The sequence below is a fragment of the Prionailurus bengalensis genome, chromosome B3 (assembly GCF_016509475.1).
Source record: "Prionailurus bengalensis isolate Pbe53 chromosome B3, Fcat_Pben_1.1_paternal_pri, whole genome shotgun sequence".
Lineage (NCBI taxonomy): Eukaryota > Metazoa > Chordata > Mammalia > Carnivora > Felidae > Prionailurus > Prionailurus bengalensis.
The window spans coordinates 8,179,572-8,251,660 of record NC_057355.1 but is presented as its reverse complement, the minus strand read 5'-3'; positions in this window follow the sequence as shown (position 1 = coordinate 8,251,660).

Genomic DNA, 72,089 nt, shown 5'->3' with positions numbered 1-72,089 from the left:
TCCCAACACCATTTGTGAAGACTGATTTTTCCCTTATTGAATTGTCTTGGCACTCTTCTCAAAAATCAATTGAACCAGTTGTTTTTAGACTCTCAATTCCATTCCATTGATCTAAATGTATATCTTTATGCCAGGACTGTATCATCTTGCTTGCTGTAGCTTTGTAGTGAGTTTTGAAATATGGAAGAGCGAATACTCCAACTTTGTTCTTCTTTTTCAAGATTGCTTTAGTTCTTCTGGGTACCTTGAATTTCCGTGTGAATTATCAGCGTTTCAATATGTGCCAAAAAGACAGCTAGAATTTTTGATAGGAATTGTATTAAATATGTAGATCAATTTAGGTAGTACTGCCTTCTTAAAAGTGCAGCTGCTCTGGAAACCAGTGTGGTGGTTCCTCAAAAAATTAAAAAGAGGTCTACCCTATGACCCAGCAATAGCACTGCTAGGAATTTACCCAAGGGATACAGGAGTGCTGATGCATAGGGGCACTTGTGCCCCAATGTTTACAGCAGCACTTTCAACAATAGCCAAATTATGGAAAGAGCCTAAATGTCCATCAACTGACAAATGGATAAAGAAGTTGTGGTTTCACCATTCACAAAAATAAATTCAAAATGGATAAAGGACCTGAATGTGAGACAGGAAACCATCAAAACCCTAGAGGGAAAAGCAGGAAAAGACCTCTCTGACCTCAGCCGTAGCAATCTCTTACTCGACACATCCCCAAAGGCAAGGGAATTAAAAGCAAAAATGAATTACTGGGACCTTATGAAGATAAAAAGCTTCTGCACAGCAAAGGAAACACCAAACAAAACTAAAAGGCAACCAACAGAATGGGAAAAGATATTTGCAAATGACATATCGGACAAAGGGCTAGTATCCAAAATCTATAAAGAGCTCACCAAACTCCACACCCGAAAAACAAATAACCCAGTGAAGAAATGGGCAGAAAACATGAACAGACACTTCTCTAAAGAAGACATCCGGATGGCCAACAGGCACATGAAAAGATGCTCAACGTCACTCCTTATCAGGGAAATACAAATCCAAACCACACTCAGATATCACCTCACGCTAGTGAGAGTGGCCAAAATGAACAAATCAGGAGACTATAGATACTGGCGAGGATGTGGAGAAACGGGAACCCTCTTGCACTGTTGGTGGGAATGCAAATTGGTGCAGCCACTCTGGAAAACAGTGTGGAGGTTCCTCAGAAAATTAAAAATAGACCTACCCTATGACCCAGCAATAGCACTGCTAGGAATTTACCCAAGGGATACAGGAGTACTGATGCCTAGGGGCACTTGTACCCCAATGTTTACAGCAGCACTCTCAACAATAGCCAAATTATGCAAAGAGCCTAAATGTCCATCAACTGATGAATGGATAAAGAAATTGTGGTTTATATACACAATGAAGTACTATGTGGCAATGAGAAAGAACGAAATATGGCCCTTTGTAGCAACGTGGATGGAACTGGAGAGTGTGATGCTAAGTGAAATAAGCCATACAAAGAAAGACAGATACCATATGTTTTCACTCTTATGTAGATCCTGAGAAACTTAACAGAAACCCATGGGGGAGGGGAAAGAGAAAAAAAAGAGGTTAGAGTGGGAGAGAGCCAAAGCATAAGAGACTCTTAAAAACTGAGAACAAACTGAGGGTTGATGGGGGTGGGAGGGAGGGGGGGGTGGGAGGGAGGGGAGGGTGGGTGGTGGGTATTGAGGATGGCACCTTTTGGGATGAGCACTGGGTGTTGTATGGAAACCAATTTGACAATAAATTTCATATATTGAAAAAAAATAAAAGGGATGACACCAGCACACGTAAAAAAATAAAATAAAATAAAATAAAATAAAATAAAAAAAGAAGTTGTGGTTTATACATACAATAGAATACTACTTGGCAATGAGAAAGAATGAAATTAGGCCTTTTGTGGGTGGAACTGGAGAGTGTTATGCTAAGTGAAATAAGTTGTACAGAGAAAGACAGGTACCAAATGTGTTCATTCCTATGTGGATCCTGAGAAACTTAACAGAAGACCATAGGTGAGGGGAAGGGGAAAAAATAGTTACAGAGAGGGAAGGAGGCAAACCATAAGAGACTCTTAAAAACAGAATACACTGAGGGTTGATGGGGGGTGGGAGGGAGGGGAAAGTGGGTGATGGGCATTGAGGAGGGCACCTGTTGGGATGAGCACTGGATGTTGTATGGAAACCAATTTGACAATAAATTTCATATAAAAAAAATACTGGGTCTACTTTAGGGGTGCCTGAGTGGCTCAGTTTGTTACGTGGCTGACTTTTGATTTTGGTTCAGGTCATGATCTTACAGTTCGTGAGAGCGAGCCCAGCTTGTCAGGCTCTGTGCTGACAGCTTGGGATTCTCTCTCTCTCCCTTTCTCTCTGCCCCTCCCTGGCTCGGTCTCTCTGTCTCTCTCTGTCTCTCTCTCTGTGTCTCTCTCTCTCTCTCTCTCTCTCTCTCTCTCTCTCTGTCTCTCTCTCTCTCTCCTCTCTCTCTCTCTCAAAAAACAACAAAAAAATTTAAAAAAATACTGAGTCTACTAATGAACACAGAATGTGTTGAATTTCTTTCAATAATGTCTATGCTTTTAAGTGTACAAATCTTATACTTCTTTTGTTAAACTTATTCCTAAATATTTTGTTCTTTTGATGGTATTTCAAATGGAATTGTTTTCTTAATTTTTCTACATACAGTTCATTGGTAATGTATAGAAACACAGTTTTTTTTCTACATTGATCTTGTATCCTACAAGATCCTTACTGAACTCATTTATTAGCTCTAATATTATGTGTGTATATGTGTGTGTGCGTTTCTGATAAAGGGTTAGTATCCAAAATATAGAAAGAACTTATAAAACTGGACACCCAAAAAACAAATAATCCAGTTAAAAAATGGGCAGAAGACATGAAAAGACATTTCTCCGAAGAAGACATCCAGATGGCTAACAGACATATGAAAAGATGCTCAACATCACTCATCATCAGGGAGATACAAATCCTTAGGATTTCTATGTATAATATCATGCAATCTGCAAATAGAGATCATTTTATTTCTTTCCTTCAAATCCGAGTATCTTTTCTTTCTTTTTCCTTCCTAACTTCCTTGGCTAAAATGTTCAGTGCGATGTTGAAAAGATGTTCCATGAGCAAACATGGTTTTCAAACTTTCAACCTTTTAGCAGTAAGTATGATGTGCCCTGGGAGTTTTGCATAGATGCACTCTCTCAGGCTGAGGAGATTCCCTTCTATTCCTAATCTGTTGAATGTTTTTATGATGAAAAGATGCTGCATTTTGTCAGATGCTTTCTCTATGGTCTATAGTGTTCTTGTGATGTCTTCGTCTGGTTTCGGTATCAGGGTAATATCGTCCACTTAGAATAGATGGAAAGTGTTCCCTCATCCTCTACATTTTGGGACTGTTTGTGAAGGGTTCATATGTATTCTTTTAAAGTTTGGTAGAATTCACCAGTAAAGGCAGTGCACCTGCAGTTTTCTTTGTGGGAGATGCTTTGATTATTCACTAAATTTCTTTACTTGTTATAGATCCATTCAGATTTTCTACTCCTTCCTAAGTTGGTTTGGGCAGTTTGTATATTTTTAGAAACTTTTCATTGCTTTTAGGTTATCCAATTTGTTGGTATAAAATTGTTTATAATATTCTCTTCTGATCCTCTTTATTCCTTTAAAGTGAGTAGTGGGGCGCCTGGGTGGCGCAGTCGGTTAAGCGTCTGACTTCAGCCAGGTCACGATCTCGCGGTCCGTGAGTTCGAGCCCTGCGTCAGGCTCTGGGCTGATGGCTCAGAGCCTGGAGCCTGTTTCTGATTCTGTGTCTCCCTCTCTCTCTGCCCCTCCCCCGTTCATGCTCTGTCTCTCTCTGTCCCCCCAAAAATAAATAAACGTTAAAAAAATAAATAAATAAATAAAATAAAGTGAGTAGTAACGTCCCTACTTTTATTTTTGATTTATTAATTTGGGTCTTCTCTCTTTTTCTCTTGGTCAGTCTAGTTAAAATTCACCAATTTTATTGATATTTTCAAAACACTAACTTTTGTCTCACTGATTCTACTGTTTTTCTAGTCTTCATTTTATTTATTCCCATTCTAATCTTTATTATGTCTTTCTTTCTTCTTGTTGTGGGATTTGTCTTCATTTCCCAGTTTCTTAAGGTTGACTCACTGATTTGATAGTTTTTTTACAAATGCAGGCACCTGCATTTATACGTTTCTCTCTCAGCACTATTTTCACTGTATCACATGCTGTGTTTTTGTTCTCATTCATCATAAAATGTTTTCTAATTTTCCTGCAACTTCTCTTTGATCCATTAGTTATTCAGGAGTTTGCTTAATTTCCACAAATTTCTGGATCTCCCAAATTTCCTTGTCGTATTGTTTCTAACCCTATTACCTGATGACCAGAGAAAGTGCTCTGTATGATAACAACCAGTTTACATTTCTTGAGACTTGCTTGGTGGCTTAAACAATGGTTTATCCCAAGGAATCTTCCATATGCACTATCCCAAGGAATCTACCCCAAGGAATGTTCTGTATGCACTTGAGAAGATCCCAAAGAATCTATCCCAAGGAATGCTCTGTATGCACTTGAGAAGAATGTGTTTGTGGTTGTTGTTGGGTGGAATATTTAATAGGCATTTTTCAGGTCTAGTTTTCAATATTGGAAGTAGAGTGTTAATTTGAGCCCCGTGTCAGACTCTGTGCTGACAGCTCAGAGCCTGGAGCCTGCTTTGGATTCTGTGTCTCCCCCTCTCTCTGCCGCTTCCCTGCTTATGCTCTGTCTCTCTCTTAAAAATAAACATTAACAAAAAAATTTTTAATTGAAAACCATGAAAGTGGAGTGTCGACATCCCCCACTATATCTTGGGGTCTATTTGTGCACATATGCTTATAATTGTTATATCTTGCTACGGATGACATTTTTATCATTATAAAATGTTTTTCTTGGGGCGCCTGGGTGGCGCAGTCGGCTAAGCGTCCGACTTCAGCCAGGTCACGATCTCGCGGTCTGGGAGTTCGAGCCCCACGTCAGGCTCTGGGCTGATGGCTCGGAGCCTGGAGCCTGTTTCCGATTCTGTGTCTCCCTCTCTCTCTGCCCCTCCCCCGTTCATGCTCTGTCTCTCTCTGTCCCAAAAATAAATAAACATTGAAAAAAAATTTAGAAAAAAAAAATGTTTTTCTTTGTCTCTAGTAACAATTTTTCTCCTAAAATTGATGTTGTCTGATATTACTAGAGCCACTCCAATTCCCTTTTGGTTAATGATTGCATGGTGTTTGTTCCATTTTTTTGAATCTTTTTGTATCTTTGAGTCTGATGGGTACCTATTCTAAGCAACATGTAGTTGTCTAATGTTTGTTTTCTGTTGTTTTGTTTTTTGTTTTTTTACTTTCTTCCAATCTTTGCCTTTTATTTGCAGAATTTCATTTATTTACATTTAATATACTTAACGAGGAGGAGGGGAAAGAAAAAAAAAAAAGAGGTTAGAGTGGGAGAGAGCCAAAGCATAAGAGACTCTTAAAAACTGAGAACAAACTGAGGGTTGATGGGGGGTGGGAGGGTGGGGAGGGTGGGTGATGGGTATTGAGGAGGGCACCTTTTGGGATGAGCACTGGGTGTTGTATGGAAACCAATTTGACAATAAATTTCATATATTAAAAAAAATAAAAATAAAATAAAAAATATATACATACTTAACGAAAAGGTGGAAATTTTGTCTGAAATTTTGCTATTTCTTTTCTGTCCATCTAATGTCTTTGTTATTTCTCTATTCCACCAATATTACCCTCTTTTGTATTAAATATTGTCTAGTATAACATTGTAATTCCCCTGTCATTTATATTGCTATACTTTTTTAGTTTTCTTAGTGACTTCCCTATGGATTGCAATTGACATTTTAAGCTTTAAAAAAAATTTTTAATGTTTACTCTTGAGAGGCAGACAGAGCATGAGCAGGGGAGGGGCGGGGGGGGGGGAGACACAGAATTTGAAGCAGGCTCCAGGCTCTGAGCTGTGAGCATAGAGCCTGATGTGGGGCCTGAACTCATGAACCTGTGAGATTATGACCTGAGCTGAAGTTGGATGCTTAAGAGACTGAGCCACCCAGGCACCTTGACATTTTAAGTTTTAACAATTTAATTCAGATAAATACAACTTAATATCAATAGTCTAGGGATGCCTGCATGGCTCAGTTGGTTGAGTGTCTGACTCTTGATTTTGGCTCAGGTCATGATCTCACAGTTCGTGAGATTGAGCCCCACATCAGGCTCTATGCTGACAGCACAGAGCATGCTTGGGATTCTCTCTCCCTATCTCTCAACCTCTCCCCCACTCTCTCTCCCTCAAACATAAATAAATAAACTTAAAAAAAAATCATCTACAAAAATTTTGCTTCTATGTAGTGTCGTTTCCTCTCTCTCTCTTTTGTGTGCTTATTGTCATACAAAGTTCATTTTATACATTACATGCCCATGAGCCAAGATTTATAATTATAGCTTTATACCATTGTCTTTTAAATCAGATAGAAGGGGAAAAAGTAAAAAAAAAAAAAAAATTAAAACCACTTTAATGTTGTTTTGTATTTACATGTAAGTAGCCTTTACCAGTGCCTCTTATTTCTTCATTTTGGTTCTAGTTTCTGTCTCATGTCCTTTCATTTCATTCTAAAGGGCCCCCTTTAATATTTATTCAGGTAAATCTGCTAGTGACAAATTCTCTCCATTTTTTTTGTTTTTGGGGTTTTTTTTTTGGAAAATGTCTTAATTACTCTTTCTTTTTTGATGGATAGTTTTGTTAGCTATAGAATTCTTGGTTAATCTTTTTTTCACCACTGCCTTTGACTCTACAGTTTCCACTGTGAAATCATTTTTTCATCTAACCAAGGATCTTCTGTATGTATGAGTTGTTTCTCTCTTGCTGCTTTCAGTGTTCTCTTTCTCTTTGGCTTTGACAGCTTGATTATGTGCGTAGGTACAGATCTTTTAAAATGTATCCTAATTGGAGTTTGTTGAGTTTCTTGGATGTGTAGATTTATGTTTTACATAAAATGTGGAAAGTTTCAATTATCACATCTTCAATTATATTGCCTGCCCCCTTCTCTCTTTTCTGTTTTTCTTGAAACCCATTACGAATATGTGAGTATCTCCTAGTCCCTGTAAAGGTCTGAGGCTCTGCTAATTTTCTTCATTGTGTTTTGTTTCTTTTCACAGAATCAATGATCTCACTTGACCTATCTTTAAGTTTATTGATTCTTTCTTCTGCCAGGTCACATATGATGTTAAGCCCCTTCCAGTAATGTTTTCATTAGTTATTACAATTTTCAACCTCAGAGTTCTACTTCATGATTTTTTTAAGTAATTTATGTCTTTTTATTGATATTTTGTATTTGATGATGCATTACTCACATACTTTCTTTTACTTCTTTGGATATACTTTCCTTTAGTTCTCTGAATATATTTAAAATAGTTTTGACTACTAACTCCAATATCTGCTCTTCCTCAGGGATAATTTTTACTGATTGTTTTATTTTTTCCTGTGTATAGGCCTTATTTTCTTTGTTTCTGTTGTTTGTTTGGTCACTTTTCTGAGGTAATTCTGTAAATTCTATATTCTTTGTGTTGTGTGGTCTCTGAAGTTTCTTCTTGGTTAGTTTAATGATCAGTTAGTTTGATGACTGGATAGAGATTTCCTTAAACATCTGAAATCAATGTCTTCCAGTCTTTGCCAAGTAGTTCTCTGTGCGTGTTGGGGGATGACTTCAGCACAATGTCACTCTTGCCTTCACTTCCTGTCTGCTCAAAGCCTCAAAGCTAGTGAAAGGTGAGAGCTTAGGACTCTCTCATGTCTTTCTTGAGCATGCACACAGTCCTTACACATGCATGTGGCTTTCTAGATTTCCAAGAATATGCCAGAGCTTTTCAAAGCCCTGATAGTTAATTCTCCAACATTTCCTTTCCAGATTGTTCGCCCCAATTTTTATCCACAACTATAATGTTAAATATTTGTGTGTGATTGTTTTTGATGAATACCCCAGGGAAAAGTTGTTTGCTATGAACAAATTCTGAGTCAGGTCAATAAAAGCATCCCTGTCATGAAGTCTTCCAGAGAGCCAGCAAATGGGTTAAATAATGACAATTCTCTGAGAATGGGGCTTAGAAGAAGCTCCAACCCTCACATTCTGCCCCCTCCAGTGACTACCAAGATTCTGGTTTTCACTATTATTGCAGGATATGATCCTGGAGGCTACCCTGGAGCTGGAAATAAGGCAATGGAAACAGGGCAAGTGAAACCACAAAACTTGTTCTTATGGACATTCAAAAAAATTTTTTAAGTTTATTTATTTATTTTGAGAGAGAGAGAAAGAGAGAACATATGCAAGTGGAGAAGGAGTAGAGAGAGAGAAAGAGAGAGAGAGAATCCCAAGCAGGCTCTGCACTGTCAGCATGGAGCCTGACGTGGGGCTCAAACCCACACACTGAGATCATGACCCAAGCTGAAATCAAGAGTTGGACACTTAACCAAATGAGCTTAACCACCTGACCTTCAATCCCTGAAACTTTTTTTTTAAATAAAGTCTCCCAGAATGCTTCAAGCCTTAGGTTAATTTTCAGTTCTGAGAAACTTCATTCTGACCATTTTTGCCACTGTTCCCATTGATTTAATGGAGGAGAGGTTCTGAAGGTTCTGACTCTGTTAATGTTACCCTCTCCAGTAGCTTCTTCGACTACCAGTTTTGTCTCTCTACGAACCACTCCACACATGGATGGCAGATTAATCCTTCTAAAGCCCAGCTAGGATCTTACTATCATTTTAGAAATTTTTGATGGAGTACACACCTTCAATCCTTGATCTGGTATACATGACATCTACAACATAAGTTGCAGCCAACCTCTCCTTAACCTTGGCTGCCACAATTTCCCTTACCTGTCTTCTAATCTCTAGCCCAACAGACTACCCATTCTAGAGTTTCTCACCTTCATGGCCTTCTCATAATTTCTCTTTTGTTGGGAGAATTCTGGCCGTTGGATGGGATTTTTTTCACTGGACTAGCAGCTAACATATTTTGTGTGGAAAGACTGGTTGTTAATGGGCTAGAGTCTGACGGGAAGGGGGAGGCCTGCTCACCTGAGCTATTTAGGAGGTCTGCTGCCTTTTCTGATATATCCTTGCTGAGTCTATGGAGTTGGGCTCCGCTGATTCACCATTTGTTAGATCAAGTGTGATTAACATCAACAAGACACCTATGTAGATGGTGTGAGATGTCAGTGTCCCTAAGAAAAGTCTACCAAATGGAAAAATCTATAGTTCTTCTCCATTGTGTGTTTCCTTCCTGTGAGTCTCCTTCAACTATTCAAAAAAAACAAAACAAACAAACAAACAAACAAAAACCCACTCCACTTATGACACTTCTGGTCAGCAACTATGTGGAGACATTCCCCCACATCATGCAATTCTCTGTGACACCAGCTGAGTGTCCTATAGTTTAACTCAATTCTAACATTATCTACCTGTAAATAGTGTCAGATCCCACAGATTAAGGGTACAGTCCCACAAGACTTCCCCCACCCCAACCCCGATTCAGAGGTCAGTCACAAGCCCAGGTTGTTAACTGTGCTTCTGACCAACCAGTTAGACTAGAGGTTCTGACCCCCCTCCTTGGGTTTGATTAATTTGCTAGTATGACGCACAAAGCTCAGAGAAACATTTTACTTATCAGGTCACCAGCTTATTATAAAAGGATATGACTCACAAACAGACACATGGAAGAAAGACCTAGGGCAAAGTATGGGGAAAAGGCATGGCATACCACTCTCCCCATTCCTCCAGGAGTTCAGTCCAGAAGCTCTCTGAACACTTTCATTTGGGGTTTTAATAGAGACTCCATTACATAAACATGTTTGATTAACTCATTGGCCATTGGTGATTGATCTCAACCTCCAATCCCTCTCCCCACCCCAGAGGTCAGGGAGTGGGTCTGGAAGTCCAAACCTTCTATTCACATGGCTGCTTCCCCTGGCAACCAGCCCTCATCCTTAGATGCTTCCCCAAAGTCACCTCATTAATGTAACTAAGGCACCTTTTATCATTCTCCATACTTAGGAAATTCCAAGGGTTTTAGGAGTTCTGCCAGAAATGAGGTCAAAGACCAAATACACATTTCTTGGTATAAATACCATTTTACAGTATAAAAGTATATTATAAAGTATACAGTATAAAGTATATAGAAAATATAGTAAGATAGTATACAGTAAATATATGGTAATATAAAATAATATACAGAAAATATATAGTATATTATACTATATATACTATATAACATAATATAAATGTGTATAGTAAATATTATAAAAGTACACCTAAATATATATTTACCACAATAAACTATAAATATATACCTATATTTAAACTATAAATAAATACAAGTATATAGTATAAGTAAATATAGTAATATAGTATATAGTAAATATATAATAATATAAATATAATATATAAATATATACAAAATATACAGTATAAGTATATTGTATATATAGTATACTATAAATATGTATAGTAAACACTATAAAAGTTATCTAAATATAAATATACTTACTATACTACACTATAAATATATATAGTGTAAATACATGTAATAAGTATATAGTATATAATAAATATATGGTAATATAGATATAATAGAGAAAATTTAGAAATATATAGTATAAATATACTATATATACTATACTAAATATTATACTATACTATAGTGTGTATACTATAGTATACTGAGTATAGTATAAATATGTATAGTAAATACTATAAATGTATACATAAATATAAATATATTTATTATACTACACTATATATATACTATAAATACATACCAAATATACTATATATAATATGCACTATAAGCATATATATATTAAAATACTATAAAGATATATAATAAAATATATTTACTATATTACACTATATCCATATTTATACTATAAACATATAGTAAGTATATAATAAATATAGTAATATAACATATATAAAATAGTATATGGTCAATATCTACTATAAAATTATAACATTGTTTCATAAAATTGCATGAAAATAAAAAGTCGATACAGTCAAGGGCAGCTGGATGACTCAGTTGGTTAAGTGTTCACTCTTGATATCAGCTCAGGTTAGGATCTCCTAATCATGAGATCAAACCCCACATCAGGGTCAGTACTGAGTATGGAGCCCTGCTTGAGATTTTCTCTCTCCCTCTCTCTCTGCCCTTCCCCTGCTCACTCTCTCTCTCTCTGTCTCTCTGTCTCTCTAAACAAATAAATACATAAATAAAACCAGAAAAAGTGAATAAAGTCAGTCTCCAGCCACTTTTTATGATAGGCTCTGCGCTCGCTCTCTGAGTTGTCTGAAGATAGTATGCAGTTTGATGTTTGACTTTGAGGAGTTTCCAACCACACCAGATTAATAGACCCGAGAATGTGAATAAATGCCAGAAAAGAAATTAGCAGTGTGTAATATGTTAGCATTTTACTACAGCCAAAGGAGAGAGATGTCAGGGAACTCTCCTGTGGATGAGGGATTTGAGTACGGTTTTACAGGCTTTGGGGAGACAGAAAAGAGGAAGGATTTTGAGAATAGGACATAGGAGGGTGTAGGAGGTGCTCAAATTTTTTTAAAAAAATGAACTTTTGATTTAATTGCAACACATGTTGAAAGGAAGTGGTTGTGATTCTCGAAAAGGTTCCCACCTCAGCATTATTGATATTTGGGGCCTAATAATTCTGTGTTATGGAAGGATGCGGTTTGTATCACAAGATGTTTAACAGCATTCCCAGACTCTACCCACTAGATAACACTAGCATCCCCCCACCAGGTGTGAAAGCCAAAAATGTCTCCAGACTTTTTTAAATGTCCCCTGTTTGGGGAGGAGAGTAAAATCACCCCTGGTTGAGAAGCACTCCCAGAATGTAACGGTTTTAAACAAAAATTCATTGTCATCTCTCATAAATCAATGAGTTCACCGGGCTCAGGAGGACCACTCACACTAAGACCTTAGCAGAAAGCTGAAGAAATGGGGTGTAAATGCCAAATTTAGAAAACATGGAGCAGAACTGATTTCAGGATTGGAGAGCCAAGCATCTGAAGCCAGGGGTGGGCAGGCGGATGGACAATCAAGCAACTTTGTGTGTAAGCAAATGGCTTGTGGATGTTTTAGCACCTTCTGTGAGCACCTCTGGATGCAAGGTGGCCAGACTAAATAGACTGACAGGTATATCAGTCTGGATAGATTTGATTGGCTAGATATAGATAGATTTGAAGCCAAGGTAGACATTTACTTGCTTCCCCAAACACCAAAGGAGTCAGGAAAGGACCTCAATAATCTTAGCTGTGACTTTTCAAATATAATAGCTTTTCCAACAAAAATCACCTGGAACACCTATGTATACTGCAATCTTTTAATATTTTCACCCACTACTTTTGTTCAGCTGCTTTACCTCTCTAGTGGCTACATTTCTACCTATTTTATAAATGTTTGTGATAAAAATGTTTCCATTTTTCTCTTTGGGTTTTAGGTAAATCTTGGAGTTATGTCCACATAACAGTAACATAGCATATAACTTATGCTTATATGGCAGTCTTATGCTTGGGAGATATTCCACACTTTTTCTCATTCCATCTTCACAAGAATTCCTTCATGTGTGCATAGAAACACCCTCTTGAGAATGTGAGTTTATGGGTATCTTATTCATCTTTTTTTTTTTTTTGTAAATCCAGCATAGAACTTAATCAGTTATCACTGTCTTGCATACCAAGTAAAAAGTAAGGAAATGGGACTCAGAGTCAAGTGGTTGGATGGTAAACTGAAAAGAACAATGCCACTGAAAAGACAAGGAGGAAACCTAAAAATATATTGCTAAGTGAAAGAAGTCCAATCTAAAAAGATTACAAAGCGTATGATTCCAACAGTATGAAATTCTGGAAGAGGCAAAACCATGGAGAGAGGAAACAGAGCAGTAGTTGCCGGGGGCCAGGTAAGGGGAGGGATGAATAGGCAGAACACGGAAGAGGTGTAGGGCAGTGAAAACACTCTATATTATACTAGACTGTATTATAGTATTATCATGTATTATACTATAATGACGGATACATGTTATTAAGTATTTGTACAAACCCATAGAGTGTAAAACACCAAAAGTGAATCATAATGCAAACTACAGGCTGCGCAATTATATAAAAAATGTACCTCTCTGATCAGAGATGTTGACAATGGAAGAGGTTATGTATGTGTGGGGGTAGCGTGTATATGGGAAATCTCTGTACCTTTCTCTTAATTTTGCTGTGAACTTAAACTGATCTAAAAATAAAGAGTTTTTGTTTGGGGTGTTTGTTTATTTGGGGGGAGGCTTTTTTAATGTTTATTATTGGGAGAGAGAGAGCACAAGCGGGGAAGGGGCAGAGAGAGAGAGGGAGACACAGAATCCGAAGCAGGCTCCAAACTGTCAGCAGAGCCCGACACGTAGCTCGAACTCACGAACCACGAGATCGTGACCTGAGCTGAAGTCAGACACTTAACCGACTGGGCCACCCAGGTGCCCTGGGAGTTTTTGTTCTGTTTTGTTTTGTTTTCTTAAAGAACCATGTACTGAGAGTAGAGAGTCGTGGATTTTCATTGTTGTGCTAGCTGGAAAAGAAAAAAAAAAGTATGACTTTAAGCAAGATACTCCACCCTGTCTCATTTTACTTGTCTATAAAAAGGAGGATATCCTTATTTGTTGAGGGCACAGGTTCTATTTCAGTCATGCCTGCTGCATAGAAGAGACCCAAAACCTATTGCTTGAAGGAATGGACCAGCAAATGAAAGATTCTACTAAATGACCTCTACTACCCTTGTCAACTCACTCTAAGATCCCGGAATTCATGGTTTGCACAACCAGCTAGTATCCTGACTGCTTCACTTGTGTTCTAGATCTCAACGATACATTCTTTCTCAAGGAATTTGCTAGAGCAATTAGATGCTCTCTTAAGTGGCATCAAGTTCTTCATTTTTACTGGAGCATCTCATAAGCAAACACACATGCTCTACTATCTCCTACCTGAAAACACAGCAAAATAAAAACGAAAAACCTTTTGACTTCAGTTCCTGTATCACCTACAGCCCGTGTTTCTTCTGTCCGTTCCCAGAGAAGTTTCTCCAGTTGCTCGCCCACTGCCTTATAACCTGTTCCAATCAAACTTTCTCACAACCACCTCGTTGAAACCAAGCACCCCTTTATTATAAAATTCAAAAGTCATTTCTCAGACATACCTTACTTTTCTGGACTATTCTGTAGTATCTGGCAAGTAGACCACTGCCTTATTTTGAAACATCTACTTTTCTAGGTTCTAAAACAACACACGTTATTCTAGATTCCCCCTCCCTCACTGGTTACTCTGTTCACCATGTGTCCTTGGATCAAATGCTAAATATCACAGTGCCTACAGGCTTGATCAAAGCCATCAGTTTCTCCTTACATACACTCTTTTCCAAGATGAGTTTATCCCACCCCAAGGCTCCATTGCTTGTGATTCCCAAGTTTATACCTCCAGGTATAAGTTCTCCAACTGAGCGCCAAGATTTTAAACCCATTTGCATACTTGACAATATGCATAGATGTTGAATAAGTACCCCAAGATTAATATGAACAGGTCAGAACACCAGAAGTTTTCACCCAAATATATTTTCCTCCAGGTCTTCCCCCATCCAGTTGATTAATTCAGAAATCAGGGATTCATTCATGAGTTCTCCTTTTGGCTCACCCTCTACTATTAATCTACCAGGAAGATTCATTCTTTTTATCTACTTCTATAAATATTTTTCAAGTGAATGGAAATGAAAATTATCTTTCTTCACTTTATTTTTCATTCCAAGTTAAGTTAATACAATTTATAGCATTTAAAATCTGCAATTCACTCTGTTGAACTGAGAGTTGATAAGGAACATATCCACAGGAAAAAATATATATATCCTACAGAGTTTCATGATGCCAGCAGTCAACATGAAAGCCAACACTTAAAATAAATGAAATAGAGACTACAAAGACAATAGAAAAAACATCAATGAAGCCAAGAGTTGGTTTTCCTGAAAAGATAAACAAAGTTACTTTCACTAAACTAACCATGATGAAAAAGAGGAAGGACTCAAACACAATAATAAATGAAGAAGGTATATTACAACTGGAACTGCAGAAATACAAAGGACCATAAGAAACTATTATAAGCAATTGTATGTGAAAAAAATTTGATTACCTAAAATAAATGGATAAATTCCTGGAAATATACAATCTACTACGACTAAATCATGAAGAAATAAAAAATATAAACAGGCCCGGGCACTGAGTTGAGTGTCCAACTCTTGATTCTGGCTCAGGTCATGATTCCAGGGTTAATGGGGGATCCCAGGTTCAGGGGACCAAACCCCATGTCGCTCAGCATAGAGTCTGCTTAAGATTCTCTCTCTCTCTCCCGGCCCCTCTCCCCTGCTGGTGCTCTCTCTCTCAAAAGTAAATAAATAAACAAATTAATTAATTAATTAATTAATTAATTTTAAAAAGAAAATATGAACAGATCAATAATGACTAATAAGATCGAAGCAGTGATCAAAAACCTCCCGACAAGGAGTGCCTGAGTGGCTCAGTCAGTTAAGCATCCAACTCTTGATTTCAGCTCAGGTCATGATCTCGGTTCCTGGGTTGAGCCCTGCATCAGGCTCTGTGCTGATATCACAGAGACTGCTTGGGATTCTCACTCTCACCTCTCTCTCTGCCCCTCCCCCACTTGTCCTTTCTCTCTCAAAATTAATGAATAAATTTTTAAAAAAATAAAAGCCTGCCTACAAAGAAAAGTCCAGGACCAGATGGTTTCACAGGTGAATTCTATCAAACATTTACAGAAGAATTAATGTCAACCCTTCTCAAATTTTTCCAAAAAATTAAAGGGTAAGGAACACTTCCCAACTCATTTTATGTGGCCAGCATTACCCTTATGCCAAAGTCAGACATTACAAGAAAACTATAGACCAATATTCCTGATTAATATAGATGTAAACATTCTCAACAAAATTCTAGCAAACCAAATTCAACAGCACATTAAACAAATCATAGACTGTAATCAAGTGTGTTTTAGCCCCGGAATGCAAGGATTATTCAACATATGGAAATCGGTATGCACGTTACACCACATTACTAGAATAGCAGATTAAAAAAATCATATGATCTCAATAGATGCAGAAAAAACATTTGACAAAATTTAATGCCCTTTTATGATAAAAATCTCTCAACAGATTTAATATAGAAGAAACATACCATAACATAATAAAGGCCATATATGAAAGATTCAGTACTAACGTCATACTCAGCGATGAAAAACTGGAAGATTTTCCTCTAAAACTCAGAAATAGGACAAGGGTGCACATTCTCACCACTCTTATTCAACATTGTACTAGAAGACCTAGCCAGAGTAATCATCCAACAAAGAGACATAAAAGGCAACCCAAATTGTCTCTGTTTAAAGATTACATAATCATATATAGAAACCCTTGAAGACTACACTGTTAGAACTAATAAATTTGGTATAGTCTCAGGTTGCAAAATCAACATACAAAAATCAATCATATTTACACTACCAACAAAATATTGGATGGAAAAAGAAAAGGATCTATTTACAATAGAATCAAAAATAGAATATTTAGGAGTAAACTTAATCAAGGAAGTGAAAGATCTATACGTTGCAAACTATAGGACACCTGTCAAAGACACTAAAGGAAAACAAATAAATAGAAAGGTATCCCGTGTTCATGGATAAGAAAATTAATATTGTTAAAATACCCATACTACTCAAATCAATCTTTAGATTTCATTCCGTTCAAATTTGTATTTCAGGTCAGCTGTAACAAATATAACTTATTTATTACAAAATATTAAAGATGCTGCATTTTACCAGTGTTTACCAACACTAACACCAGTAATTGACGCAAACGGTGCTATTCTAGGATTTTATAAATAACACCTTTATTTAATCCATTGTTAAGCAGATAATTGATTCACATATAATGAAGCCACAAACCATAATTTACATAGCACATTCCTTGAGGGCAAGTGCAATCTCAATCTTCTCTGAGTTCCTACGGTAAGAGCAGGAGTCAAGAAAAATGTGTTCCAGAACAGTGCCCTCCCTGTAGGCTCTGTCAGACACTTTGGGCTTCGACTTGTTTTTTCCAGCTTGTGTTCCTGTTTTAATGACAACCACACAATTCTATAGGCATTGGCTCCTTTTTCTAATTACAGCTCTATCTGAGTGGGTAATCCTGATTCTTTGCAACCTCCCTCGCTCCTAATTTAACACTTAGCATGGAAGGAATTTACACAATAAACGCAAGATGATGATAATGATGAGGAGGCGATGGCTCTGAATGCAATCACAGGAGTGAGTCAAAGTGTCTTCCTTCCTGACACAGCTGTCAGATCCTGACGATGTGCTTCTGTCCCTTGGCTGGGAACTGGTGTTCGATACATTTTATACTGAGTCAGAGTCCTGCAGCTAGTAATTGGATCCCATTGATTTTTAATGAGTATAATTGTCTCAAGGGTGACTGAAGCTACTTTTTTTTTCCTTCCCCCAGTATGTAAGTTAGCTTGGTTGCTAACACTGGGAACTGCCAAAGGGTTCACCATAAGCTAATGCTAGTTAGCCACAAATTGAAAGGTAGCAGAGTTGAGGAGGAGTGGAGGCAGAAACCTTTGGCAGAGGCAGTGACTAATCATGGCAGACAATTTATGTGCTCCCAAGATCATTGCAAAGGGCAATAATTGTTTTAAATACAAAAGGTGTTGAATTCTAATTGGGAGTAATTGAAACTCACCAAAATATTGAATAAAACATTAGATATCTTAACCGGTGTTATCTTTACAATTATCCTCGGGAGTAAGAGCAGCGCAGCCCATGAGCTGCGGTAAGCCTCGCCCGAAGCCCAAGTCCCTGCCACTCATTACTGCCAAGGGTTTACCAGCAAGAGCCCCGGCTAAGCAGATACCAGGTTCAACTGGTTGTATCTGCACGGCGCCTCCCGAATGTACGACCGAGCGAGGACGAGCGCAGAGTCCGTTTCCAAAAGAGTGAGCTTTGTAAACGCGACAAGTGCACCGGGCTGGGTGTCTTGCAACAGCATCCGTGCGCTCTGAGCAATATTTCCACAAGCCATTATGATGTTGTTCGGCATGCCATCTCTCTGAGCACAGCCCGGGCAGGGGCTATTAACTGCTATTTTCCAGCTGTCACCCTCGCCGTGTCTGCTGTCACATCGTTTGTCGGACAGATTCCGGCTTTGTGGCACATCCCCTCCTTCCTCTCCTCGCCCTGCACCCATTGACAGGCTCTTCTTGTATTCCATCTGCCTATGACACCAAAATGACAGTCAGAGGGATGAGGGCGGGAGGCTTAGGTGGCCGAGACTAGAAAATTTAACGGAGCCTGGCAGATGGGGAGGACAGTCACAGATGACACAAAGGTGGCAATGGAGGAACACACGGGGGAAGCATACTTTATGTCCCCTCATTAGATCACGAGGATTGATGGGAGGCCCTGTGTCCTATTATTCCATCTCAATGTCCCCAGGACCTAGCCCAGTGCCCATTCAATAAATGAATAACCCCAGCTTGTTGAATGAACCTATACAGTGCAAGTCTATACAGCATAGTGTTGTGGTTGACAGCAGAGGCTCGGGAGTTGGAGAGAGCTGGGTTCAAATCCTGCCTCTACTTGTGCCCAAGATATCATAGTAAAATAGTCTGAATAAACATGAACAAGTACTTAATTGCTGTATATCTTATTTTCACCATCTGTAAAATGGGAGTAATAGTGGTCCCCAACTCATGGATGAGATAATGCAAGCAAATCACAGAGCACAGGGTCTAGCACACAATGAGCCCTCAAGAATCCACGAAGATAGCCGCCATCTTACACGGCCACGGTAGGTTCCCAAAAGACACATACAATGGTCAGAGTGCTTCTTTTTTGTGGCATATTTAGGGCTGAGCTGAAAGCCTTCTTTGTTACCAGCTCAGACGTTTGAAACAGTTCTGTACCTGGAGTGAGCAGGACTGGTCAAGGGAGATCCTGAAACGCTCCCTGTGTTCTGTGCTTGAGGCCAGACTACAAGGATCAGGATCCAGTTTCCAGATACCCATCCCCAAAGTCCTCCAGTGTGATTCACCCTCTGGACGTACCCTCTCTGAAGGTGAGAGGAGAAAATAAGCAAGAACAAAGGAAAAGAGATTCTCTTCCTTAAAGTCTGTGACCACTGGCCTTACTACCATCAGTGTTTCCTTTGCACTCATCAGCCCCAGGAGCAGCCCTGTCCCGCCTGCCTGCTTTGTGGAGGAGGCACTGCCCCTTATTATTTACTCCTTTAACTATAAGTCCTAGACCTCATGATCATGACTCAATTGTGTGATCCTGAGAACTCTATTTTGTCTTGGCCCCATTCGAGTATTTCCCTCCCAGACACGTGGAGAGAGAGAGGCTGGAAGGTTAGTGAGTGCATGAGATGGGGGTGAGGAAGTTGCAAGGGGTTTGGCTGAAATCTGAAGCCTTGGTAGGCCACCCAACTGAGCTGTCTGAGAAAGCCAATTTAGAGAGATGGCTGGATCAGACGTCTGGCTGACCATAACACGATGGAAGTCTAAAACGTGATGGAAAAGGGCAGGATATTGTGAACTGTGCACAAAGTCATGGTCAAAATATTCAGGCTTGATTGGAGATACAGCACATGCATTAGGGCTGGCACTGGGTCGGTTCAGACATGGTCCAGATGTGGTCCAGATGTGGCCAGAAGCCTGTTATTTTTGTGAGCCTGTGACCTGAACTCTTGGGCTATATCGGATGTGCTAAGAAACTGACTCATGTTGGAAGGATGCTATTAACATAATCTTATGTGAGCATTTCCTAAAGAAACTTCCAGGCACCACACCCCTAGAGAGAACATCCCCTGAGAAGAAGTAATGCTCTCAAAAGAGGAAACATAAGGGAAAGTAACAAATACCCTGGAAGGCAAGCAAGACTCTGTTCACTTTCCACCTTTAAGTGGCCCACAATATATGGTGGGAAGTGAAAAATCTTGTCTCAATCTCTCCTTTGCACGCTCACTCTCTCACTCTCTCTTTCGCCAATAAAGACATTTATGGAATCAGTATGATTCTTAGAGTCCTTTCAGAATGGACATCCCTTGAGTGCAAACCTCCTCATTAGCAAGTGAGGAGCATGCGGTGACGAGAAGAATAAGATTCTCCCTTCAGCCCACTTTGCTTTCATTTGTGGTACATCTGGAATAAAACTGAGAAGCACGGTCCATTGCCCAGACTGAGTGTGGGCAGGATCTCGGGACCCCGGGGGGATTCCCACGCTCTGAGAAGACTGAGTAGAACCCTTTCTGGGCACAGGAGATGAAGAGGTATTGGAAACCCCCCTGAATACGGCAGCTCACGCCTCAGTCAAGGAGAAAAGTAGTCGCAGGGAGGGCCACAGGCAGTGTGATAGCTACAAGGTGGGTCGGGACCAGAGAGCATCACTTTGTCTTCTTTGCAGGAGAAGAAACGTGTGTGGCCTTTACTTATTTTTAACTGAATTCTACTGAATGGCTGATACTAGCTCACACTTACGAAGGAATAGCCTCGGATCTGCCTTTGGGATTTGTTTCCTGGAATCCACAGTGACCACCTGAAGGCTCTGAAAGGGGAGGGCACCATGTGGCTCCCTCTAGAGGGCTGAAATCAGACCCTATGGCATGTTCATTTCAAGCTGTTAGGGGCTCAAGGCCAGGAAGAAGACTCAAGGTCAGGAATCTTGACTCTGCTTCCTCTGAGAACTTCTTCCAAGGTGCATCACAGCTGGTGAGACCCTTCTGGTCATTGGCTTGTTCTGCCATTTACCACACTGTTGTGTTGGAAGAGACAGAGTGTCATGCACACAATACATTGCTGCCTTTAAGGTCTTGAAAGAGATTCAACCTGGAGAAGAATTTAGCCAAAAGTCAGGACAGTAGGTGAATTATGGGGAGAAGGATTTGGCCTAAGTTGAAGCGACTTCTTTGCCCCACAAAGTGTTGAGCCAGTGGTTGTATTTTACTATTTTTTAATGCCTATGTATTTATCATGAGAAAGATTGAGAGAGAGAGAGAGAGAGAGAGAGAGAGAGAGAGAAAGAGAGAGAGAGAATACATGTGGGCAGGGCAGAGAGAGAGGGAGAGAGAGAATCCCTAGCAGTCTTTGCAGTCAGTGTAGAGCCTGACTCAGGGCTCAGTCCAGGGAACTGTGAGATCATGATCTGAGTCAAAATCAAGAGTCAGACGCTCAACTGAATGAGCCACCCAGACACCCCACCCAGGGGCCATACTTTAAACAAATGTAGGCCAGCAGAGGATCGGGGTAGGATAAAAACTCCCTTTACTCTATCAAGTCTCCCTCTGATCGAGAACACCGGTCGTGTGGAACTGGTCCCTGGGAGGAAGGTGGACGAATTCTCATAAAGAGGATCCGCTCTCCCAAAACCGGGTCCTGAGGTTTGAAGCAAGAATACATATGGAGTGAACCATGCAGAGAGCGGTAACAGGACTCCAAAATAAAATTACTGGACCGAAGAGAGTCTAGGCTAGTGATCTTGAGTTCAAGGCAAGGTACTCAAAATATGTGGGACTGGCTGTAGTGGGCAGCTAGTGACTGTTGCTGAAACGCATCAGAGCCCAGTCTGTGCTGTGGAGTCGATGTCTCAACATGGGATCATATCTGAAAAGGAAGTGAACTGGGGAGTGCCAGGGACACATAAGCCATCTGCGCCAGACAAGAGCTGGGCTCAACACCAGCACTGGGGACAGCCAGAAACAAGAGCAGTGGCAGAGCAGACCCCAGCAGACCCCCGTTCAGGGCTGGAACTTAGAGAGACCTCTTGCCATGGGAAATGGAAGCCTGAGCTTCTGGGGGAAGGACATACCCAAGACTTCTTATGAATGTGACACCTTGCCCTGCAGCCAAGCTATTTTTTCAAAGGCATGTAATGATTTAGACTTTTCAAAACGTTACCATAGCTGCGCCAACGGTAAGTGTTAACGTATACCGGGCTCTTCCCAGGACCTACTACATGGTTTCCAGGGCCTAGTGGAAAAGGGAAATAGGGTGCTCGTTCAAAAATTATTTCACCCAGCATGAAACCAAACACAGGGCCCTTCTCAGCCAAGTGCCACCAGCCCTGGTTGCTCCTAAGCGTCAGCCACCACCCTTAGTGCTTTACATGTATTAACTAAATAAAATAAAACAAAACAGCCCTGCGAGGCAAGAACCATTATTATCTCCAAATGATAGACTGAAGAAACCATTAGCAGAGAGGTTAAGGTAGGAACCCAAGTGATGTCAGGCTCCTGCAAAATTTTCTCCCAGAAATCACACTGTCACTCCTGCCCCCCGTGTCACATTGCTCTTCTGTCAGAGAAGATCACCCAAGACAGCATATAAGAACAGAATGGCCCACCCTTGAGAGAATGAACTTCCTTTCCCTGGAGGCATCCAAGGCAGACCAGTCTCAGGAATCCAGAGGAGGTGATGCGCTTTTCTGGGAATCGAGCAAGATGAGAAGACATGAAGTCTTTATCGGATGAATGACAACAGCGGTTCAAAACTTTACATAAGAACCATGCAGGGAGTGTGGAAAATATAGACCCTTGGTACATGGAGGCCAGGGAATCTGAATTTGCAATATCTACAGGTTCTATTTTTAAAATGTTTTTATTTATTTTTGAGAGAGAGAGAACTAGCAAGGGATGGGCAGAGAGAGAGGGAGACACAGAACCCAAAGCAGATCCCAGGCTCCGAGCTGCCAGCACAGAGCCCAACGCGGGGGCTCGAACTCACAAACTGCGAGATCGTGACCCAAGCTGAAGTTGGACACTCAACAGACTGAGCCACCCAGGCGCCCCAATATCCACAGGTTCTGATCGAACTTGCCAACAGGTGAGGCTTAGAGAAATAAGTCCCTCTACAGGAAGTCATTTCCAATTTCCCTTCCAGGTGTAACTTCTTCGTTTTGTATTAATTCTGTGAAACGATTGCATGTCCAGGATACCGCTGCTCTTTCCCTGACTCTTGTTCAGCCCTTCCTCCTCCTTCTTTTTCCACATCATATAATCCATTCCCACCACCAAGCGGGGGGGCTGCCCCTGCCGTTCCTTATCATCATGTGCTCTGTCACCTTTCCCAGGTTTGTTCTCACCTCTTTGCCTAAATGTGTGCTTTCCTCTCCTCAGTGTTCTTTCTCACGTGTTTAGGGATTTATCAATTCTCCCTTGAGCTTGAGCAAGTTACTTCCCTTGTCCATTTCTGCATCCCAATCCATAAAATGCTGGACTAGATCATGTCTGTGATTCCTCCCAGCCCTAACAACACCTGTCGTTAACATGAACGCCTGGGAGTAATGCCATTGTAGTGACCTCCACCCGGGCCCCTCAATCCGCAGCACTGGCTCTCAGCATAAAATCCGTCTAGACTGGCACCTCGCTGCAAGACTCAAGGACAGAATTCCATCTGTCATCCAAGAGATGCCCTTGTATATACCCCGTGGCAAGATCACAAGGTGTTTCCATCGGGATGATGAAGCTTATGCAGCAAGCCTTTGGCATATTTCTATGTTTCTGTCACTTACAAGTTGTTAGTCTATTTATGAAGTCAGCCATTAGATTACGACTCTTTAGAGACCAAGCAAGTATGTCTTCTTTCCTCAGAGAAAAACAAGGGTGGTGTGGATTCTGTATCATGTTCCAACTGGTGAAGCCTTGGGATTTTCCTCACCCCTGCTGGGGTTCTAAGCTCTGGACCAGTAGCAGCAGCAGCATCTGAGAACATTGACTAGAAATGTAGTTTTTCAAGGCCCACCGGAGACCTCTGAATCAGTGTCCTGGGGCCCGGCAATCTGGTTCCCTGGGCCTCCCAGGTGATTCTAATGTATGCAAAGTTGGAGAACCACGGATCTGGGAAAACTGACTGAAAATGTGGACCATCAGGCCCCAGTCCGAGATTCCAAGTCTGTTATTTGGCAGATTGGGGTCTGATAGTCTGCATCTCTGCATTTTTACCTTGTCTCTCTGTGGAGACATACCGTTTTACATTTATTTAGTACTGTGTATATTACAAAGGGCTTTCACAGGCTTTAAATTCAAATTTTCCTCTTCGGAGAATTGAGGACAGTTTCAGGTGGCTATTTTGTTATAGTCTCTTGGTTCACGTTTTATTCAATATCTGTCTTGCTGGTGTTAGAGTTATTTATGTGTGCCCTGTCATTCTTACTAGGTTGTGAGCACCTGGAGGACAGAGGTATCATTTTCATGAGCTTTGCATAAGCCTGGCTGTAGCCCGATGCTTTTCCTAGAAAAGAGGATCAGTAACTAGTTGAATTTTATCCAGATACACATCTGGACATTGTTAGTTAACTCTGGGGGACGAGATGCCCAGGTGAGCCCTACATTCTCGGTTTTCCTGTGACTAGTCCCACGGTGTGACCTTCAGAACAGCTACAAAGACAATGACTATCAACACAAAGTGAAAAGAAAGAGAGAAGGGAATAACTTTCGCTGGTAATTAAGCTCAGAAATACACACACATCAATTATTCAGTTTCTACAAGTCCTCATTAATATAGGCTTCTCAAGTACAGACAGCATAATCATTCAAATGAGCGCTGGCCTCAAGTTTATCTTTGCACATTCGGTGAAAGAACAATAAAGTGTGTGGGAGGGATAGTCGTGGTGCAAGATGGGTTAAACAACGGAGTGACAGTGAAACGGAGGGCAATGCCTAACAGAGTACTTAAAATTCCAGCAGGGCCCATAGAAGGCAGGCACCACGTACAGACGAGCTTACCTACATTTATGCTTCACATATACCCAGAATCAAAAGGTTTGGGAGAGTTGAGACCCAGCAACCTATAATTTATGTACATTTGCCATTGGTTCAAACTGCTGCAATTAACAATAGACTCTAAGTTTTATTTTTTGCTTTTTTGCCGATTTGTATGCTTTTTTAAAAAGTTTATTTGTTGGGGCACCTGGGTGGCTCAGTCGTTAAGCGTCTGACTTCAGTGCAGGTCATGATCTGACGGTTCGTGAGTTTGAGCCCCATTTCAGGCTCTATGCTGACAGCTCAGCGTCTGGAGCCTGCTTTGGATTCTGTGTCTCTCTCTCTTTCTGCCCCATCCCCTCTTGCGCTCTGTCTCTGTCTCTCAAAAATGAAAACATGTTTAAAAAAATTTTAAGTTTATTTATTTTGAGAGAGAGAGCAAGAAGGGTAGGGGCAGAGAGAGAGAGAGAGAGAGAGAGATAGAATCCCAAGTAGCCTCCCGTGCTCAGCCTGGGACCTCACACGGGTCTCAATCTCACAACCATGAGATCATGACCAGAGCTGAAATCAAGAGTCAGACACAACCAACTGAGCTACCCACACGCCTCTGATTTGTATGCTTTTTAAGGAGAGCTCTACAAATGGATTTCTGTTGTGTTTTTAGAACATATTCTTGGGGACTTGACCTCCCTAAGTTTGATTAATCTCTTTCCTTTATTTTGTGTGTTACCATGTAAGCCTAGGTCCTTCTGTGAAAATCTGGTAAAAGGAATAGTCTATGATTCCCTCCCAACTCTGGCTGGGTAGGAAGGATGAAATCTGTAGTTGGTACAAGTCTGCATCATTTGACAATACTAAGTTTTGGTGGGGATGGAGGAAGAGCTACCTGTCTGTCCTTATGTATTGGTGTAAGCACTGAGTAGAGAGATTTGGCAGGAGGACCGTGGCTTATGGATGCACATACATAAGAGGTAAACAAACAAACAAAACATGGTTGAGACAGCTCTGTGGCCCATCAGCTTCAAGATAATGGTTGAGGCTGGGCAAAAAGGGAGGACAGTGAAAATGGGAGGAAGCAGATCTCTGCAATATCATATCTGTAAGACTTTATAAAAAAAAAAAAAACAATTGCCAGGGCACCTGGATGGCTCAGTTAAGTGTCCAACTTTGGCTCAGGCCATGGTCTCATGGTTTGTGAGTTTGAGCCCACATCGGACTCTGCAATGGTGGTGCGGGCCTGCTTGGGATTTTCTCTCTCCCTGTCTCTTTGCTCCTTCCCCACTTGTGCTCTCTCTCTCAAAATAAATTGATAAAATAAATAAAACTTTAAAAAAAACCCCGACTGCTAACATAATTGCTTTGGAGCCAATAAATAAATAAAAGTTACTCTTATTACATGGTGCAGAAAGGAACTCTTTCAACTCTGGATATGGCTCTAACCTCCTAATAGGAAATAGACTATGGTAGACTCAGGTCTCTAAATGAAGCCTGCTTGTCCAAGCTTGTAACTGAAGCATGAGGTGATGACACTTTGCAGGACCTCAAAGAGTGGATGACAGAGCAAGTCTGCTTCAGGGAGTCTGGGGACGCAGTTGGGAGCGAAGGCTGGGAGAGAGTGAGGAGGAGGGCAAAGTGGGCTTAAAAAGACATTTATAGAATGCCTTGTCTGAAAATCTAATTTATGAGATTTAGGAAATGATGAATGAAACCAAAATGTAGGTGAATATGTGCATGTACTCACACACCTACACCCCCCCCCCCCACACCACACACACACAATGACAAACCTGTCCACAAGGACCCACAAGGAATCCAGAAGAGGAGAAGAAACTTTTCCTCCTGCCTTTAGATCTGAGCAAACTGAAGCATCCTAAAGAGATCAAGCTAGGGGTGCCTGGGTGGCTCAGTCAGTTAAGCATCCGACTTCAGCTCAGGTCATGATCTCACAGTTCATGGATTTGAGCCCCCTGTCAGGCTCTGTGCTGACAGCTCAGAGCCTGGAGCCTGCTTCAGGTTCTATGTCTCCCTCTCTCTCTGCCCCTCCCCCGCTTGTGCGCGCTCTCTCTCTCTCTCTCTCTCTCTCTCTCTCTGTCTCTCTCTCTCTCTCTCTCTCTCTCTCTCTCTCTCTTTCTCAAAACCAAATAAACATAAAAAAAAGAGAGACAGATCAATCCAGACTGCACAAGTTTCCCAGGGCCCCCACACTGGCATCCAAGTGCATGGTAAAGAGCCAGGGAGAATAAAACAGTGTGACCATCTCCCAGCCTCTGCTCTACTACAAGACCCCCGGTGGTTAAGGTCCCAGATCACATCTGCAGTTTGGGTGTCTATTCTGATCTAAACAGTAGAACTTTGGACGATGATCTGTGATAGAATCCCCCGGAAGCTCAGTTCAATAGGCAGATTCCGAAGCCCCAGCTCAGACCCCCTAAAGCAGAGTCTTTGGGGTGACGCTGGGCACTCCACTTGCCTGTGAGCTCCCCAGTGATGCTGATGTACAACAAAGCTGGGAAACAGCCAGTGTCCCGCAGGCACCACACTCATGAGCTGATGTTATCGGGGGGCGCAGCACCCCAGAAGGGCCCCACGATGTCTCACTGCAAGCTGGACAAGTAGGCCTGAGTCACAATCTTAACATGAATTACTAAAGTGTGACATTTTCTTGAGTCACTTCCATCACAGATGAGGGTGGCCCTGGAAACGTAGGTGCTCCCCAGAGACACTTCTTAGCATCTTTGCAACAATATGAGACTGGGTGCAGCTCCAGGGCCTCAACAGGGACCAGTGTTACGGAAAGGTAGAAAATGACATCCTCCCTGTGTCGGGAGGCTGGTCAGAAACCAGGCTGCACCGCACGGTTTGTGCAGGACCAGAGGACCTCACCTCCTGGCCTCCCGCAGCCTCCTGCCATTCTCCGAAAGGTTCTCCCCGCACGGCGGCCCTTCCACTCTGAGCCCTGGGACTCAAGAAGCTACGGAGTGATAAATCAATTATGAAATGGAAACCTCGATTACTGCCTGTCTGCTTAATTGTTTGACAAGTTAATTAATCTCCCAAGCAACTGGGCTCTGTTCTCCCTGTAAATTGTGGGGAAATAGCTCTCACAGGTCCCCGAGGTCTTGGCAGTACAGTATCAATGAGGCTCCTGGAAAACGAGGAATAATAAGCATTTAGTGGGGTCAGCGCCTCAACATAGGAATGAAGAGGTTTGCTCCAGCTCCCGCCCAGAGGCGGTTTTGTCACTAATTTTTTGGCTACTAATTACAGCCTGCACTTGTCTTTATTTGTTTGTTTGTTTTTATTTCTCTTCCAAGAGACACATTTCTTTCCTTTCAGATGGGTCCCTGTGATTCAAATGGCCAATACTTCCAGATCGTGAAGTATCCCGATGGGGATGTCAGACGACTCCCTCTGGGGGCGGGGGGGGGGGGGAACTGTGTCATGAGAGCTGCCATGATGTGTGAGGACGGACCTTCTGGACGGTGAAGATAGGTATGTGTCGTGGGCCTCTGTCTGGCTGCCTGAAGTAGCTACTGCTTTCTCCGCCTTGTGACCACATCACACTGCCCTGTCATCTGTGGCCATTAGAAACTCCAAAGGACAGAGTGAAGTTGAGAAACTAGATTATGCCCAATAACGTTCAAGAATTTCCCTGCCCCAGACTCACCTGGAGGGCTCGATTGAAATTCAGACAACTGGATACCAACTAGACCTACCTGTGTTGGAATTATTAGGGACCAAACTCAGCAGCATTTAATAAGCTTCCTGGATAGATTGAGACCCACTTGGGTTAGAGTGGGGGAGAATTGGCTGCTGGTGGCTATACCAAACAATTCAGAAACACACTCCCTAATTAGTACCATACCTGTTTGTCATTTTACTCTTTAGTATTATTTTGTTTATATCTTACACCCTGCCCCTGGGCCTTTGCACCAGCTGTTAGCCCTGTCTCCAAGGCTCTTTGCCACCAAGCATAGCCCAATGCTTTGTTCAGGTTAGCTCATATGACCAAGCATAGTCCTCTTGCTTCATTGAGGTCTCGGTTCAAATGGCACATCCTCACATCCTCAAAGTCTTTTCTGATCTCTATCTAAAACACGACTCCTACCTAATGGGATAATGGAACTTTATAAGCTTCTTCATAGTGCATATCACTACCTACAATTGTATCATATCTTTGTTTGCTATCTAACTTCCCACTAAGATTTAAGCTCCAAAGTGGCAGGAATTCTCATCAGTTTTGTTCAGTGCCCTATCTGAAGTGCTTAGAACAGTGCCTAAATTATGGGCACCACCCAGTAATGTTTAACATCTGTCCAGGGAATGAAGCAGTGAGTGAAAGATGAGGCATAAATTTGCCAGTAGTGGTAAATGCCAACCTCACTTATGTTGGCAAAATCACAGTTAGAGAGACCATTACGGATCCTAACAGTTTAAAACATAACAAGTTTGGGAAAAACAGGACATAAAAATGTACAAAGGAGAACAGAACTGAAAACGCAGCCTATCGAAATATGTGGGATTCACCTAAAGCGGTGCTTATAGGGAAATTTATAGCACAAAATGCTTATGTTAAAAAAAAAAAAAGGAAGAATGGTCTCAAATCTATAAACTAGGGTTCCACATTACAAAACTGTACACAAAGAGACAATTAAACCCAAGCTGAAATCTAAACATAAAAACAATAGAGAATATAAATGAAACCAAAAGCTGGTTTCTTCAAAAGATCAATAAAAATGATAAAACCCTAGCGAGATGTATAAAGGAACAGAAAGAAAAGATACAAATTACCAATGAATTTGAAAGAGCAGATAACACTACACAATATGGCAGACATTAAAAAGAATAATTCATAAGGGAATCAGAATCTATAATTAACTCTATGTATGTAAATTTGAGAAATGAGAGAAGATGAACCAATCCCTCAAAAAGCAGGAAGTACCAAAACTCACCCAAGATGAAACAGTTAACCTCCAATTCCTATAGCTATGAAATAATTTGAATGTGTAGTTAAGCCTTCCAAAAATGAAATCTTCAAGCTCAGATAATTATTGCAAAACTCTACCCAAAATTTAAAGATGGTATAATACCTTTTCTCTACAACCAATTCAAGAAAATCAAAGAGGACAGAACATTTCACATCTTCTTTTATAAGTCAACCATGACTCTGTAACAGAAGCCAAAGCCAGTGCCAAAATTGAACAATACGTATCAATATCCCTCATGAACAAAGACCAGAAAAACTCCTAACGACATATAAGCGAATCAATAGATCAGCATAGACAAATAATAAAAATCACTGCCAAGTAGTATTTGTCCTGGGAATGTAAGACCAGGTCAATGTTCTAAAGCCTATGAACGTTAATTCACTGTTTCCTGTAAAAATGGTCTAAAGATCATATGGTCACAGGATCATATCGGTCAACGCAGAAAAAGCAAAGACTGTTTTCTTTTTTTTAGGTTTACTTATTTGCTTATTTTGGAGGGGGGAGGGGGTTGTTGGGGGCAGAGAGACAAGGAGAGAGGGAATCCCAAGTAGCCTCCATGCTGTCAGAGTACAGCCAGATGCAGGGCTTGATCCCACGACCCTGGGATCATGACCTGAGCCAAAATCAAGAGTCAGATGATTAACGGACAAAGCCACACAGACGCCCCACAGCAACAATTGTTAATAAAATACATCCACCCATGATAAAAAAAAACCCTCAACAGATTAGAAATAGAAGGGAACTTCTTCAACCTAACAAAAAACATCCACATAAAACACATCATTATACTTACTGATGACAGACTCAATACTTTCCTCCTAAGATTGAGAAGAAGATTTCCCGGCCCACTGGTCTTACTTAGTGTAGCACTGGGATTCATCGTTAGTGCAGTGAGAAAAAAAGATAAAAGGCTTACATGAGGAATAAAAAATTAAAACTCCTTATTTGAATTCAACATGATTTCTGTTTAGAAAATTTCAAGGACTTTACAGAAAACAAACCAAAAAAAAAAAAAACTCTTCAAATTAATAAGTGAGCCTAGTAAAGTCATAGAATAAAAAAATGTCATAGATATGACACCAAAAACATAATCCATGGAAGAAAAACTGACAAATTGGTCTTCCTAAAAACTAAAAAAATCACGCTAGTGGAAGGCACTCTAAAGAAAGGAGAAGACAAGCTATAGACTGGGAGAAAGTATTTGCAAATCACACATCAAAGAGCTTGTATTTAGAATATATAAGGCACTCTCAACATTCAGTAGTAAGAAAACAAAGCCAATTTTTAAAAGATTCAAAAGCAAAGACTTCCCCAGAGATTATTTAAGCATGACATAAGCACATGAAAATATTTTCAACACCTTTAGCCATTACAAAAATATCCATTAAAACCATGATAAGATCCCACTACCTGCACAATCCTTTAGAATCACTAAGGCTAACACAGAGCTAAGACATCAAGTGTTTGAGAGGGTAGGAGGCAAATAGAACTCCACCTCACTGGTGTGAATGAACAATGGTGTGAATGAACTGGTGTGAATGAACTGGTGTGAATGAACAGCCACTTTGTGGAACTGTCAGTTTCTTGCAAAGGTAAATACACACTTACCATATGACCCTGGAAAATAAACTTATGTTCACACAAAAACTTGCACACAAAGCTTTATAGCAACTCTATTCAAAATTGCCAAAAATTGGAAGCAACCCAAATGTCCTTCAGTTCATGAACAGATAAATAAAATGTGGTACATTCACATAATAACATTCATAGAATGGGATACTATTTAGCATTAAAAAGGGATAAACCACTGATTCACAAAATATTTGAATGGATCACACAGACATTAGACTGAGTACAAGAAGCTAGTCTCAAAAGGTTATATACATTCCCCTTACATTTAAATAATTTCCTCAAAAAAAAAAAAAACATAGTGATGGACAGCATATCAGTGGTCACCAGAGTTAAGGTTGTTGGCGGATGCAACTATAAATGCGTATCACAAGGCAGTTTGGGGGGATGACCATTCTGTATTGCAATTGTGGGTGTCACACGAATTTGTACATCCGTTCAGATTTTTATAATGTACAGCCAAAAAAGTCAGTTTCATCACATGATCATGTTAAAACTAAAATTAATTCTTAAGAATGTACATAGGAAATAGGAAAAAAGAAATGAAAAAAACTAGGTCAAAAAGAGAAAAGAAAGTCACAGGTGCACCCAGCTGGCTCAGTCAGAAGATCTTGGGGTGGAGTTTGAGCCCCACGTTGAGTGTAAAGATTACTTAAAAATAAAACCATTAAAAAATAGAGAGAGAAAAGAAAATCACAATGTCTTAGGGTCCCTCTTGGCAACACTGGACAATTAATGACTATTCCCCAGTTCTCAGCTTCCAACATGGTACCCAGATATGGCAAAAGGGCTTTCACCTGAACAGGGATTCAGAACCACCTGGGCAAAGACTGGATTTGGGGTTCCACTCAATTTTCCGTCCCCATTATCCATTAGCTTCTAAGGTTTTGACTTATTGATCTTTCCCAACAATCTCTAGACCAGTGGAATCAGCCTTGGTAAAAATAGTAGAATATTATGATCACCTGGTTTAGAAAATCCCAACACCTTGGGGTTTTCATCTCTCAGACAGCCCCCAGCATTCTTATTTGTTAAGCATTTCTCAGGTGAGCCTAACATAAAAACCACTCTGGAACTATGAGGAAAACACAACAAAGAAACAAAGAAAACAAAACAGAAACAGACTGATAAGTACAGAGAACATAACTGATGGTTGTCAGAGGGGAGGGGATGGGGAAGTAAAGGGGATTAAGAGGTACAGTCTTCCTAGTCATAAAACACATAAGACACAGGGATGTAACGTACAGCGTAGGGAATATAGTCAGCAATACTGAGACAACTTTATATGGTGGCAGATGGAAACTAGACCTATTTCGGTGACCATTTTGTAATAAATATATTTTGTATAAATATCGAATTGCTATGATGTGTACCCAAAACTAATACAATATTGTATGTCAATTATCCTTCAATTAAAAGAAGAAGAGGAAAAGAGAGGCACAGAGGGATCGTGCATGGGTAGCGCTATTAATCTAGTCGGAGAAGTGGGAAGCAAATAGGCTTTCCAGGATGAAGAGAGCTATGTTGGGATTTGATGAGGATCACTTTCCAAGACCGGATGAGGATTTCGAGTCTTGGGACAGAGCAAATGTTATCTGTGTGTGAAAGGATTGTGAAGGATTGTTGCCAGAAGGAAGATTATGAGAGAGTACAAAAATGAGTCTTCCTCCTCCATCAAGAGATGGGACTCTCCTTCCCTCCCCGAGTCTGTACTGAAACGACTGGCCTCAGCCAACAGGAAATCGGCGATTATAAAGCATTCGTGGACCTGAAAAGCACCTGTTCCAGCTGCTTTTGAAACATGTTGTCATCATGTCATCCGGAGATGTTTGAGAAAGGTCATGTGACCCAGTGGCCCCCGTGGCCCAGCTGTCATCCCGTCAACTTCCCGAAACAGTGTGCTGAGTTGCCCGGAAGCTGACCACAAGTGAGTGAGTGAGTCCAGTTTAGGCCAACAGAGACAGAGCTAGCCCAAGCCAACCCAAATTCACTCTCAGAATCAAGAGCTCAATAAATGGCTGTTAACTTAAAAAAGGAAAAATAAAAGAACATGACTTCGGTTGCTTCTGTGAAGTTTAGTAGTCAAAGTCACTGCCATTATCATGCCATCCAAAGTGTTGATGGCGAGTCCAACCAAGGCCGCAGGTCTAGCTCAGTTCTAGGCCTGACCGGAGCTGGGGGCACACATCTAGGGGCAAGAGGAGGCATGGTTTCACAGAGGTCATGGGGCGGAGGGAGGGCTCCTGTCTGGTTGCAGCTTTAAAGCACCCAACAGGGGCGCCTGGGTGGCGCAGTCGGTTGGGCGTCCGACTTCAGCCAGGTCACGATCTCGCGGTCCGGGAGTTCGAGCCCCGCGTCGGGCTCTGGGCTGATGGCTCGGAGCCTGGAGCCTGTTTCGGATTCTGTGTCTCCCTCTCTCTCTGCCCCTCCCCCGTTCATGCTCTGTCTCTCTCTGTCCCAAAAATAAATAAACGTAGAAAAAAAATTTTTAAAAAATAAAAAATAAAAAATAAAGCACCCAACAATGTGTTGCAAGATCATGGAATGGGAAGAAAGAACAGATCTCCAATAACTGAAAAATTCTGTATGATCCAAGCCTCTCCACATGCTCAGTCTCAATGAATCCTCACAAAAGTCCTCTAGAAAAATGGCTTTCATCAAATCAATCAGTCCACCCAAGGCCCTGCATCTTGCACGTGTGAGCGGTGAGGCTGGGCTTGGAAGGGCTAACACCCTTAACCACTGATCAGTCTCGCATGCAGCAGAAGGAACGCCCCACTTAGCATTACATGGATTTGTAGCCAAATTTTCTCTGTGGCACCTATTAGGTACAGACTGTGGGCAATTATATTTCATCTCTCTGCACCTTAGTTTCCTAATCTGAGAAAGTGGGGAGCGATAAGAGCTATCACTTAGGGAAAACATAAATGAGTTACAAGATAGAAATGTCACTCAGTAAATGTTTCCTGTTTCTCATGTTCTATGATAGGATATTGGCTTTCTGTAGGTCCTGAAGTTTCGGCATGAAGTGCAAAGCTTTACTGCATCACTCTGTAATCCTAGGGCATTTCTTCCACTGACGTTTGCTTTGCTATTTCTCTCTCTCTCTCTCTCTCACACACACACACACACACACACTCATTATTCACAGCTTTCAAAAGACACATCTGCTCTTACCCTCTCTCTTTGTTCCAGACAGCACACACACTTTGCCTGGGGCCAAACTCCACTTGCTCACCTGCTCTCTGCTACATCTTTTCATACACATCTGTACTCACATCTGAAGCAGCACCTTCACTGAAATCATTCCCCTACTCCCCCTCTCCTCCCCATCAGAGCAAGGCCCCGGGTCCCACCTGAACGAGGCTTTGTAAAATAGCCCTCCCGAAGCTGTCGCCTTCAGTTAGTGGGGATAATGGGATTATTCTATCTGTGTAATAATAACATGTTCAATTTAAAGCGAAAAAAAATCTGAAGCCACTTAAAAGCTGCTGTTTGGCGCTGATATATTATTTCAGTAATGAATAATCACTGAAGATATTATTCTGGATGCAGTTACCATGCAGTGATGTGAATAAAATGCATTAGATGGAAAATTGTATTTCAAGTAAATATATGCACTGGTAGAAATGTATCACCACCCATTAATATGTATTAATTCAGAACCAAATGCCAACTGGAGTGCGCCTACATGGGTTTGAATGGCAGGCAGTGATTTGGAAGTGGGAGGAAATAGGTTTGGATTTGGTCAAAGAGACTGAGAAATGATAATGAGGGTTGTGGTTCATGATTCAAAGTGAACAGGCGACAGAGCGGGCCTGCGAAGCACCCCTCCCACATCTCCTTCAGAGACTTTATCTGTGACTAAAGTCTACTGATAACTGACATTTCTGAAGCAGGGGCTCTTTCCCCTCTCCCACAGTCTGCATTTTCAAAGATCCTTTCCTTTGGAGAGGAAACCTGTAAATTTTTTTTTTTTTTTGCTAGGGTAACTACTTTGCATCTTAGCTCCTTCCCCCCCTCCTCTCTCTCTCTCTCTTTTGCTCAGTGCACAACAGGAGCAACTGTCAAGCATATCATCATTAAGATGAGCTTCTCCAATTCTGAAATCTGCAGGGGCTTCCTCATTAGCAGACGGCTCCAGATCCAAACTGCAAAGGTGGCTTCCCCATTCTTAAATGGGACACTCTCAAGCCCTCCGCTTTTCTCGTTTTATGGTTTTCTAGGGTACTCCAAAGACTTAAGGACCCCAAAAGTATTGGCACCTTAAGAGGGGCTATCTCAGGCATGCATTTTCTCCTATTTAGTGCAATTTTATTTAAAAAGGTACAAGTGTGAACCTCTCTGTCATTACAAGATACCCTAGAAAAAGTGAAAACACAAAATAATATTTCTTAAAGCACGTAGTCAACAAAAGATTAATAACCAAAATATATAAAGAATAGCCAAAATATTAACATAAAAACGAAAGACAACAAATAGGAAAATTGACAAAGACTAGACCAGGGGTCTCACCAAAAATATATATAAAAAAAAAAAAAAAAGGAGAGAGAAAGAAAGAGAAAAGAAAATCCAAGTGGCCAAGAAATCAACATCAAAGATTTAAAAATGGAAAATAAATCCACAGTAACATATCTTTGAACACCCATCTGATGGAAAAAAAATAATAATCCATTGATACCAAGTGGATACAATTGCAGAACAAGAAAAGTTCTCATACACTGCTGATGGGAATGTAAATTAGTAAAATCTATTTTTTTTATTTTTTTTTTACATTTATTTATTTTTGAGAAACAGAGTGTGACAAAGCATGAGTGGAGGAGGGGCAGAGAGAGAAGGAGACACAGAATCTGAAGCGGGCTCCAGGCTCTGAGCAAGCGGTCAACACAGAGCCTGATGCAGGGCTCGAACCCACAAACTGTGAGATCATGACCCGAGCCTAAGTCAGACGCTCAACCGACTGAGCCACCCAGGGGCCCAGTAAAATCTTTTTTTTTTTTTAATTTTAATATGTTTATTTTTGAGACAGAGAGAGAGAGACAGTGTGAGCACGGGAGGAGCAGAGAGAGAGGGAAAGAGAATCCCAAGCAGGCTCTATGCTGTCAGCACAGAGCCCAACTCAGGGCTCACTCCCCAGAACCATGAGATCATGACCTGAGCCAAGATCGAGAGCCGGATGCTTAACTGACCCCAGTAAATCTCTTCCAAAACAGTATGGCACTGTCTTCTACAGCTGAAGGCGTTCATGTTCTATGCTACAGTCGTTCAAGTCTCAGGCACCTACCCTCACGAAACACATGCATGTGTACACAAATACCCGTAAGAGCACCGCTCAAATATCGCCTCAAACTAAAATTACCAGTAGAATGGAGAGAATATGGTGTATCCACACAACCAGGTAGCATGCAACAATGAAGACGACCAAGCTACAATTACCTGCAGCAAGATGAACATTCCAAACATAATACTGAGGTAAAAAAAAAATAATAATAATAAGATCCAAAATACATACAATGCAATTACTTTAGGTATTGTTCGAAATGAGGTAAAACTAAACCATATTGTTTAAGGATACACGCATTGTGATAAAGTCTAAGGGGAAACAAGGAAATGACAATCCCTGGGTTAGGAGGGTGGGTACCTCCACGTGGAAGAAAGAGAGAGGCACATCACATGGATTCTGGGTGCTGGTGCTGTTCTAGATCGTGACTTACACGGATGTCGGGTATTGGCTTCATAACCATTTGAACAAATACACCCATCACCACTTCCTATTCTTAGGCCACTATGCGTGTTGTGGTTTGCCGTAAGTTAATGGTAAAAATGCAACACAAACAGGCACATTTCTCCAGCTGACTATTGAAGGCGCCCCGGTTCTAGCCTCCCATCTCTTTCCAAACTTTGGTTTACGATTTCAGCTTGCTGGCCTGTCCTCCACCCAGCCCTTCTCTGCTGCCTGCAGTGCCTTCTTCCACTGTCCCAAAGGTAGGCTTGCTCCAGTAAGATGAGAGAAGGCAGGGCCCACTTCCTTCTCCTTGACACGTGGTCTCCTGAGCTCTCCATGGTACCAATGTCTCCCGGCCCACCGCTGCGCCTTCTCTTCGCCTCAGGGTTCCCCTTCCTCCCCACCACTCAATCTTGGCTCAGCCCGGGTCTCAGCCTTGTGCCTCCCCCACGATCTCCTTCCTTTCCATCTGCTCTCCTCTCCTCTCCTCTCCTCTCCTCTCCTCTCCTCTCCTCTCCTCTCCCTTCTCTCTTCCTTGATGGTCTCATCTAGACTGTCAGCTTTAAATATCCTCTCTGATCACCAGGGCTTATATGGTTTCTGCACTCCTACTGTCAACGTGGCACTCGAATTTGTATGTTTAAGAAGCATATCAGACTGAACATGTCTGGAACAAGAATTCTTGCTCCCCAAACCTGCTGTCGAAGCTGCCACCCCCCCACCCTTCTCACTCTAGTTAAATAGCTGTTTCATTAAACCAGTTTCTTGGGTAAAAAACCCAGGAGCGAAACCCAAGTTTCCTTTTCTCTCACTCCCTTTTCTCCGACGTTCCATATATTGCCATGTGCTATCACTTTTTTTAAATATCTTTTAATGTTTATTTACTTTTGAGAGAGAGAGAGAGAGAGAGAGAGAAAGAGAGCGCAAGTGGGAGAGAGGCAGAGAGAGAGGAAGACACAGAATCTGAAGCAGGCTCCATGCTCTGAGCTGTCAGCACAGAGCCCAACACGGGGCTGGGGCTCAGGAACTGCGAGATCATGATCTAAGCCGAAGCCGGATGCTTAACCAACGGAGCCACCAGGCGCCCCTGCCATGCTAAGAGGGATCTTGACTCCATGCTTTTGTCCATCCAACTCAACTGCTCCCACTGTCGGTCAGGCCCCCATCACCTGTAATTAACCGTTGCAAGTCCTCTTGGTGAGACTCCCACTTTCCACTTGAGCACATACCTCCTGCAATCCATTCTCTGCCCAGCAGTTTTAGAGATCTTCTTTAAATAAATAAGGCAGCACTCTACTGTTAGCAACCTGCCAATAGTCCTCTGTCACCCTTAGAATGAAATCTGCCTTCCACGCCATAAGCGACATCTTCCCTGCCCAGTCCACCAACCTCCCTCATCTTCAGTCTTGGACGCAGACACACTTTGCGGTAGACACAGTGACCCTTTTTCTCATTCCACCGAAGTAAGAGCTTTCCCTGTGACCTCAAAGCCCCTGAATTCCCCAATGTCCTCTTCTAGAACTCACTTTCTCCAGGTCTGCAGTGTCTGATGCCTTCTCCTAATCCCTTCAAAGAGGCTCTCCCTGACCAGCCATTCTGGTGTGTCTCCCCCTGGCACCTCCGTGTCAACCCCTTGCTTTATTTCATTGACCCTAATTGTTTTCTAAAATATCCTATTTGCTGAGTTGAGGTCTTGTCCCTTGTTATGTCCCCAGTTACTAAAATGAATCTTGACACTCCCATAAATATTGACTGAATGAAAGATAGAAAGGCAGGGGCTTTTCCTAACTTTACATCCTTGTCTTTTCCAGAATTTACCACATTCTTAAGAGTAGATAAGAGTCAATTTTCATATTTTATGAAAATATGCAAATGTAATTGAATTTTTAAGGATGCTCACGATTACTGTGAGCGGCCATTGTACTGTGTGGTGTGGATTATGGTGAATGAAAATTCTCCTTTGCTGCCAGTGTCTAACTCAAGAGAATTTGGAATTGTTTGGAATTTGTTGGCAGTAATTATCAGAAACTTTAAAAATGTGCAAAGTCCATTACATCTACTTCTAAGATTTTGTCCTGGGAGAGGGGAGCACAAACCATATGAATATGTACTTATAATAACAAAACAAAAACTAAATAAATACAAAAATTCTGAAAACAATTTGAGTATATACAATAGCTAGGATCTGGGTAATAAGCTATCTTGGGGCACCTAGGTGGCTCAGTCAGTTAAGCTTCTAACTCTTAATTTCACTCAGGTCATGTTCTCATGGTTGGTGAGTTTGAACCCTGCATGGGTCTCCACACTGAGGGCAGAGCCTGCCTAGAATTCTCAATCTCTCTCTCTCTCTCTCTCTCTCTCTCTCTGTCTCAAAATAAATAAGTAAACTTAAAAAAAGCTATCTGGAAAGTTGAATATCTTGAAGTCATTAAAATTATGTCATGGAAAGCTGATCTTCTAAGTTGCGAAAAGATATTTACAATGTGATCGTATTTTCATTGAAAAAAGTCATCCTATTTTAATATATAAAATTATGCATAATGAAAAGTTTGAATAGGCATACGACACAATGTAAGCAGTGGGTGGCAGACTTATGAGTGAATATCTGTATTTTCAAAAACATCTACAATGAATTATATGTTTCAATTTATAAAAATAACAATGTATTTGGCTCTTAAAATATATATGTAGGTATACAATGGAAAAAAATGGCACATATCTCCACTAGATAACCCTTGCTGATTTTTTAAACGAAAAGTCTTCACAATGTGAAAAAAGCAAAGCAGTATAAAAAATGAAAGCTTCCCTAATATGTCCTTCTTCTGACTTCATTTTCTCTTCCCACCAGAATCCTTACTAACATTTTCTTTTGCATAAGAAATGTTTCTCCATAATGACTTTATTTTCTCACTAGCTGGAGAATATGCCATTGTAAGGATGCGCCATAATTTATTCAACCACTGTCATAATGAGGGACAATAGGATAGCCACTGGGAGTTTTCACTATTATGAAAGATGATGTACTGTGTAGGGAAACCTCCAGAAGTTTAACTGCTGAGTCAATGTGTGTGTACCTTTTTATATTTTGGCATATAGGGCTAAACTGCTCTCCCAAAACACAAGTGTCAAATAATATTTGTGATTTGCTTTAGGGTTGCCTTTTATGTCATAATGATATCAGAGGATGTTTCGTTTGGTCGATTAATTCATAAAGAAAACTAGAGCTTCTGCGTTCTCAGGATGGGGAATTTGGACTAGGTGGTTCGTAATGCTACTTCTAGTACTAAAGTTTTAAGGATTCCATAAGCCACACTCGGAAACACAAGAAAATATCGCCAGAACTACACAGTAAGGAAGAAAACTTGGGTTAAGAGAACGAGCACTGTAATGAGAGTCCGTACTCGGTGCTCTAGCTCCATAGTAAGCATGTGAGTGACATGGAGGTTCACGAGCCCTTCAATTTGGGAACAGGTCACAGTGTCATTCAGGACTGACCTTTGAATCCAAGAAGTGCACTCTGCACATAATCCACAATGGCCCAGTGTTGTGAGCCCACAATGGATGGCATGCGATGCCCCGTAGCAAGGGACACCATGTGTAAAGGTTACTGCATGGCCCCGTGGTGTCCATTTTGTGGCTGAGCCATTGTGTGTTCATTGGGGTATGTAGGCATAGGGGGAGTAGGTCAGTGACACTGGAAGCATGTGACATTCACTTGGAAAATTCCAGGCATGCAAGTTAATTATGAATGACCTCTAACATTTGAAAGATCAACCCTAGGTCTTTTCTACCCAGGCAAGGTGACGGGAGCAAATCAAGTGTCTGTTGCCCATTATCCTCATAAACAGCCAGTGGATTCGTGGTCAAAAGGAGACTGTCTTTTCTTTTGATTAACCTGAATTCCTTGGTACAAATTGGATTTGCTTATTCTAGCTATCCTCAGGTATGCCTGAATCCCAATGAATTTTACCATTTTAATAAATAGCAGTGTCAGTGTGATTGCTCTTAAAACCCAGCCACTTGTGGAATAAAATATATGCAGATTATACAACAATCCTGTATAATTATTTCAGAGCAGACCTAGTGAGAAAATCCTTGTTGTTAAGATGATGAGATAATTATGGCTCGAGATACAGCTCTCTTCCAGAGGGAAGAAAGAGGTTGGTCATTTGGGTTGCTAAATATTACAAATGTTCCTGGGGAGAGGGAAACTAGTGGCCTAGAGCTCAGAGAGAAGAGAGGAGGCTGTGTTGTGGGGGTGGGTAGAACACAGCAGTGTGTTACGAACGAGTAGGAAGTGGTGGGTTTAGGGCTTTGGGACTGAAGCTGATTGACCCAGAACGGAACTGATAGATCACGAAAGCAACAGCAAGCAACAGCTAACACTCAGTGCTGACTCCGTGCCAAGGACCAGCTTTCCGCAGGCAAGAAATCACTCAATTCCCATGAAAAGCATTTCGTGTGGATACAATTATTGAGTCCACTGTAGAAATGAGAAAACTGAGCCCAGGAGAGAAGTAGTTTGCCCGCCATCGTACAGGTAGTGAGTGGTGGCACCAAGCTGGAAACCAAGAAATTCTGACTTGAGGGCCCCTCCCTGTCAACAAATCTGCCTGGGAATCATGAGACCAGGAAATCCAAAGATCTTAGGGAAGTCGTCACATCAGATCACTGTTTTTGACAGTTTTCTCTCCAATGTTCCAATGACGGCTTTGTCACTTACAAAGTTTCTTTAATTTCTCTGGACAACATCTTGAGAAGATTCTCTGACCCCCAATTTTCTCAGAAAACTGTGGCAGGGACAATCAGTGGATCTTGGAAGACTCACACCCCCTTCCAGGTATAGAACTATGCCGCGGAGGAGTGACTGCCAAGCCAGGGACTCCATTTCCCAGACTGCCTTGCATGTCGGGGGCATCACATGACCGCTTCTGGCTAATGGAATGTGAGCAGAATTAATCCTTGTCACTTCCAGGGTGAAATGCATAAATATCTGTGTGTCTTCCCTACACTCTCTTCCTCTCTGGCAGTCACGGAGTTCACACGGTACCAAGGTGACAATGTCCTAAGAATGAAGAAGCCTGGATCCTTGAGTCACTGGATACTCAGGACAGTGGGAATTGAAATTTTTACACAAGAAACAAAATGAATATTTATTCTATTAAGTCCAGGAAAACCAAGGTTTTTTGGTATAGCACTTAGACCTACAGGGTTATTTGGGGACTTAAAAAAGGCAAACATAAGCAAAACGACTATTCAGTGTCTTACACACAGTTCCTTTAAATCACTTCAGAGCCCTAAAGGTGAAGGGGTGTTTTGTTATGCATAACAAGCCCCTTTCCAGCAAAACTGAGTGTATGTTAACAAGGTAACTTCTGGAAAGCACCTAAAGCTGGTAGCCAATTGGCAGGGGAACCAACCATGAACACAGGGGTAGAAATTTCAGTCCCCTCCCCAGCTCCGATTTCTGGGAGGAGAGAGGAGGCTGGAAGTTGAATCAATTAGCAATGGCCAATGATGTTGTCCATCATGCCCATGTGATGAAGCCTCCATAAAAATCCAAAGGAAGGGAAATCAAAGAGCTTACCAGAGTGCTGTCGTATGCCCAGCAGCTTATGCTGGCCTCAAACTTCACATGAACAGAAACTCCCTCATTTGGGACCCTGCCCCGTGTATATCTTCATCTGGTTGTCGATTTGTATCCTTTAATATCCTCAGTAATAAATCAGTAATCCAGTGAGCAAATGTGTTTCGAGATTTCTGTGAGCCTCTCTAGCAATTTAATTGAACATCAGGAGGGGGTAATGGGAGCCTCCAAACTGTGGCCAGTTGGTCAGAAGCACAGTAACAAACTGGGCTGGTGACTGGCATATGAAGGTTAGGGGATGTGCCATCTTGTCTAACTGAGCCCATACATAGCGTGTGGGATCTGGTGCTGTCGCCAGTAGATAGTGTCCTATTGACTTGAATTGTAGGACACCCAGCTGGTGTTGGAAAATTATTTGGTGCTTTGGGGAAATCCCTCCCCCCCACACACACACACACTCAAATTGGGTCCAGAACTTTTATTATTTTTTAGTTTATTTATTTTAACACATAGAGAGAGCAGGGGAGGGGTAGAAAGAGAGAATCTTAGGCGGACTCTATGCTTTCAGCACAGAGCCCAATGTGGGTCTTGAACTCATGAGCCATGAGATCATGACCTGAGCAGAAACCAAGAGTCAGACGTTTAACAACTGGTCCACTCAGGCACCCCTGTGTCCACAACTTTTAACCCTAAAATTAAATCCCTCATGTTTTCCATGAACCTATCCCAAAAAAAGCTCTTGCATATCTCATGGCTAGGATTTTATGAATAAAGACAATATGAGGCAGGCTGAACATACTCACTCTCCTTAAAAGATCTTCCCACCCCTTATTTAGTAAATTTCTGCCATTAGAGAAATAGTTTTTGGAGCCCTCAAAAACTTTGAATTTTTTCAATATCAGTAGTAGATTTAGCAGTTTATGCTTTTAGTTTTAACAATGCTTTATTCTTGGAGGCAGGTCCTTCAAAGGAATCAGTGACATAATGAACACAGTAACAAGAATTCATGAGCACCAACCTTAAGTAAACCATAACCTCTGCCTAGATTCTTGTGTACTACTGACAAATTCTGACTGTGAATTGTGTCCACAGAGGCTAATTATAACACTATGACCACTAAAAGAATCCACGGGGATTCATCCTGAGAGCGTGACCCTCCCAATATCTCAGACCCTGTTTTTGCTTTGGATCAAGTGCCCATTTAGCCTGGCTTCTGACATCCAGAGTTAATTAAACAAATAAGCATTTATTACTTCTATGCTGGTACATAACAAATTGTCACAAATTTAGCCCCACAAACTTCACCACACACATTTGTTATCTGCTAGTTCCTGTGGGTCTGGAGTCTGGGCACAAAAATAGTTGGGTCCTCTGCTTTGGGTGTCTCATAAGACTACAGTCAAGCTGTTTGCCAGGGTTTGTGTCTCATCTACAGGCTTGACTGGGGAAGGATCTGTGTCCAGGCTTATTTACATGGTGAAGGGCAAGCTTGTTTTGGGGGGGGGGGGGCTGTTGGACCAAGGGCCTCAGTTTCTAGTTTTCTGTTGGGTAGAAGTGGCCATCCGTTCCTTACCATGTGGTCCCCCTCATCATGACAACCTGCTTGGTCAAAGCCAGCAAGGGGAAGAGGGCAAATATCCCTGGTATCCATTTTCCATCCTAGTTATACATTTAAAAATTAATTAGATCAAATCACTCCCCTGTCTAAAACCATTTAATGGCCTCTCATTACATTTAAAGAAAAAATCCATATCCTTTACCAGGTGTGCATGTTCTAGGCTTTCTCTCACTCCCTGACCTCAACCCTTACCATTCTCCAGCCTTATAATTGTGCCTCACCACACCACCCTTCCTCCCCTTCCCCTACATTGCCAAACTTATTTCAGCCCCAGGGCTTTTGCATATGTGGTTCCATACTTCAGAGCAGGAAACACTCTGCCTCAAAGTTTCACATGGTTCCTTTGTACATTTCAGCTCAAAATCCCCCTCCTTAGTGAGGCCTCTCTTGACCATTCCATCTAAAGAAGGCTCCCCAAAGCCATCACTTTCTATCACATCCCCTGGTTTTATAGCTCTCCATAGCATGTAATGCACTTAAAAACTATCTTCTTAGTTTGTTTCCTTATTATCTGTCTCCCTCCACCAAGATCTAAAATGCATGTAGGTAGAGACTGGGGCTGATTTGTTCACTATTCTTGTAGTATAGCATTTACTGGATGGATGGATGGATGGATGGATGGATGATGGATGTTATTTGTTTGGGAGTTCCTTCAGAAGGCCATGTGGTAGTAATACTATGAACCCTTTGGCAATCAATTAGTGAAGCAGGGTAAATTCCCAAATCATAGAGAACCATCAAACCTAGAAGAATAGTCTCCTTCTGCCTGTTTCGCTACAGGTCACGTGGAGTAGAAGGTTCAAAACCCTCATAAATGGAAAATTATGAGGGACAATATTTGAAGCACATTTCTGCTCTTAAAAATGTATGATCCAGAAAGTTCTGGGAAAAAAGATGAAGCAAACTAGACATGCAGGGGAAGAGAGCTACAGGTTGGCCATAGGAAGAAAGGTGGCTAAGAGGTTGGGAACGGTGCAAGAATCCCCCTTCTGGGAACTGGATAAGCTAGGAAGAAATATCAGCTGCTCAACAGACTATAGGCTGAGCAAGATTGGAAACTAGAAAAATCTTCCAGAAGAGGGGAAGCTGAGCAGTGCCAGACAAGGGAGAGCAGAGCAGGGAGGGATTTGGCCGAGGCTAGGAAGAGACGCATTCAAAATGAAGGAGGCAGCCTTCCTATCGCTCACAACTCATTGTAATTGTGCATCACTCCAGACCTTCAGGAGACAGGAAAGAAAGGGGCTGCATGTGTGTTCTCTGTGTTATTTCCCCTTTGCAAGGGAAAGAAGGCAGTCTGACAGGGTCAAGTGAGACCACAGAGGTAGTTAAGGTCCAGATCAAACTCGACTAAAAGCAGTGTGGTCATTTCAAGACTTAGAAAGCATCTCTAAGTGAAGAGAAAAAGTCAAGAGGCGAGTTCCAAGACTGACCCTCTCCAATGACTGCCTACGTAGACTTGGTGTAACACCTACCTTCTCAGAGCCCCATTTCTCCATCTGTGTAGTGAAGGAAGTGAACAAAAACAATCACACATTCAGATGCTTTCCAGAAACCAGAGTGTTTATGCAAATGGTCAAAGCGAATGGGCCTGGGGTTGGGAGGGGTCCGTGGAACCCTGCGGGAAGCAGGCCTTGTTTAGGGAAACTGTCTTATGGAAATAAATAAATAAGAAATAAATATTCTGAGTGTCAAATAATTATGCTTGCCAGCTACTGGTTTGCAACCTCTCAGGAGACAGAGTCTCTGAGACCTTTGTCAGTTATAACACATTTTTGTGGATCTGCTAATTATATTTGCTCTTAAAAAGGAATGTGAATTCAGTACATCCCCTTGATTGTAGGAGAGAATGAGTCCATTTGAATCAAGGGGAGAATGGCAGTGTGTAAGCAAAGAGCCTTGATGGTGCCACAGGAGCTGTGACCGGGTCCCCTGGCCACAGGGTCAGGGTTGTGAGTGTGGCTCGGGGACAGGGGCCACGTGCTCTCCTAACTGTCTTTCCTCTCCTGCCCACCACTCTCCTCTGCCCACTACAGCTGCCCACCCCGCTCAGCTCTGTTCATTTTGCTCGCCCCGGTGAGCATCGGAGAAGTGAGGCAAGATGCAAAGCCAGCACCTGCCTAGGGGGCCTCCGTGAACATATGAGGAAAAAGCAGCCCCTCTGGGCAGACACAACGCCACAGGCACATGGCTTTGCAATGGAGCTCTTCTGGCTGGGCTTTCAGATCCTCCTGCTCCTTTGGCTGACACTTTGGGAAGCACAGAAACCGCATCATCAATCACAGCTGTCCTGAAGGGAAGGGAGGAGATGCCTGCACAGGGGAACCTGAGGGATGCGGGGAAGGGGCGGGAGCGGGGGGTTGGTGAATGGAGGGCGATGTACCAGATTCCTGCAACTCTGGCCAGGCCGGTGGATGGAAAATTTTTAATGACAACGAAGCAACATAAAGCCACAGTTATCAGCCCTGCTTCCATGACCATCTCAGTCTCCCTCCTGGCAGCACAGCTAAGAGATGGTCCTTTGTGACACCGAAGCCTGGCATAAGAGGCCATGATGTATCATTTGCCTGGCAGAGCTGGAAGGGGGTCTGGCTGTCCCTGGGACATCAGGCTCTGCAGCCCAGTTTACTGTGGTGATGCCCCCCTCCCGCCCCCACTCCCTCACTGAGGCTTAGGAGCTCAGCAGAAAGACCTCCTGCCGTGCTAAGGACAGAGAATTTGCCCTCTAGCAGGCGCCTCCTTCCTGCCATCAGTTCTTCCTCCTCTCCCAGCCCACCTCCAACTTCTGCCTGCATTTCCTACATTCATCCCCTCTGAGATGAACATCCGCTCCCACATCCCGCTCCCTAGGGCCCCTCTGAAACACACCTCGCGACCCCCACCCCCCACCTGCAGGAGCCCACAAACCCACTTCGTCTTGCAACTCAGGGGACTCGTGCATATCACCAAGATGCATCACAGCACCTTTGCACTCCAGCCCCCACCCGGTTGACACCCGGTGCACGTTCGCAAGGAAAAGGCCAGTAATTGGTTTTGCCGGGGGAACAACCTCAGAGATAAATGTCCTGTGTACCATCATTTACCTTCCCCGGGTGTATGTGTGTTTCTGTCTCCGGTGCGGGTCCCTCTCATTGCTCACTCCTCGAGCCCCGCGTGCCATCGTGGTGACAGAGGGGCTGTCAGGACCGCCAGCACGCGGCTTCGGGAGGAGAGAAGCCTTGCTTTCCTGGCTCAGGCAGATGGGCACACGGCTCCTGAATCAATCTGCTCTTCCTTGATATTAGCCTCCCTTTAAGTTAGCACGCCAGAGCAAGGAAGCTTTAAAAAGAAAGGCTATTTGGCAATATTAATCTGCACCCAGTTGATGGCGTGTCTGAGGGCAAGAGCCACGTTGAGTCTGCCCCCTGCACCCCCACAGGAGGAAGTCAGGCTGTTTCTCGTTCATGGGATACAAGGATGCCGTTCTCTGGCCTCTGTCTCCCTGTCCCCTCGGAGTCTCCCTTATCCGTCACCTCCACCTGTCTTACCTGGGCCCCACCCCCCTGCACCTGCTCCCTCAAGCTGCCATGGTTCCATAATTCTCTTTCATTTCCGTTCCCGGGGAAAAGTTATTCCCTCCACCCGGCTGCCTTTCCACCCTGGATGATTGTGAATCCTCCTCCTTTTTTCAGATCTGTAGAAGTGTCACCTATCAAAGTCTCCTTTGGCCTCTCCCACCGCTCACCTGTCTCCTCGTCTCCCTGAGTATCCCAAGCCCTGGGGGCCACTCTGTAGGGACTCCCATGCAGGAAGGCTGATGAGTTTCTGAAGGATGGGGGCTGACTGCAGCAGATCTGTGCATTTTTCCAGACCTTTGAGATGGTCTTAGAACAGGATGACATTTCCTCCCCAGCTCCCAATAAGCCATGAACTGACTGCTTGAAGAAGGGAAGGAGGCAGAGAACTTCAAGCTCACCACCTGCGAGAGATGCTTACTGATTAACACCATCCCAAGGGCGGCAGAGAGAGTGTTTAGATTTGGACATTCCTGGGTTTTCTTTCCAGCTCCTTCCTTCTCTAGCTTTCTGACTCAAGTTAAGGTCGCCCCTTCCTCCCGGCTGCAGTGTTCTCACCTGTAAAATGTAGATCATGAGACCTCCCGTCATCGTAGGGCTTACAGAACGCGTGACGTTCTGCACACAGGCTAGTGGCACCAGATGCCAGACATTAATTTAATTTTGCTTGTAACATTTTTTTTATCCTTTCAGTTTATTGTACAGATAAAATCCTGTTAAGGCAACTGCGGTAAGAAAAATCTCTCTGTAAAAATAGAGACGAAAAATTCCAATCGCTAGCTATGATTAATTTATTCAAAGCCATACCCAGGACAAGAAAAGCCTCAAGTATCACAAATTTGGAGAATCCAGCAGGGTTCCTTGAAATCTGACTATAATATGATTTTGTATTTAGTGTCATTCCTTCATGAATTATATATAGATAAAAACATTGCCTAATTATTTGGGTTTCTTCCATACATCACTTAGTACTTAGCACTTGTCCAGAGGTTTCCTCAGCCCTTCTTAGAAGACTGACAGAGCCTAATATGCCATTTGTCCTTGGAGTCCCCAAGCAACAGGCAGCAAGAAGGCACATGTTACCATTTGGAGGCAAGAGGATTCTGAAAGTGCCCAGTATTCTCCAGCGAGGAGATGGGGCATAATACCTAATTGACACTTTTATGTAGAATCACTTTCCTACCCAAAGCCCAATCCATGTCATTCTAATCCCATTTCCAAGCCAAATTCTGGCTTTCCCTGGTGCCCACCTTCAGCCAAGCACCTTACTGTTCTATGTCCTTTTTAAAATTTGTTTTAGGGGTGCCTGGGTGGCTCAGTCAGTTAAGCGTCCGACTTTGGCTCAGGTCACGATCTCACCGTTCATGAGTTTGAGCCCCGCGTCGGGCTCTGTGCTGACAGCTCAGAGCCTGGAGCCTGCTTCGGATTCTGTGTCTCCCTGTCTCTGGGCCCCTCCCCTGCTCATGCTCTGTCCCTCTCTGTCTCTCAATAATAAATAAATGTTAAATTTTTTTAAATTTGTTTTAATGTTTATTTATTTTTCGAGAGATGGAGCACGAGCCGGGGAGGAGCAGACAGAGGAGGAGACACAGAACCCTAAACAGGCTCCAGGCTCCGAGCTGTCAGCATGGAGCCCAATGCAGGGCTCAAACTCATGAACCGGAAGATCATGACCTGAGCCGAAGTTGGACGCTTAACCGACTGAGCCACCCAGGCAACCCCGCTTTTTTTTAAATTTGTTTTAACCTTACTGTTCTATGTTCTAAGATTTTTATTAGAATATGCAATTCCTATGAGAATAATTCACTGTTTCAACCCAATTTAAGGAAACTGCACTCACATTCTACCCATCAACTGTGTGATTTCTTCTTTTATTCAAAATGGTTATTGGACACTCCTGTCAGGACCTGCACCAGGTTCCCAGCCATGGAACAAAGGAAGAATATAGGGGTTCCTCAGACCAAGTCCTTACCTTCCAGAAGTTAGAGATAACTTTTTTAATGTTTGTTTATTTTTGAGAGAGAGAGAGAGAGAAAGAAAGAGAGGCAGAGAGAGAGGAGGACAGAGGATCTGAAGCAGGTTTGTGCTGACAGCAGAGAGCCTGATGCAGAGCTCGAACTCATGAACTGTGAGATCATGACCTGAGCCGAAATCAGACACTCAACTGAGCCACCCAGGGGCCCAGAAGTTAGAGATCTTAAGAGATGGTAAATGAGTACACACATCTCCCTGCTGCTAAAAGATACATGTGGTGCCACAAAGCTGGAAATGCTGCCCCGGAAATATCCAAATGAATTATGGATAAGCTAACCAAGTAATATCCACTGCCTGAAAGTCCCAGTGACAGAAAAGAACAGGACATAGGTTTCAATTCCTGCTATGACACTTAACTAGTTGTGTGATTAGAGAAAGCTATCATCCTCTCTGAGTCTCTCTCTTCTTCTATAATATTGACGGGCAGGGATGTTATGAGGCGTAAAGGGTTAGCATCTAGAAAGCATAGTAAGGACTATGAATGTAAGTACAATGAATATGAGCAGTGTCTCTCCAAACCCACTCCCTGCTAGGAAAGGTTTATGTGTGTTTGTGTGTCTGTTTTCTGTGCACCTGCTCATTTGTCTTGTTTCGTTGCTATTTCTACTCACATTAACCAATTTCTAGTTACCTGGTTCTTGTTCTGGAAACTTCTCATTATTGTAACATTATGGGGAGATCAGAATGGCATGTGCTTACTGAAGCTCATAGAGGGGGGGAAAATATGTTAGAATTCTCCAAAGTAGATCAAGTCAGCCATGAGAATTCTGAAATGTCCACGGAGGATGTATTCGTTACAGTTGCCAATTTTCCATCATGACAAAATTGAAATGGAAAAAATATATCAGGACCACTGCAATTGACCTGCCTGGAAGAGGGGCTGACATCTCCTGTGTTCCCAACACGGGCACATTTACTTATCAATGGATGTTCCTTCCACTGATCACCTTCTGGGTTCCACTCGTTCGTTCAACAAATAATTATCAGGTGCCCAGCATATAACTGGGGTCGGTCCCAATTCTTCATCTTCCAGATTCTTCTACTGGTGCAGACAGACAAAACAGCTCTTTGGAGTTGCAGGTGTTCCAATGTGGGCATGAGTGTGTATGCCTATATGTAAGGTGTGTGTGCACAAGTGGCAATATGTGTGCATGTCTATATACACATATGTGTGCCTGCCTGCATGTGTGTGCCTGTGTGCACTTGCACGTGTGTGTGTGCATACATAGACACGTGTGCTCTACCCCATTCACATGTGTGGAGCAAGAAGTATGCCTGTGTGTATATGTATGTGTGTGAGTGTGTGTGTGTGTGTGTGTGTGTGTGTGTGTGTGTGTGTTTCAGCCCTTCCCAAAAGATCAATCCTGCTCTTTTAAAGAGGACTTTATTTTGGTGGTCAGTGTGGAAATCATGTTACTGGGAAGATGAATTACTCTGTGGGATGTTCTGCTATTTTCTTATAAGATACTGTACAATCTTCCGATTTTCTACCTTTCCATCGAGAGAGTCAGGAAACAAATCACGATTCCTATTACTGTCTCAGAAACTCTACTTATCCCCAGTCATTCAACCAATGAGAACTTAGCCCAAAGCCAAGTACAGATCAGGCATTCAACAAACACTTGAACGACACTACGACTCTGCCCTGAGTCTGTGTATCACATGACTCTACCCCACTTGCCAGGTTTGGTCTGGGCAGCCCCAAGATGGCTTTAGCTAAGTAGGAGGTGCTTAGAATCCTGATACACATGTCCCAGGCTCAGAGAATTCAAGAATCATCTAATTCTAATGTCAGCCCATTGGTTTATTCCAGAAATGACCAGTTTGGGTAAAATGCACCGCCCTTGATCCAGCCACAAGGCAGGTGGTATTTCTCCAATAAGATGGGCTGTCATCTCCCTGGGAGGCTGCCTATGTCCTCAACGAGGGGCCCACTGACAGGTGAGAGCAGGAACGATTCCAGAGACAAGACACAAGTGGCAGTGTAATCCTGAGGCAAATTAGGGAGAAGGAAGCAAAAGGACACAGAGGTTGCTTCTCAGTCACTGCCACTGGAGGAAATGAAAGGCAGAGCTAAGGAAATGAAGCTGGAGATGGGGACACGAGGAGGCTGAGCTAAAGCCAGAGCTGTCATCCTTAGGAATTTCAATTCGTGCGGGAGGCAGGGCCCTGGAAGAGGATGAGCATCGAGATCTGCAGAGCTGGCTTAACGGGATGCCCAGGGATGAGAACTGGGTGCAGAGGCCGGGTCTGGCTTTGCAATTCCCAGCAGCCCGGTCTAGGTCACAGGGCACAATCTCACCGAGCCTGGTCTTCTCCGACGGTGATATGGAAAATGAGGACATCTCTTCACAAAACTGTAGGTTCTGTTTACCTGGACAATATAAGTTTAGTAATAACTTTTTTAAACCTTGGCATGTGCTAGAAGTGTGGTCATTATTAGCTGCATGTTGTCATAAGCATTAAACTGGTTTCCTGAATCCCCAGAAGGTACAGCTCTCCTCTGAATAAGCCTCCCCAGGGAACATTCCCCTCCTGTCAACTCAGCTTTCTCGACTTTTGCCATTTTCACCTATGTCTCCCCTGCTCCCAAGGATAGGGGCACTAAAGGGCATGATTTTGGATTTGTCGATGGCCGTGTCCCTGCCTTCTGAGTCACGGGACAAGTTGCTAACGTTTTCTGAGCTTTATTTTGTCTTCCATAAAGTGAGAATAAGAACTCCTAGATTTCTGACCAGCAAGAGCAAAGACAATGAATATAGAATGATGATGACCCCAGTTCCTTGAGAACAAGTGCTCAGTAAAGCCTGCTGTCTTTGTTCAGGCTGCTATAACAAAGCACCCTACGCTGGGGTGCCTCTAGACGACAGGAACTTACTTCCCACGGTGCTGGAGGCTGGGGAGTCAGAGATCAGGACGCCAGCATGATCAGGGTCTGGTGGGTCGCAGACCGACACTTTCTGTTTGTGTCCTCACGGGACGTGATGGGTAGAGAGCAGAGACAGGAAGTAAGCTCTCCCTCCGTTGTTACAAGGACACTAATCTCACCCCCGAGGGCTCCGCCTCCATGACCTCATCTGCTCCTAGTCCCCCCCACCAAAGCCCCACGTCCTAATTCCATAACATTGGAAGAGAAGATTTCAACGTACGAAATTTAGGGGGACACAAACATTCAGTCTGTAACAACTGCCTGTCCTACAAAGAATTATAAGCATTTATACTACCGCTCGCTATTGGCTTTAATAATGAAATAAGCCTCATAGTAACCAGAAAGACCCTTGCTTGTCAAAACCAGGGTGTCTCCTCTGGGGGAATCACCGGCGTGTGGCCAGCTGCTGGGTTGTCCCTGCCCTTTTACTCCGCCAGAAAGTCACAGAGAGGCACCCTGACGCCTGGTGGCTGTCCTCACCTCTCTTGCTCCGTAACCGTGAGCAACAGCACCCACGTTTACCCGGGACACGCCACAGGTTGCAGTCAGTGGTGACAGGTTTTAATTTCCTGCCACCCTCCTTCTGGAAACGCACGCCCATCTGGCCCCGTAAAAGGCACACAGCGCAGAGATACCGCAGGACGGAAAATGGAGACGTGAGCATGGGGACAGACGCAGAGCAAGCCCTTTGCCGGGGGCTGCGTCAGCCCCTCGGCCGTCGTCCGCCCGGTACACAGTGTGCCCAGCTCTGAGCCCGGTGCTGCCAGGCACACAAAACCCCTTCAAACTGGCATCCGCCCTTGAACGGTTTGCACCACACATAAAATATTTAGGAAGCGATCTCAGACACCGTGTAGTCATGTGCTGTTTCCTGCAGTTCGAGAATTGTGCGAAGAATAGTAAGGAGTAGTGGCCTGGATGTGAGTTTGCAGGGAGCAGTGGAAGGAGGAGAAGAAAGTACCAGAAGGGGACGCGTGTGCCTCTTCCCAGAGCCAGGCTCAGGGCGCACACAGCAGGCAGGAGGGATGAAGCAAGGTTCTTGGCTCCTGGAGAGAAAAGCACTCAGCTTTGAGTGACAGCCCTGAGTCCCAAGAATCACAGAGTCAAACATAATTAGGTTTGTTAATTCTTACTAATTCTGAGACAATTTGTTTTTATTCAATCTGCCTATTGTCTCATTACCGGCTGAAACCAGGTCTTCTCTGACTTCACTGTCCCTTCTAATCTCGCGTGGTTGATATCAATAATCATTTTACTGATACAAGTGGATAGCGCTTCACCGCCCCCAGGTGCGTTAGCTGCACGGAGCTGTGCCTTGCTGCGTCCTGACCGTGTCTGCCCTAATCCGGCTCCTCTCTGCTCACGGCAGCATCCAAAATGCTTCTGGCATTCCATCAATATTTCCTACATCTGATTACATGTTAGGTCTTGATGTTTTATTCGTAGGTACTCAAACATTTTGCAGTCTGAGGGAAAAAGCGGTCCAGGGCAGCCGAGAAAGCCAATTGCAGAGAAGGTAAAACAGAAACACACATCCTCTATCTCTTTCCTCCTTCCTCCTTGCTCTGTCCCTCTGTCCTGATGCCGTGTTCTCTCTGCAGTCTCTGTCTCTGTCTCTGTCTCTCTCTCTCTCTCTGCCTTTCAGTCTCTCCTTCTCTGCCCCTTCCGTGCCAGTGAGGCACCTCCTTAATGGTGCCCACTGCCAACTGCAAAACCATTCCAGGAACCTCCCTGCCAGAAAACCGCCACCCAGGCCCCCATACAACCACTGACGTATGAGGTATCTCCCACTGCCCTCACATGGGCAGGGACTGGGCAGGCTGGGACAGACTGCCTCACCCTGCTGAGTTAACCCCACATCTGGGGACTGTGTGGTGGGGAAGGAGTTAATGCCGCAGCCTGGAGCCACCCGGAAGGTGTGCGGGCTTCAGGGTCTTTGGTCACCTGCAGGAGAGCTGAAGACCCTGCTCACCTCCACATAGCAAATCCACTGGGGAGCAAACAAGGTCCAAGGCATCTAGATTCTAGATTGGAAAAGCACATCAAGGAAACATGTGATACGTAAGCCTTCTCCAGTTTGGCCAATGGAGCCTTTGTATTCACTCAAAACCATTGGTGTGGATCTTCCAAGTACAGTGCCAGATGTGGGAAATCCAGAGGTGAGCAAGACACTGGCTTATCCTCAAGGGAACCCCGTCTCGTAGACCATTAAGGCCAAACACCCAATGGAACTGGAACCATAGCTGGATTGATTTGATGGTGTTTGCTCATACTGCCTCAGGTAGTTTGAAAGGCTGAGCCATGATGTCAAGTCATTATATCCATCTATGGACCATTGGGACGGCCAACAGGATGTAGTTCTGGCCAACACTAGGTCGTCCTTCTCCCAGTCCTTCACCTTACAGCTATGGAAGCCTAACACCCCAAATGCTCATAAGAAGAGTCTGACAGCACACAGAAGAAGGCAGACTGCCTAGGGACCTTGAGACTCGAGAAGCAACGTGGTGGTAAGTTTCTGGGTTTCTTTGCTGCCTTTCCTACATCCCAGGCCAGACACTGCAGAGGCCTCCCACTTGGCACCTCCAACAGGCACCGGCCAAAAAGGTTCAAGAAAAGCCGGTTTCCCTGAGTCAAAGAGCCAGAAAAAAAACAACACAAAACTGTTCTGTCAATGATTTCTCTGCTCATGTCAAACTCCTCCAGAAAACCTGCAATCCCTCAACAGAGCACAGGGGAACGGGGCTTCCACCCCCACCCCCAGGGGAGGCCAGTGGAGACTAGCTGGACCCCCAACCCCAGACATCGGCGAGCAGTTCCATGAGGGCCCAACATCCCACGTCCCACCCAAGGCACCAGTGTGGCCTCCTGTGGAGCTGGGCCTCTACCATCACCTGGATTCAAGTAAACAAATGAGGTGGTGGCAGGCAAGCTGCCTTCATGGTACCAGCAGAACCCAGTGGAGACCTGAGCCTCCACCCCACCAGCATCAATGAAAGGGAACAAGATGGCGGAACAGCGAAAAGGAACAAGCAGAGCTAGCTGCGAACCCTCTGCTTCTCCCTCTCCTCTGGTGTCACCAGGGCCCTGCAGAAGCCTGAGCTTCCACTCCCATTCTGCAGCAACGAAGCAGACAGAGAGGCAGTGGGCAAGGGAGAAGACATGTAGGCAGCCACATGATTTACAACTTCAAGAGGGAGGCGAATCCTAGGGACCTGCCCCTGTGAGGGGCTGTTGATACCTCTGCTAAATTTAGGAACAAAGTATGAAAGCCATCTTACCTAAGATTTCCAAGATGTTGGTGCCTAAAGGGCTTTGAAACTGAATATTCACTCAACCCCATTGAATGTCACACCTGCCAGGCTCCAGGAGCTCCAGGAACGGCGAGGTGCTTGAAATATACAATGAAAGAAGCCTTCTATGTTGTTCAGGGTTTCACAGTCCTAGGAGGCAGGTAGGCGGGTAAACCACCAATGGTGAAGAGAAGTATAATCAAGACTTGTTGCAAAGTATAGCAAGCAAGGAAGGGGAGCCCCTAACCTGGAGGAGGGACTCAGACAAGGGTTCACGTGGAAGTGTATTGAATGACCGAACGCTTTGAATGAAACACTATGAGCTATGAGGCGAAAAAAATCCAAGAGCAGGGGAAACACATTGCCGGACTCTAAAAGGAGGTGTTGTTTGTGTGCTTTCCTCACCATGAAAAACGTTCACTTTCTGTAAATACACATGCATTTACCTTCCAACTATGCCGTCCCCGTGCACCTGACTTCCATGGGACGCACGCCCAAGTTCTCCTACCTTGTCACTTGCCTTACCTTCAAAAGGATTTGACGAGGTGTTACAAGTTCTCACCAGAAAACTGGAAATCCCTCTGGGGCCATGTGCACTTTGGGAAGTTAGAAGTTACTTTTCTCTTCATCATCCCAAGCTACTGACCCTGAGCAGACCCCTTTCTCAGGGAGATCAGAAAGCCTCTACGGATGTCTAGATCCCTGCTTCCATGAGCTAGCCTGTGGCCCCAGCCCACCCCTTCCTGCTAATCCTCCCAGACCCTTTAATGCCCTAGGGGCATTTCCTCAGGACATAGGGGGAAAATAAAAAATCCAGACAAAACCTGGATTCTGGAAGTCTTCTAATCTGTTTCATTGAGTAAATCCTACCTTTTGTCTGGGATCCCTCTTGCTCAAACAGAAGTCCACACATTTTTCAGAGCACTCCACCCCCTAATGAAACCCCAAGTCCATTATGTCCTGTCACCAAAAGCAAACTCTGATAATGGCTGAAAACCTTCCTGGAGAGGTGACAGTGCATGTGTCTGACGTTTTGAGAGACAATTGCATATGGTCACACAGAGCTTTGTGGAACGGCAGTTGGGTAGGGGAAGAGGCACCTGCCACTCTCCCTCTCTCACCCGCGGCTGTGACCCTCTTAGAATAAAATGAAATAATGAGCTTACGGCATCATCTAAGCAAGAATGATGAGCCAACCCTACTTCCTTCCACTAAGGATTCTCTAAAGGTTTATGGTCAGAAATACGACATTCAGAAAAGATACGTATTTTTGCACATGGTTTTATATTTATGTTACGTCCATTATGTTATGTTTGTTATGTTACGTTATATATATTCTTTTCATCTGTTTCTTTCTTGTCTTCCAAAATTGTAAGAATAATAATATCTTCTCCATACGGTTTATATAACAATTAAGTGCGATATGAAAGGCCACAAATAATAGTGGCCCCAATAGTATCTCAAATGAATGTTGGTATTGTGAGCACTGCCAGCTTCGTGCAATGGTAATCCATTACGCTTATAAAGGATGTCAGTGTGCTGAGAGTTTCCATGTTCACTGCTGGTGAGACAATTGCTCTTATCTCCACATTAGGGTATCAAGACAGTTCAGTGACATCCTCAGGGCTCAGACTAGTAATGACAGCTGGGAAGTGCAGAGTAGAGTGGTGGTTAAGAGCTTGGCTTCCGGCACCGACCACAGGGATCTGAATCTTAGCTTTAGTCCTCATGAACTTTGCAACACTGGGAACATTACCCAGCCCCTCCAACCCTCCTCCAGCTCTTTGTCTTAAATCATCGTTTCTTTTTGGTTGTGGTGTGAGTCAAATAAAATAATTGATGAAATGTACTTACTGTTCTGACTGTCATGCCTAACACGTGCTAAGTAAACCTTAGCTACTTTCACTGAATGCAGATTTTCTGAACCTCACAGTCTCTTTTTTAAATTTTTAATGTTCATTTGTTTCTGAGACAGAGAGAGACAGAGAGAGTACGAGCAAGAGAGGGGCAGAGAGAGAGGGAGACGCAGAATCTGAAGCAGGCTCCAGGCTCTGAGCCATCAGCACAGAGCCGGACGCGGGACTCAAACCCACGGACCGTGAGATCGTGACCCCAGCCGAAGTCGGACGCTTCACCGACTGAGCCATCCAGGCGCCCCTGAACCTCACAGTCTTTACACAAATGTAAAGATGTCACACTTAAGATAGCTGTTTTAAAGTTGAAATTAACTGGGAATTCTGCTCTCATCCAACAAGTGGTGAGAACAGGCACCTAAGAGGTATGCCACAGAGTAGATAGTCATGAAACAGATGGATGTTTTGTGCAAAGGGCTTACGTTCTACTTTAAAATGATGGAGAACAGGGGCGCTTGGGTGGCTCAGCCGGGGAAGCGTCCGAGTTCGGCTCAGGTCATGATCTCACGGTTCGTGAGTTCAAGCCCCCCATCGGGCTCTGTGCTGACAGCTCAGAGCCTGCTTTGGATTCTGTGTCTCCCTCTCTCTCTCCTCCCCCGCTCATGCTCTGTCTCTCTCAAAAATGAATAAAAACATTAAAAAAAGAAAATTTTAAATGAGGGAGAACAGATTCAATAGCGCAAGAGAAGTCTATACCACTCTCCGACCCCAGCCAAGGTATGTCTAATTCCTTCTTAACACACAGTATCACATAGACATAAAGGGTTAAGGGGGAATTCCAACTACCTAAGAGCTCCCAGAAGCCCAAATATGTTAGAAGCAGATGTCTTTTAAAGACTCCATCATGTCTCCATCATGTTGCTTTGATAACCAGCTTCTTCTCTCAAAAGAAACACGGAGATAGTAGGGATGGGGAAAACAGGGGAATCACTATTCTGGATTGTCTAATGAGAAGACCTGCCTGATTATATGGAAGATCCAGCAAAAGAGTGGCTATACGATCTCAACTTTTTTAATAGAAAAGAAATACATTTTCCAAGTAGCACTTCATGGTTTGCATTTCAGAGCTAAGATTTGCAATCTGATTCTACCAACTGATCTGCACGTGACCTTCAAACATTTACTGAAATTCTCTGAATTTCATTTTCCTTATTTCTAAAGAAGATATAGATGGATGTGTTCACTACTAGCACTATTGTTTGAATGAAATGAAATTATATATAAGTGCCTGGCATACAGCGGATATTCAGAGAATACTAAATTGTTTTCCTCGAGTTTGAAATGTCCCAGAGTTCGAAGAAATGATAAAGGGTCTCCCACAGTAGGAGATTCCAAGAAGGTGCATGGCTAACATTAGATGGGGAATTTCTGAAAAGTAAAAATACGATACTACACATTATGAACAATTCCAATGAAGGAGGAAATGGTGCTAAGGAAAGACATGCAGTGTCACAGGGAGTTTTCTAGCAAGCTCCGATTGCAAAAGGCCAAGCATCACATCATGGACAGGAGGGCATGTGAGCAAGGAGAAACATAAAGCAGGGGTACAACAAACCCATGGGGACACTGTGTGGGGGGATAAACCACCGCCTATGAATACTCTCAAAAATGCTAAAACGACAGAGATTTTGAAGCTGTGTCTGGTGTGAACAAGGAGGCCACAGGCATCCTGCTTGGATGGCAGGGTAGTAATATCAACCTAGGAGGAGGCACTGGCAGAACTCTGTGTATACCTCCCCTGCAGGATTTGGCTTGGGGGTTAAGAAGATCACCACGGCTCCAGAAAGAGATGGAAGGAAATCAACAGTGGAAGCCAGGAGATCAGTTAGGATTATACCGTAATGCTTCATGTTAGAAATGGTGATACACTGGACCAGGCGGTTAGCAGCAGAGGAGGTGAGAAGTAAAGGCTCCTGGACATCTTTTCATATTTTATTATGAAGAACTTCCAAACACAAAAATGGTGAGAACTCATCAAAAAAACCTCAGCTCATGGCATATCTCACTTTTTGTATCACCCAGTCATTTCCCCTTGCTCCCACTGGGTTAGCGAGAAACAAATACTAACCCATAAATAATTCAGTAGGTATCATTAAAAGTTAGACTCTTGTGAAAAACATAACCACACTGTCATTTTTACACCCGAAACATTTAACAATCATTCCTTAGCAGCAGCAAACATCTAATCAGTGATCAAATGGACGCTGCCGTCTCATAATTCTTTGTTTCTTTACAATTTTCTTTTAGGAGTCGATGCTCAAACAAGAACCGTGCCTTCATGCATTTCTTTGATGTCTCCCAAGGTTTTACAACCTAGAGGTCTCTCTCCCCCTTCTGTATCTTCCTTAAATTTATTTTTGAAGACACTACGCTGTTAGTACTGAGGAACTTCCCATATCCTCGGTCTTGCTGAATAAATTCTGTGACATGTTCATCCATCCCTTAGATGTCACATAAACCGGCAACTGAAATTAGCTCTTGGTACAAATTCTGTTTGATTTTTTTTTTCGCAAGAATACTTCATTGATGGTGATGTGTACCTTCATCGGAGGCACTTAATGTCTGACTTTACCTCTTTTTTCTTATGTTAAAATTGAGCAACAGACTCCAATGTTGTCACCTTGATCCATGATGGATTTTCCCGTAGCTGTGCACTTGATGCTCTGAGTAGACATCAGAAGCATTGCATTGATCCATTATTTCATTCACGATTTCAAACTAGTGGGAATGTAATGATATTCTTTTTTTGCTCATTTTCTTTAAAATCCTAAAAGTTTTCTATTTAAATGTTTGATGTATTTGATGTATAATGTAAACAGAAAATGCAGATTGATATTTGTCTGGCTTATTTTACCAGTTTTCAGAATAATGAGTTATTTTCCCAGCATCCTCCAAAAGTGACCAATATGATTTGTGTTTTGTATTAGTATGAATACATGGATTTAAAATATTTGGTGTATTTCAGGGTGCCGGAGTGGCTCAGTCAGTTAAGCATCCAACTCTTGATTTCAGCTCAGGTCAGGATCTCACGGTTTGTGAGTTCAAGCTCAACATCAGGCTCCACCCTGATGGCATGGAGCCTGCTTGGGATTCTCTCTCTCCCTCTTTCTCTGCCCCTCCCCCATGCACACATTCTCTCTCTCAAAATAAACATAAAATAAAATAAAATAAAATAAAATAAAATAAAACAAATAAAACAAAATAAGGTAAAATAAAATATTTGGTATATTTAATACATCATCATACTTATTCTTTTTAAATTAAACTTTTTCAGATAATTGTAAATTCACAATTGTAAGAAATAATACAGAGAGATCCCCTATACTGTTCACTAAGTTTTCTTCAATGAAATTACTATAGTTAGGCAAGATTACAAAATATCTCCATCAGAACACTGATACTGATACAGTCAAGATACAGAACATTTCAATCACCACAAGGATCCCTTGTGTTTGGCCTTTTATAGCTGCCTCGATTTCTCTCTGACTCCCTCCTAAAACTCTGGCGACCACTAAGTTCAAAAGTTGACATTTTACATCTAGGTCCATGATCCATTTAGCCAATGTTTGTATAATGTGTGAGGTAGAAGTTAATTTGTTCCGTTTTGTTCTGGGTTTTTAAACCTACAGATATCTAAGTTGTTCCAGGACCATTCATTGGAAAAGTTATTCTACCACGATGGTATTACTTTTACGCCATTGTCAGAAATCAGTTGGGAATTTGTGGCAGTGTATATCTATAATTTCTATTCTGTTCCATAGATCCATGTGTCTATTCTTCTACCAATATCACAAAGAATTAATTACTGTGGCTATATAAGTCTTGAGCATGGGTAGAATGACTCATCTCATGTTATTTCCCTTTTATTTTATTTTACAAAACTGTTTTAGCTTTTCTAGTCCCTTTACTTTCCATATAAACTTTTTTTTAATGTTTATTTATTTGAGAGGGAGAGAGAGAAGGAGAGAGAGAGCAGGTGAAGGGCAGAGAGAGAGAGAATCCCAAGCAGGCTCCACACTGTCAGCACAGAGTCTCACACAGGGTTTAATGAACTGAGAGAACATGACCGGAGCCAAAATCAAGAGTTGGATGCTTAACCAACTGAGCCACTGAGGTGACCCCATATAAACTTTAGAATAATCACGTCTATAGCTGCAAACAAAGTCCTCAAATGTTAAGAGTATTTGCATTAACTCGTATACCAATTTAGGAAAGATAGATATCTATACTTTGTTGAGTCATCCAATCTATGAACACAGTGTATGCCTCTCCATTTTATTTCTTTGACCAAATTGTTGTACTTTTTAGCACACTACATACTAGTATGTATTTTCTTAGATTCACACCTAAGTATTCTTCCTTTATTTTTCCTTTTTTGAGCAATTCTAAATGAATTCCATTTTCAATTTTGCTATCTATGTGTTCATTGTTAGTATATAGAAATATAGTTAAATTTTGTTTATCTCGTATTTTGTGACCTTGATAAACTCATTATTCCAGGAGTTTTTGTAGATTCTTTGAGGTTTTCTGTGTAGACAATCATGTCATCTATTTCCGTTCTGACCTATATGATTTTGCTTCTTTTTCTTGCCTATTGAAATGGCTTGGGACATCTGGATGGTGCAGTCAGTTTAATGTTCAACTCTTGATTTCAGCTCAGGTTATGATCCCAGGGCCATGGGATCAAACCCCATGTCAGGATCTGCACTAAGTTTAGAGCTGCTTGAGATTCTTTCTAAGAAAGAAAGAAAGAAAGGAAGGAAGGAAGGAAGAAAGGAAGAAAGGATGGAAAGGAAGGGGAAATGGCTAGAACTTCCAGCACAAAAGTGGTGAGAGTGGACATCACTGCCTTCCTTCTGATCTTAGGAAGAAAGCATTCATTCTGTCTTTCACCATTAAGCAATATTAGCTCAGGTTTTCTGCAGATGTTCTTTATCAAGTCGAATAAAATCCCTTCAATCCTCCTAATCATCAGATTCTAAATCTGAATAGGCACTGAATTTTGTCACTTTCTTTGCATCAATCAATCAATGACTATAGTCACGTGATTTTTCCTCTCTGCCAATCTGTGTTTCTTAATTATATATTTCGACCACTTACATTTAGTGTGATTATGGATTTGCAAATCTTCCATTTTATATTCTGCTTTCTGTTCTTTGTCTCTATTTTTCATGTCACTGCTTCTTTTTCCTGCCTTCCTATGGGTTTATTTGAACATTTTTTAGAATCCCATTTTGATTTTTCTATAGTGTTTTAAGTGCATTTTTTATAGCAGTGTTAATGTTTGCTTCAAGTAAGATAGATATATTTAGATACATACTAGGTTAAATATATAAGTATATATAATTGTTTACTCTGTTGACATTTTACTAGTTTGAGAGAAGTACAGAAAATTCACCTGCATTTACATCTTTTAGCCTTGTCATGTAATTATCTTAAACACTTTCTCTCTATATTCTTGGAAGCATTTCAGATGGTGTTATCATTTTTACTTCTATAAAACATAATTTGGAAATCTCAAGAGAAGAAGGATGAGGTATATTTACACATTTTTACTCTTTCTTTCCTCCCTTCAACATTTCTGTTTTAAGAATTTTCTTTAGCCATTCTTTAAAAGCACATGTGCTACCAATAGATTCTTTTAGTTTGGGGCGCCTGGTGGTTCAGTTAGTTAAGTGCCTGACTTCAACTCAGGTTATGATGTCATGGTTTGTGAGTTCGAGCCCCACATCAGGCTCTGTGCAGACAGCTCAGAGCCTGAAGCCTGCTTCGGATTCTGTGTCTCCTTCTCTCTCTGCCCCTTTCCCACTTGCACTCTGCCTCTCTCTCTCAAAAACAAATAAACATTTAAAAAAAATTTTTTTTAATGAATTCTTTTAGCTTTCCTTCATCTGAGAATGTTTTGATTGCCCCTTGGCCCTGAGGGATATTTCTGCTGGATATAGAACTCAGAGTTGATAGTTATTTTACTTTAGCATTTTCAAAATGTGCCATTTATTTCTTCCTTCCACGGTTTCAGATTTTTTAAAAAAATACTGCCATTTAAATTGTTTTTCCTGTACAACTAAGATGTTACTTCTCTCTTTCTGCTTTCAAGACATTTTCTTTGAGTTAGTGTTCAGAAGTCTGACTGGGATATGTCTTAGCATGGATTTCTTTGGATTTATTGTTTTAAAGTCCATGCAGTATCTTGAATCTATAGAATGTCAGAATCTTGAATGTCTCTTGCCAAATTTGAGGAGTTTTTAGCCACCATTTCTTCAAGTATTTTTTCAGTCTTTTTTTTTTCTCCTTTCCTTCTGGAATTCCAAGGACATGAACATTAGATCTTTTGTTATAGTCTTATAGGTATCTGAAACACTGCTATTTTTCTAATATTCTATTTTCTCTTTGCTGTTTCTCATTGCTGCCATATGAGCACAGAAGTTCAGCTTCCCCACTCTGCCTCTGTTGACACACAAGAAAAGCTTCTCAGTACTTCCTGGAAGATTTGGGGGTTCTTGGTCCCCACCAGGCCTCCATTGATATGCGGTGGAGGGCAGAAGTGATTCCCATGTGGCCTCCATTAACCATACAGGTTAAGAGTAAGGCTGACTTCATTACCACCACACTGTGGTGAAATCCCTGACTTTCCACTAAACTCCCTCTGAAACAACCCCACTGAGTAGGAAGAAAGTGGGACCTCATTACTAGCAGGTGGCAGTGGAAGTCCCATGTCTTTCCCATGTCTTTTCCAGTGATACTGCACAAACAGAGATGGTTCATTTCCACCTGGTGTGGATGAGTGTGCCAGTTCTTTTACTGGAATTTCTCTGTCACTATTCCAGGAGGTAGTTAGGCAAATATAGGCTCCCCATTTGCCTTTGCTGATGTGAGTAAGGATACAGCCATATTTTTTTTTCCTGTGGTATTTGACTGCAGCACAATGGTTATTGTTTAAAAGTTTTCTGTGTTTCTAGGCTGCTTTCTTCTTGGTCTTTAACTAAAGGAAAGAGGCTTTGGCAGGGGAGGGGGCACTTTTTTGTCTGCACTCACTGACATTTTCAAGTTACTCACTTGAATCTGGGGTAGGAATAGATGAGACCAAAAGAAGCCCCACAGGACTTACCACAGGATCCTTCCTTCGGTTTTGAGGTATGCAACCAGTCTACCCTCTTTTCTCCACATTCTAGAGTCTTTTTATGTGTGTTTTATATATAATGTCCAGAGTTTTTAGCTGTATCTAGCAGGATAGGGAAAAGTGCAGCTACTGTATATTCCTAGAGGCAGAACTCTGATTATTCTTTTTGATTCTGGAAGTTCAGTATTCAGTCAAAATAAGCATCTTCAGGTCGAATCTTGTCTCCTTTTAATACTATCCTAGCAGTCTTCTATAGCTTCCCTGCTTTCCGGTGCAGTAAAGGCATTTCAAGATCATTGTTTTGTTATATGACTAAAAGTGTTTTAAAATAACAGTACAATATTATTACCAGTAATATGAGTGCTGAAAGCAGTTTAAGATTTAGGGGCTTTTTTGCAGTTTTATTTCGTAATTTGGGTGCAGCATACAAATTTTTGTTTTAAATACATTTTAAATAATTCCAGTCTATACAGTTATGTCAAAAAAATGCTAAAAAGTGATACATTTTTCGGTTCATTCTTTTTATTTTGCTTTTGAATGTTAGGAATTATTTTATTATAATTTCAGTTTAGTTTTATTTTATAAATATATAGAATTTTTTATTATAATTTCAGTTTAGTTTTATTTTATAAATATGTAGAATTTTTTATTATAATTTCAGTTGTTTTATTTTATAAATATGTAGAATAAATATGTATAAATATATAAATATGTAGAATTTATTTTATAAATATGTAGAATTTTTATCAATATGTAGAATTTTATAAATATGTAGTTCTGATGTCAAGAATACAAAATAAGGCATTTTCAGAAATGTACGGCTTCTATCTCTGTTCATTCCAGCCTGTTTGTTCTCTGCCCTACTGATCTGAGGTGTTGATTTCACTGCGTGGAAATGTATTATATACAATAGGGCCTGTTTCTGGATTTTCTGTTCTATTTTATTGTTCTTTTGTGCTATTCATGTACCAATCCCCATTGTTTTAGTTGCAGAGGCTTTATAACATGTTCTAATATTTTGTTGAGCTACTCCTTCATTGTTCTTTTTCATAAAAACTTGCCTTGCTTATTTGTTTTGCCAAGTAAATTTATAATCAAGTTGTCTAACTTCTGAAATAAGCCTAATAGTATTTTAAGAGAGTATTATATGAAGTTCACAAATTAAATTATGGATGTATTTCAAAGATATATCCCACAAAATTTCCAGAGAGATTGGATGTGGGGTATAGGAGAACAAAAACAGACAAGGATAATCCAAAGGTGTTTGGGCTAAGAGAAGGGAAGGACAGAGTAGTCATCAACTGCGAAAGAGGCAGTTGTGGTGGGAGCTGGATTAGGGCTCGTGAGCTTAACATTTGATATGTCAGAATTGAGAGGTCTAAACCTAATTATAAATATCAAGTAAGCAGTTGGAAATAGAAGAGTCTGGAGTTCACAGATGCAGGTGTAGATTTGGAAGTTACTGTCAGGGGGTTCATGTTTAAAACCATGTAACTTGCTGATGCTGCCAAGGGCAAGAGTCCCAGAAGAGACTTTATCCAGGCCGAGTGGAGCATGGTGACATCCTTGTTACTGGGCAAGCAAAGCAACTGAGAAATAGAATGAGGAACCTGGAGCGATTGTATATAAAAACAAGACAACAGTACACACAGGGAGAAGTGTACCAGTCCAAAAAAAAAAAAATGGGCATTGGGAAGAAAAAGCCAGAAATGGGTTGGCTAGGGAATGCAAGGGCTCACCGCAGGAACAGGTCAGTCCTACAAGGCTGTGGGATATGCAGATAAAGGCGGAGTTCTGTGCCTATAAACCTCTCCAGAAAGAGATGGCCTCAAGAGGCCGTGTCTTGGCAATGATAATATCCCACAGCGTCTGCAGGGCTATTTTTCTCAGGGATCTTTGTTGCAAACACAGTTTCAATATTTGACAATATTTGCTAATTATAAACAGATCCATTAGAAATATAAGGAATTTCATAAACCTGAGAGGATGAAGGTCCAGGGTTAGAAACTGGCAAGACCCTTGATGGTCAATAGTCAGGAGCTATAACATCTGAGTTACAGGAAAAAAAAAAACAACATTTCCTAAGGACACTCTCAAATTAGAGACAGTCGCCACCGCTCAGCAGTTGCTGGGAAGTCACCATAAACATCCCTTCAGTTTTGTATCACCTCCTCCAAAATCAAAGTCCTGAACAGAAATATCCGATTATTAGCCAAGCCTGGGGGATGTTCCTCTACACTGGCTGCCTGACAGTGCTAAGAGAAAGGAGCTCTCCCCTCTGGCTTCCACTGTGGGAGCTGTGTTATTGCAATCCATCAATAGGATGTGTACTAGGAGAGTTCTCCAAAAATAAGACAGGATTGAATGCTGGACACATGAAATCAAATGTCCATCACATGTGCTAAAAGAATTTGCACATCTGATAGCAGTCTCAGAGGAACAGAGGGGAGTGGAGAGCTCTGCTTACAGACTGCAGACATAATTTTCATCCTAATTTCCCCAAAGCAGCAAAGCATGGATTCTGGAAACTTCCAGCTCATAAAGTTGCAAGTGTCAGTAGCAAGGAACGGACTGAGTTGAGGAATCAAGGCTGAACAGGACCAAGGTCAGGAAGGAGGTTGGTCAGGCTATATTCTAAAAGTGCTTATTAAATGGCTGACCTGCTACCGATGAAATATTGTAATGCACAAAAGCTAATGCACCCAGTTATGGGGTTGTAATTCAAAAAGATCCTAAAACTCTAGAACTCTTGGCCAAAACACACTGGAATAAATGGGACCATGTAACTGGGACAAATGTGGCATTCCGCATGTAGTTTCCACACACCAATTGCTCTCTTAGAAGACAGAATAGCCTACCCTGAGAAATTTAGTAGCATAAGGACCATGAAAAATCATCTAGTTCAACTCCTTATTTGAAAGGGATGTTAACTTGAAGCTCAGGCAAAGGTAGGGGCATCCCCAAGGATTCACAGCCAACCAGCAGTGGAATCAGAATTAGCACTCAAGTCTCATGGCTAACTCGTTTAAAATACTTTAAAAGCTGCCTTAGAGTGCCTTTCACGTGACATCATCCAAGAAAATGATTTGATGATGAACCTTAGGAAGCAGGTGTTTAATAGCTGCCAAGAGCATTATGCAGCTGCTAAAATATTAACACAGACATAGTGTGCATGGAAGGAGGCACCGTGTGCAGAGCTGGAAGTAAATGGCCCGGTGTTTTGTGCCCCGGTCAGTCACCCCTAAAGAACTGTGCTTGCCTCTGCCAGTCACATTTAAGAAGCACTCTGGCTAACCAGGGGGAATCCCACTAAGGGAGGGTGAAGGCTCTGTACATGGCTGCACAAATGTTGAAGGAAGAGTGGAGATCTCCAAAAAGCAGCAGCAGCTAAGGAAAGAAACGGTTGCTGCCCTCCAATGTATTAAAAGCTCTCGTGAGAAGGAAGAGAGTTTTTCTGAGTTGCCCTGATGACAGAAATTGAATCACTGGGTAGAAGTAACAGAGGAAAGATGTGCGCCCCCCATTGGTAGGGCTGTGTAAGCACAATCTCATCTAACTTCACCCATCCTCGAAGGAGGCAGCAGCAAGCAACGTGAAGGTCATGTTCAAATCCCAACTTTTTGTGATTCTCTTACTTTCCAAGGCAGAAATGAATTTTCCTATCATATATAAAGGTCTTTGAAATTAGGCTCATTATAATGTCTCAGAGAGGAGTGACCCTGTCTTACTCTTTCTGTGGTCCCCACAGTGTCTAGAACAATGAAAGATACACAAAAAAAGTGTTCAATCAATACCTCCTGGCTCATAGTGCCTTTCATATTCTTTCATATTCCTCCTCCTTCTGCTACAATCATTGATGCTGATCCACGTATTATGGAGCAGCAAATAAAAAAATGGCTACACACACATGCATGGTTATCTTGAAGGAAATAGAAAGAGACATGAGGAATGGGTTTTACATTTTACATATTTGTGGCAGAATAATACTTAAACATGCAGTCAGTGAAAAGAAATGACTTAATGCTGAATTCATACCTTTATGCACAAGATCACATATAACAAAGCTTGGCATCGTTCCTGTGTTTATCTCCATTCTCCGCCCCTTGGTTTTTCTAGAAGATTCTCTTTCGATGTTGAGAAGCATGCTATTACAATAAGATGAAAAGGATTTTGGCTGGAGGGCTGAGAGGACAGTGGATGATAGCAGAGCTCCTGGCTTAGATACTGAATCTCAGCCTGACTGCCTCTTGCACTATGGTGTGTTTAGAAATGTGACTCAAATGCTGAGACTCAGTTTCCTCAGCTGACAATTGGAAATGACACTGCATACCTCCCTGTACAAGTCATCATGAGGATGAATGCAGTCTGGCATATCACAGGCACACATTAAAATTAGTTCCCTTGCATTTGCCTCTGAAACTCTTCCAAGGAAGAGTCATTTCATGAACTATCAAAGGGCTTTGCTCTTCAGGAATTTTCTCTCCCAGTATCATTTGGGAAGTTGTTACCTTAGCCAAGAATGGAAATTGTGTGTTAATTCACTTGCTAACATTGTTCATTGGGTAGTGACTGCCCAGGGCATTATTCCAAGTGTCCTTAAACTATTGTAGGCTCTTGGGGAAGGAACAAGAGAACTGGGATACTTATAGTGAGTACCTGTGCGGAAGCAGCAACAAGGAAGCCATATATTTGCCATCCCTGCCTTCAGCATTAACAATCAAGGCAATGAATGATGACGAAGTTTAGATCACAAGTGTGTGTTTACATCATGTTCAATTCACTTAAACTACTTAGGTCTCAGGTTTCATAACACAAAGTGATTGAGATCAATAAAAATGATGATGATGATGATGATGATGACGACAACGATGATGAGAATGATACACCTGCCCTATCTGCCTGAGACATTGAGAACCACCCATCTGGGTGGCCACAAGTGCCAAACAGGAAGAGAAGACGTTCTGAAAAAGCAAAAAAGAGAGGGATCAAATAATGTTCCCTTCTCAATTTGCATAGCAAACATGCCCCTTTAAACTGTGATTTTGAGGAATCACTGCAAAATAAAATCAAGGACATTGCAAAAGGAAATGTTGTATCACTGTTGAATTAATGGGCTGCTTCTCTATTCTTGTCTACGCTCACAAAGAGGGCAGCTGGCATGTGAGAGCTGAAGCTTCTGGAACTGTTTATTATCTCCAGGGACCTTGCTTTTCTTGCTAGGAGAATCTGGCAGAGCTGGATGGGAGCCCCTTCCTTTTAAGGGAAGAATGAAAGATAGGGCAAGCTGTTTCTGATAAATGTGATAAAGGATCGATTTATTCAAACGATTTCATATTTATTAAGTTCCAACAACATACGAAATACCCAGCTGTGGGGCCGAAAAGGTGAATGACATTTGCTATAGATGAGACCCAGAGAGATTTTATTTGAAGGTGAGTGGGGGGCAGGTTTGATGAAGAAAATGCCATTTGGTATAAAGAAACATATTTTAGGTCAAATGGACTCCTCTGAGAATTTTGCAGAAAGATTTGCCCATGGGAATACAGTCGATCTGGGCAGTGCCCCAAGTGAGAGTGCAGGTATGTGTATGTGTGTGTTTCTGTGCGTAGGTGCGTGTGTGGTGGGGTGGGAGCTGGAAACAATGGGTAGTAAGACATTGCTAGTGAGAAATGGGAGACCCGGGTAAAACCCCAGAGAGGCTTCTTCAGCCCTTCCAAGCAGGTCACCACAGACAGGAGGGCAGAGCAACAGGTAAGGCCACCATAGCCTCCCCGGTGAGTAAATATACATAGTCTTTGTAATGGCACCTTTCATAACCTATGTGTGATTTGATTTAATGTCTCCAGTTACAGTTACAATAAATGCCAGTTCTGCTTTATTTAAATGATGGAGAACTCTCTGGGCTTCCCACTTTCTGCCCATTATGCCTCCATTTTCTCACTGGACTTCTTGGAGACCCATTGCTTTTCTGTTACACCCCCTCTTCTCTTTTTATCTCCATCATTCGCTAAGTCACTTTTTTTTTTTTTCTCCTTTGCAATTCTTCCGATAGCCTTTCTGCTCAGGGAAGGATTAGCCTTGCCCAAACAAAGGTGACGCCCTTGACTGGCCCCTGGGTGGGTAACCTCTAAACTCTTGGAATGCCTTGCCTGAAAAGACCGCCTTTGTTTGTCTGGGAAACTTATGCCATATCGAATAGCCTATGCCAGCAATGTGATTTGCAGTGGGGGACTTGCGTCACGTGTCACCGTATGTCATTGCTGAGAGAAGCAAGCACTGTTTGCACAAGCCCAGTGGGAAAGCACAATGGAAATTCTGCATCAGCTCTCTTATACCCTGCGCTATGCTCTTTTTCCCGTTGCTGATTTTCGTCTGTATCCTTGCATGGTGACAAACCATGACTGTGAGTATCATAACTTTGTTGACTTCTGTGAGCCCTTCTAGTGAATCATAGAACCTAAAAGTGTTCTTGGGAAACTCTCAGACTACATTCTCTTTTTTCCTTTTCTGTGACCAACCGACGGGATTCAGGTGGGAGCAGCTCACGTGGCCCACAGAGAAGACCAATTACACAGTGTTGGGGACCGATGCAAAATGAGGAAGTGGGGCACTTCATTCAAAAATTATTAAGAATTTCTGGACCGTGAGAGTAAATATTAAACCAGGTGTGCCGTCTTTTCAGCACCGGGTCAGTGAAACTGCACAGGGTGCATGCTCATGAAGGTGGTCCTGCCCATTGGCTCCTTCCTATATCTTCTGCCTATCTCCTGCCCTCTTCCTTACT